Source organism: Malania oleifera, chromosome 9 (assembly GCF_029873635.1).
Source record: "Malania oleifera isolate guangnan ecotype guangnan chromosome 9, ASM2987363v1, whole genome shotgun sequence".
NCBI classification, from domain to species: Eukaryota; Viridiplantae; Streptophyta; class Magnoliopsida; order Santalales; family Ximeniaceae; genus Malania; species Malania oleifera.
The window spans coordinates 37,056,939-37,107,423 of NC_080425.1; the positions used below are offsets into that span (position 1 = coordinate 37,056,939).

A 50,485-nucleotide genomic window follows, 5' to 3' on the forward strand; every position below is an offset into this window, starting at 1 on the left:
GTAGCATTTAAAGTGGCCTAGTAGTATGGAAATCAACTGAGGTAAGGTTCTATTTTGGCTCAGCGGCAAACCATCGACAATTTCAAGGAAACCATCGATGATTTTTATCAAGGAAGTCAACTTAAAATATGCACGGGACTCATTTTAACACAACCAAACCTAAGTCTTGAACCTTGGTTTTTTCCCTCCCCTAAAATCCTTCAAATTTCCTCCTAAAACCCTGCTACTATAGCTCCTAAGACCAAGAGAGGTAAAAGAGTTCTTCCAGAAGGTAGGAGAAGGAACTAATTCACAATTCCTCACCTCCTTCTCGAACCCACGAAAGATCTAGAAAGTTTACTGAGGAATTCTTGAGAATATTTATATCAAAGGAAGGTTACGTACGATTCAAGAAGGATATCTCCAAAAGGAAATTGTAAGTAGCAAAATCGTTTCGTTGACATTCCTTGAAAGCAATTTTCCTTTCTTTGTAGAGAAATTTAGGGATGTAGGTTGGGAGTTCCTTATTACTCATGACGACCCTGTATATCTTGAGTTAGTAAAGGAATTTTATGCAAAATTTGTGCCATCTACTCCTCGTGAATTGACACATTCTATGATTAAGGGTAAAGTAATATATTTGGATGTCGATACACTGAATGCAATTATGTTGTGCGGAAGATATAATGTTGCAAGTCTCCCTAGTAAGGTTTGGACTATTTATAGGGATTGGTTAATCCCCACGAAGCACTTCAACTAATAACAGGAGATGCAAATGTGCTAGCAGTAGCAGAAAACCAAAGCCAACAATTTCAAAGTAGAATTCATCGTTTTGCACCACATGATTACCTACAACGTCTCACCTCAACATGGTGGGCGTGACATAATAACACATGGAGACATCTTCGCCATGTAGTGTGTGTGGCATGGGCAAGCGATTGATCAGCCTTCCATAGTTGTGCAACACATGCAAGGCAACTTGCGAAAGAAGAATGGGTGCCTACCTTTTGCTCATTTACTTACGTGCATATTCTCCTACTACAATGTGGCATTCTCAAGTGCTGCGGCAAAATCTCCTACTTCAAATTATATATATTCTAAGTCAACTTTGTGGCAAATGCACTTTTTGCAGGATGAGCAATCCTTGTTATGGCTGAAGTAAGGAGAACAGGCACATGACCCAATAGATGAGGTTGAAAAAGCTATGGAAGAAGAAGATTCAGGAGCAGAAAATTTTAATAATCAAGATAAGGATATGGGAGAGCATGATGTCGGTGGTCCCCATGATAACTACTATAGGCAGTGCCTCGATAGAATGGACGCTTACATCCCTTCACTAGGAGATAACTATGCTCAAGACTCCCATGTGGTCAACACGCGCCTCACCAATGTAGAAAATAGACTTACCAATGTAGAAAATAGACTTACCAACATAGAAACTGATCTTAATAAGCTTCTATAGCATTTTAAGCTCAATGAATAGTTCCTCTCTTTTTTAGGAATGATCAAAAGGGGAGATGTAGGTCGGTGGATAGTGTGGTGGTGTGTATTTTTTTTTTTGTATTTCAGTTAGGCTAATGTTTAGTTAAGTTGGGAAATATTTGTATGTATGAGTCTAAATATTGACTTTTAGTCTAAATATGTAGTGTAATGCTTAAATTGTTATAAATGAAAGTTCAGATTGTTGTTTTGAATCTCAATTCTATGTTCAATGGAATGAACTTTCTAGCTAAATGAATTGCATGTTATAAAGCTCCAATGGTATGAAATATCTAGTTGAATGTTTAATTATGCTTTATATGCATATAGTATGGGGGAGCAAACTTTTATTTTGTTCAACCATATGCAAAAATTAAGGGGGAGCATAAAAATATATCTTGTGGAAACACTAATGGTTTGCCATCATAAAAAATGGGAAGATTGTTAGCCTTAGTGGCTACATGATCCTAATTATCGTATTTTGATGATAACAACCCATTAGTGGTTCTAAGTTAACTAATCTTTGCATATCAAGATATAATAGATACAAATGGTGAAATCATGAAGATACAGGTCAAAATGCAAAGATCAAGTAGACACTCACATGGAAGATCTCAAACACATCTGATGGATAAAGTGTAAAATCATATGTAATGGGGAGTGTTGGAGGTAGAATTGTTGTAACTCTTGTAGTACTATTTCACGCAAACTTATTGAGCAAGAGTTGAGCAATTTGCATATACATACTAGTTCATAGAGTATATAGGATATCATTCAATCATTCAAATGAAAAATAATTTTTTCATAGTTTCATACTTAAGATTTTTCAAAGACAAAACAATGGCTTTTATGATAATATCCTATAGTCAACTTTGCTTATTACGGGACAAGGGTTAAATGGTCTAAGTGTTGTACACTTTAATATACTTGGTCCCAGTTGGGTTAAGACCATTTTTATGTACCTAAAATACAAGAAAATCAAGGTTTTAAAGAAGTAAGGAAAACCAACAATGGTTTTCCATAGGTACATCAACGATTTCAAGTAGAGGTTAATTAGGAAAATAGCTTGAAGCAAACCGTCCACGGTTTGAGGAAATCGTCGACGATTTGGAGAAAACCATCTATGATTTTGTGAATCTGTCAATAGTTTGTGTCTGGATTTAAAACCCAATAGCTATAAATAGCTAGTTTTCATAATATAAAACTTTTTTTTATGCCCAACGGCTTTAAAACGATTAGAACTCAATTTTGCCTATAAATACAAGGCTTCTAACTTATTCTAGCATCAATCCAAGTACTTCATAATAAGTGAATATCATTTATAAGCACTTTGCATTTTAGTTCATCATTTTAGTGCTCACTATCTCTTTTTCTCTTTAATCTTGTTTGTGACTCATTACTTGAGAGATTAGTGTGAGGATTCCTTTGTGTTGTAATTGGATCTTTTAAGGAGCATCATCTACTACAACAACTTCTTGTATACCTTCTTCAAATTGTAAGGGTTCTTGGTGAACCAAGGTTGAAGGCTTGTAAGGGTTCTTTGTGGACCTAGATGTAAAACTTTTTGTGACCAAGAAAGGATTTGTTTCCTAGGAAAGACTCTTTGTGCGCATGAAGGGATTTGTTCCCTTGGTGTAAAGGCTTCTCCATTCTTAAGGAGTTTGTATAGTGGATTTGGAATCCTTGAGTGTGTCTCAAGGCGTGGACGTAAGCAAGGGGCCGAATCATATTAATATCGTCTGTTAAACTTCTCTTCCCTATGCTCTTTTATTTACATTTTATGCATGGTTTATTTTATATATATTGTGATATAATCATTTGTATCTTACCCAAAAAAAAATTTTATTTTGTAGAGAAAATCACAAATACGTAAAAAAATCTATTCACCCTCCCCTCCTTTAGACTCGACTTTAAGGACAACAGATTGTAAACTCATAGTATGGGATATGTTTATGTTAGGACATGCTCAATAGGGGCAAGTGCCCCCACTAAAATTTTAAAATTAAAAAAGAATAAAATAACAAATTAAACAACCCCCCCCCCCCAATGAAAATACAAATTTGTTGCCCGCTTAGAAAAAGTAAACATAATAAATAATAATTGTGTAAATTAAAAAAAAAACTACTAATCTAACCAAACTAGCAAGAAACTTTCATTTTGCCTTCCTTTCCTTGGGCAAAATCAATTATACACTTCAATACATAAAGCAACAGTCATAGCAAGCATATGTAGGACCACAGAAAATTAGGTAGTTACAACTGCAACCACACGGTCGCACTTACACCCACCATCGACAAGCGGCAACATCGATTGTTAGAGCTGCACAACAATGGTCATCAATTGGGTGAGTGGCGACTATGCATTCTTCACACATCTAACATCTTCATTGTTATGCAACAAATCAATACCTACATTTGCTCTTTGAGAAGGTCCGCCCTTTACTCTCTCTCTCTCTCTCTCTCTGATATAGAAAAGTAAAGCATGCTGAAGTCTTGCTCTAGATGTTTTTAGATATAAGAAACATGCTAAATGACAATAATTTAATATTTCAATTTGTTGTTTGCCTTTTATCTTTTCCCATTTAGTCTACTATTTTGTTTGTTTTTTTATCCTATATTTGTTTTAATGCCTTTTTATTTGAAATTTGAGAAGAGTGTTTGTGGCTTAGACTTAAAGTCAACTTGTCACTTTTTTTTTATTGGGCAACGGGCACCGCCACACTATGATGGGCCAACTATAATTTTTTTACATTATGTTGTTTTGTTTTTCGCTTTTGTTTTGTTTTTGTTTTTTCTATTTTTGAAATGCTTTAGAAATTAAAACATTAAATTCACAAATTGTAAATTGGGCCTTTTGACATTTGTTATTAAATATAAAATAAGTTATGTGAGTTTAATGTTTAATTTATACATTAATTAATTCCAATGCATACAACAAATTAATGTATACTATCTTTAGGATCTGATATAAATTATAGTTTAGGACTTTCAGCTGCTGTAATTAAATAGAAAATAAGATATATGATTTTAGAAGTTTACGTGTTTTATTTTATGTATTATTATATGCTAGTGTTTATAATAAATTAATTATTAGTTATTTGGTGAAAGTAATGGAGTTGTACTTCAAAAGAAAGTCATTGTTGACTAGTTCATCTTCTGTTCAAGAATCTAGTAGTCTTGAAAGTACTTAAATATGGTAAGAAAAAAGTCTATGTCAATGTTGACTTGAGCAATCTCCTATTAGATATGGTGAGCATCCCAAAATTCAAATTATCATCCTAATCAACTGGATAAAATTTGAAGAACCTATTTGAAAAAGGGAGCATAAATTTCCAAAGTCAAAATTTGAAAATTCTTTATATCTTTTTAATTCAAATTGGTTTTGATGAATTTGGCAAGTTGTTAGAATATAACAAATCAAAAGATGCAGTCTTTTGTTTGTGTTGTTATCTTATGAGACGAGAACAAAGAGGTGATGACTTTTAATTAGATATGGTTTATCAAACTAGAAAAAAAAAAAAAAAAGATTGTGAGTTCATATTGGAGGTTCTAGCAGTGTACATAGTCAAGCAACCATATCAAACTAAACAAGAATATAGGATTCACTTGATTGCAATAATTGATGGTATTTATTTTCTTTTACGTCAAGGGTTAGCATTTTGACATCATGACGAATCCGAGAATTCAAGTAATTGAGGTAACTTTCTTGAACTTTTATACTTTCTTACTAATCACAGTGCGTTTATTTATAAAATTTTGAAAAACGCTCGAGGAAAACTCAAGTTACTCTCCCCTAAGATCCAGATTGATATTGTTAGTGCTACAACTAGTGAGGCTATTTGCTCAATTATTAATGATCTTGGTGATGAGATATTTGCAATTTTAATTGATGAAACTCCTTATATTTCAATCAAAGAGCAAATGGCCATTATTTTCGCGCTATGTGGATAATGATGGGTGTGTCATTCAATGCTTTATTACCCTTGTTCATGTCTTATATGTAGAGACCTAGGAAATATAGTAATAAAAATAATTAAAAAAGGAGGAAATTCGGTTTGGTGAAGACCAAACCGTCGACGGTTTGGAGAGGGGCGCAGAAAACCATCAATGGTTTTGTATTTACCGCGAGCCAATTATAGGTTAAATGTTAAATTAAAAAAAAGGTGGATTAAGAACCCAAACCGTCAATGGTTTTGTGAGGGGTGCAGAAAACCGTCGATAGTTTTCTCTACAGTGCTGATTATAAGAAAGTACCGCGAGTGTCTTTTGTTAAACAAAACAAAAATCTCTCTCTCTCTTGGGACCCTACGTCCCTAACCTCCTTCTCTCTTTGATTTCAGCTTCATTCTAGTTCGGATCAATAATCTGGAACCACCACGAGGTTCATGGGATGATTCTCTGCAACTTAACCGGAGCAGATCGTTGAGTTGAGGTTCCGAGGCACCACTCCAAAACTGAGGTAAGGGTGTTAAATATTAGTTTTATTAGTAATTTGGAGTGTTTGGAGCCTAGGAAATGCTGCATGATAAATATTCTAAGAGTTAAGTTGATTACTTTGGAGAAAATGTAATTTCAGGCTTTTGAACTTTGAACGCTGTGGGGCATGGATTTAGGATTGTTAGCAGGCCTTTTAGTAAACCAAGTAAAGGGAATAAATCATAACAGTTATTTTTGAAATTACTAGTTGAGTAATTATGTGAAAAGGAAATTATGATAGTTTTCCTGTGAACATTGTGACGTAAATATCAGATGAAATTGTGCAGCATAAGGAACATAAATAATATTTTATACTAGAATTGTGATAAAATGGAATAAATATGCACATGTTTTGGAATGGAAAGAAATGAGAATATGAGATATATTGATATGATGATACTGAAATGAAAATATGAGAAATAAAGATATGTTTTATAGAAATGATGAAATGTGATATGTAGAAATAGTTTTTACTGTAAATGAGGAAACGTGTTATATCGATATGCTTTTAGAGAGATATGTTAAAATGTGAGATAAAGATGTGTTTTATTTGAAACGATGTTATACGTGATATAAGATATGTTGGTATAAAAATATTGAATTGAGCTATATACTGATATGAGATGAAATATGAACGGGAATGATGAAATGAAGCAAAAAATGATGAGAATATTACTGATGTGATGTTATGTTCCAACATACTGAAATGTGAACACTGAAATGTGAATATTGCAATGTGAATATTGTAATGTGAATATTGAAATGTGAATATTGTAATGTGAATACTGTAATGTGAATGTTGAAATGTGAATATGGAAATGTGGAAATGAGAACCTTGATGGACTAGAATATTTCTAAAAGCATGGTACCGTTGCTAGCAAGGTGTTAGTGCAACGATACGGTCTCATGGAGAGTGTGGTGTGGCAGTTGTTTGGGTCAATGAGAAGGGTAGAGATGCCCTTGGAGTCCGGACTGGGCATAGGCAAGCCAATCGTACTATAGACATGTACGTGGTTTCATTATTTTGATCTAACCAAGTAGGCCAACCACGGTTAGGTTCAGCCTTTGGGTTGCATGACCCTGATCATTGGGGGGAGGGGGAGGAAGCATGACGTGGAGAATATCCTCAGGGTAGTCCTGAGTTACAGACAAGATGTGTATTGGTTACCGTGGATAGTCATGAGTTAGATTGTGAAAGGAAAATGAGAAATGAAATAGTGTGGATTTAATGGTATAAATAATTAGGGTGAATTAAAACGCTCCACCTAAAGGCTTACTGAGTAAGGTGACTACTCTAATAAGTATTAGTTGCAGTCACACCCAAGTTAATCAGGCAAAGTTACAAATGATATCAAAGCAGAGGGGCGTTACATGTATGGGCGTGTAATCTCCCCTATCTTCGGGAACTTCGCTGATAAATATTGGTTGTACATGTAAGAGTATGTGAAAAGGTATCAAAGCTTATAAAATTATGTTCTATAATTATACGATTATGAGTACATAGTTGTATATTTTCTCGGATGATATAATCACTTAAATGAGTATTTTATGATATAACTAAACTCATGTGCCACACATTGTAAATAATTTATTCCATCTTACTAAGAGTTGTCTCACCCAAATATTTAAATATTTTAGGGAACCATAACTAACCAAGAGATAGAGCTCCGTGATAGAGGAGAGCTGATACCCTGATAGTCAAGGTAAGTATTTTGTGTTGTGGATCTATTTGTGTAATCCCCTAGAGAATGTTATGGATTTTTGGGTTATGTATGGATGTATAGAACTCCGGTTATTTGTATTCTAGATAGTATGTAAATATTGGCTTCCATTGTTAGGAATGTGTGTATATGATGAAATGATTATCCGGTACCCTATTTCGGGTTGGGTTATGTTGATATGGTATTAGAGTTTGTGACATGGCAGATGATTGATTTATTGATTATTGTATATATAAAAAAAAATATGTATGAAAAATCAAGGCATCACAGTTTGGTATCAGAGCTTAGATTGTTAGGTTTTGCTGATTTTAGTAAACAGCGAAATACAATACCAAAGTATAAGAATAGATTGTGAGGAGAATAGAAGATGGGTAGATTGAGATATGGTTCAGTTGTTGTTAGAGGATGAGATTGGGAATTTAGGGTTCTATCTTGCAGCCTAGAGGCAAGAAATTTTGTGATTGTTTTTGTAGTTTTCCTGGGGTGACGACTTTAGGAAAACTATAGTAAACTATCACTGGTTTTGTTTCTGAGTGGTAGGACTGAATCTTAAATTAGGATTGAGGATGTTAAGATGAATGGTTATAGAAGATTATTTTATGGGTTTTAGTTTGTTGAGTGTATTAGTGGTGTTATGATAATAGAATTCTAAGTCTGTTTTATATCATTTTCACGAAGGAGCTTGGAAGTAGCAGTGCACATGTTGGAGGTGATGAGGTAGGGCCTTCCAGTATGGGCGAGGGAGACACCGATGCAATGATACGTAGCGTCACCCAACAGATGATGATAGAGATGGCTAGGAGCTTAAGGGAGCGGAGCTACACGATTAAGCAGTTCAACGGAATGAAACCCCCGTCGTTCTACGGAGGAGCCGATCCATTAGTGGCAGAGAATTGGATTCAGGATATTGAGGACATGTTGGCAGTGCTCCCTTGTACCGAGGAGTAGAAAGTATCCTTTGCTACATTCAAGTTGATAGGGGAGGCAAAATGTAGTAAGCTGGGAAAAAGAATTTTAAATTTAATTAAGATTAACTATAATTAATTAATTAATTAAATTAAGTAATATGATGATTATATATACGCATAAATATATATAAGGTTAGGTGATGTATATAGTTATATATATATATATAATATTAATATAATATATTAAATGTATATAAGTAAAATTATATAATGATATATGTAAAGAAAAGTTTCCTGATGACTTAGGAAACTTCAAAGTTAATTTGTAGAGAGAGCTTCTCTGCGCTCACTCTCTCCTGCTCTCGTCTCTCTCCTCTGCCTTCTCTCTCTCTCTCTCTCCTCATTTTCTCAGCAAATATTTGGCCGATCAAAAAATAAAAAATACTATTGGGTTCCATTCTCCGCCACCGACATTCCTACCAAAGTAGATTTTTCGTGGGAGCATTGTAGGCACCACTCGTGGGGGTAAGGTAAACCCACTCTTTCTCCTCAATTTCTCTTAAATTTTTAGCTTAACTGACGATCTGAAACCACCATGTAGTTCTAGAAGTGTTTCTCTATAAGTCTAGTAGAGCGGATTTTTGAATTGGGTTTTCCAGGCACCAATCCAAAGTTAGGGTAAGATTTAGGAAATTGAGCAAATTTGTGATTTTTGGTAATTAAATTATTTATTTAAAGTTTATAAGTTTAGGAAACGTTGAAAAGAATGGTATTTTATTTGGGGTGGTATTGATAAACTATGATTTTTGAATTCAGGATTTGAGTGAGTGCCGCGGGTATAATTCGGGATCCCTACAAGTGTAGTTCAGGAAACCAAGTAAGGGGAATATATTAAGCTAGTAATTTTGCGAATTTACCGGTTAAAGTAGAAAAATAATATGTGTAAGTATATGTTTATTATGCAAATTTTAGAAAAGCCAACCATTCTAACTGTGATTTTGAGCCTAGGGTTATGTTATTAGTTCTTATTTGTGAAAATAGAATGATGAAAGTATGAATTTTCTAGATAATTGTGGAGATAATTAAACGTGCATTTTTAGTAATGTGAACGATGAATGTGGGTTGGCGTATTTTTAGTAAATGTATAAATATGTGTATTATTCTAAATTGTGTGGCACGAGTAAAAAGAATATATTGCGATGAATTATGATATATATATATATATATATATATATTTATAAGATGTTGGAAATACTGAAATGCGTTGAGAATATTTATTGTGTGTGATTGTTGAATTAGAGTTGAATGTGAATGTTAAATTGCAAGTTATGGTTTGAGAACTTCGGTGGATTGTGGTTTTGTGTTTATGCACAGTACTGTTGCGCATGATTTCTGAAGAACTAGTGCACCCACACATCTCGTGGAAAGTGTGGAGACGGGATGGTCAATTGTGCTGTGTAGGGTAGAGTTCCCCTTGGAGTCTAGACTAGTGTGGAAAGTCAATCCGACTTACAATCTGAAGGCGTTGTTTTTTTTTTTTTATTTAACTTTGGTGGGCCGACCAGGGTTAAGTCTAGCCTTCGGGCCGCACAACCTGTCATGGGGGGAAGCATGACAATGTGTTATCCATCTGGTAGTGAGTTCTAAATGCATAATTGTTAATTTAACTAGTGAATAAAATGAGAACAAAATATAGGAATGCAGGCGAGAATACAGAGAAAGTGAAATGTGAATGTGAAATGGGGAAGTGAGATTTATGTGATGTGAAATACTGAGAAGTGTGGAAACTATGAACTTGAAAAGATGAATAATAAAGAGATAACAGACACAAAGTAAAGTAATAAATGTATTATATATTGTAGTATTATATGTATTTGAGACAAGGCAAACTCTCCACCCGAGGGCTTGCTGAGAAAGGCGAGTGCCCTGATAGGTATTAGATGTGGTCATTCGGGCTGCATTACGTATTAGGCCAGAGGGAAGCTACTTGTATGGACAAGTAATCTTCCATATCCTCGAGAACCTTCTCTAATAAATAATTGTGTGAATATGTGTGAATACGAGATAAACTATCCACCTGAGGGCTTATCGAGTAAGGCAAGTGCCCTAATATGCTTCAGTTGTAGCCATCAGTTGCATAAGGTATTAGAGCAGAGGGGTGCTACTTGTATGGGCAGGTAATCACCTCAAACCTTGAGAAACTCTTGTTAATAAAATACGTTGCATATGTGTGAGTAGGGACAAAGAATGATTTCATAATTATGGATTAATTTGTAAATGATGATTTTATTTTGTACACAAACCTCATGATAGCCACACACTGGTATTAATCTATTCCATCTTACTAAGATGTGTCTCACTCGTTATACAATTCACCTTTTCAGGACCTCTGCATGATCGAGCTTAGCGAGCTCGGGGCTGGATTTGTTGGCATAGCATTTTAGAGAGAGGGTACATATTTTGGTTGTATTTTTGGTTTATGTTTTTTTAGTTTTCTAAGATATATATGGATACTGAATGTTGGGAAATACTGTTTTGGGATGTTTATATAGTACTCTAGTATATTATTAAGGATATTTAGTTATTTTTTTTATGCGTGATTAAGGTTATGGTATCAGACACAAGTGATTGAATCACATCACACCTTAGACCCCACTTAGCGAGTTCGAGGCATGACAGAGTGGTATTAGAGCTTTAGGTTGTTAGGTTTTGTAGACTCTAGGTTAGATTAATACTAGAGTATAGGATCGAGTTAGGATGAGGATAGGAATGGGTAGATTAAGATACTGTTAGGAATTTTGAGTTGTTTTTCATAAGCTTGGGGCAGAAATCCCTTGATGGTCTTTTGTGTTTTTCTCGAGAAGTAGCTAGTTTCAAAAAACCATAGTAAATCCATCGACGGTGATGTTTCTAAGCATTGACTCCTATTTTTGACGTTTATTGATTTTTTTTTCAGTTTTATATTTGTATCCTGACTGGTGCGGACATTGCCTGTGGCGCAGAAGCAGGTAATAAATTTATATTATGAGATAAGCAATAGTTATTTTATGTTTTAGATTAATGTAGTTATTTGTAGTTATAAAGTATATTGCAAAATGTGCTATGGGGTGGTTCATTAATAATAGAATTTAAATAGAATTATCAATTCACAAATTTCGAGGACGAAATTCTTTTAAGGATGGATGAATGTAGTAACCCGGGAAAAAATTAAAATTAAATTAAGATTAATTATAATTAATTAATTAATTAATTATTATTAAATTGAATTAATTAAATTAAGTAATATGATGATTATATATATGCATAAATATATATAAGGTTAAGTGGTGTATATGTTATATATATATATATATATATATATATATATGTATGTATATATAATATTAATACAATATATTAAATGTATATAAGTAAAATTACATAATGATATATGTAAAGAAAAGTTTCCTTATGATTCAGAAAACTTCAAAGTTGATTTGTAGAGAGAGCTTCTCTGCGCTCACTCTCTCGTGCTCTCGTCTCACTCCTCCGCCTTCTCTCTCTCTCTCTCTCTCTCTCTCTCTCTCTCTCTCTCTCTCTCTCTCTCTCTCTCTCTCTCTCTCTCTCTCTCTCCTTATTTTCTCGGCAAATACTTGGCCGATCAGAAAATAGAAAATACCGCTGGATTCCATTCTCCGCCACCAACATTCCTACCGGAGTGGATTTTTCATAGGAGTGTTGTAAGATCACTCCTCGGGTAAAGTAAACCCACCCTTTCTCCTCAATTTCTCTCAAATTTTCAGTTTAACTGACGATCTGAAACTGCCAAGTGGTTCTAGGAGCGTTTCTTTACAAGTCTAGTAGAGTGGATTTTTGAATTGGGTTTTTCAGGCACCAATCCAAGGATAAGGTAAGATTTAGGAAATTGAGCAAATTTGTGGTTTTTGGTAATTCAATTATTTATTTGAATTTTATGAGTTTAGGAATTGGGGAAAAGAATTGTATTTTATTTGGGGTGGTATAGACAAACTAGGATTTTTGGATTCAGGGTTCGGATGAGTGTTGCGGGTATAATTTCGGGATCCATGCAAACGTAGTTCAGGAAACTACGTAAGGGGAATAGATTAAGCAAGTAATTTTGCGAACTTACTGGTTAAAATGGAAAACTAATATGTGTAAGTATATATTTATTATGCAAATTTTAGAAAAGCCAACCATTTGAACTATGATTTTGAGCCTAGGGCTTTGTTATTAGTTATTATTTGCGAAAAATGGAATGATGAAAGTATGAATTTTCTAGATAATTGTGGAGAAATTTAAATTTGTATTTTTAGTAATATGAATGATGAATGTGGGTTAGCGTATTTTTTGTAAATGTATAAATATGTGTATTATTCTAAATCATGTGGAATAATAGAATATATTACAACGAATTATGATATATATTTATGAGATGTTGGAAATACTGAAATGCGTTGAGAATATTAATTGTGTGTGATCATTGAATCCGAGTTGAATGTGGATATTAAATTGCAAGTTATGGTTTGAGAACTCCGGTGGATTGTGGTTTCATGTTTATGCATAATACTATTGTGCTTGATTTCTGAAGAGCTGCACCCACACGTCTCGTGGAGAGTGTGGAGATGAGATGATCGATTGTGCTGTATAGGGTGGAGTTCCCCCTAGAATGCGGACGAGTATGGGAAAGCCAATTTGACTTACAGAGTGAAGAGGTTATTTTTTTTATTTAACTCTAGTGGCCCGACCAGGGTTAAGTCCAGCCTTCGGGCCGCACAACCCGTCTTGGGGGGAAGCATGACAATGTGTTATCCATCTAGTAAATGCATAATTTTTAATTTAACCACTAAATAAAATGAGACCAAAATATATGAATGTTGGCGGGAATACAGAGAAAGTGAAATGTGAATATGAAATGTGGAAGTGAGATTTATGTGATATGAAATACTAAGAAGTGTGAAAACTGAGAACTTGAAAAGATGAATAATACAGAGATAACAAACATAGAGTAAAGTAATAAATGTATTATATATTGTAGTATGTATTTGGGGCGAAGTAAACTCTCCGCCCGAGGGCTTGCTGAGAAAAGAGAGTGCCTTGATAGGTATTAGATGTGGTCATACCAAGCTACATAGTGTATTAGGGCAGAGGGAAGTTACTTGTATAGACAGATAGTCTTCCCTATCCTCGGGAACCTTTGCTGATAAATAATTGTGTGAATGTGTATGACAAGAGATAAACTATCCACATAAGGGCTTACCGAGTAAGGTAAATGCCCTAATATGCTTCAGTTGTAACCATAGGTTGCATAAGGTATCAGAGTAGAGGGGTGCTACTTGTATGGGCGGGTAATCACCTCAATCCTTGGGAAACTCTCGTTAATAAAATAAGTTGCATGTGTGTGAGTAGGGATAGAGAATGATTTCATAATTATGGATTAATTTGTAAAGGATGATTATATTTTATACAAAAACCTCATGATAGTCACACACTGGTATTAATATATTTCATCTTACTGAGATGTGTCTCACTCGTTATACAATTCATCTTTTTAGGACCTCCGCGTGATCGAGCTTAGCGAGCTCAGGGGTGGATTTGTTGGCATAGCATTTTAGAGAGAGGGTATAACTTTGGAAATATTTTTGGGCTGCATTATATTTATGTTTTCTAAGTTGAATTTTGGTGAATACTGGGTGTTGGAGAATACTTTTTAGGATATATATAGAACTCTAGTATTTTATAAAGGATGTTAGTTTATTTTTCCACTGCATAATTGATGTTATAGTATCAGATACAGGTAAATGGAACACGTGGCACCCGGGATCCACCTGGTGGGTTCTAAGCGTCACACACAAACGCTGGTGGAGATCAATGAGGCTGTTAGAAAAGCAAATACCTGAACCTATAATGTTGACCTGGAGCCGCTTTAGGGTGTTTTTTTTTCAAGTGATACTTCCCTGCTACAATCAGAAGCGTGAAGGTAGCAAAGTTTTTGCATTTGACAAGGGGTAGATGATGGTACAACAGTATGCTACCAGATTCAGTGAGTTATCCCAGTTTGCCCTGTATATGGTGCCAGATGATAAAAAGAAGGTGAGAAAATTTAAGGAGGGTCTAAGATTGAGTTTGTACGAGTAGGCCATTGGTTTTCTGGTCCAGATCTTCTTAGAGCTGGTAGATAAAGCTACAGTGATTGAGACTGGCCTATAGAGAGGTGCTGGAGCACAAAGCGAGAGAAAGAGACCCACGCCTCCCGATTTCTAGGCAGGTTCTAGCCAGGGACCTTGGAGGAGGCAGGATAGCAGAGGAGGTTGGAGACAGGGGATGGGAAATCGAAGGATACAAGGCAGATCGATGCCCCCTCTCTATCCCAGATGCTACAGGAGCCACTCGGGAGAGTGTCGAGTCAGAGAGATGGTATGTTACAGATGCTATCAGCTTGGCCACATTGCGAGAGACTGCCGAGCACTGCCAGTAAATGTGCCTACTCCTAGACCATACTGAGGAGGTCACTAGGCACCCCGAGGCAGTCAGTAGGGGAATACCACCCCAGCACGGGTTTATGCTTTGACACCGAAAGATCTTGAGGCAGCAAAAGATGTCGTGACAGGTATTGTACCAATTATGTCATATAAAGCAATTGTTTTATTTGATTTAGGGGACTCACTCCTTTATAGCCTGGGATTTTACCAAGTTTTGTGGGTTAGAAACTCAGCTGTTAGATGTCAATTTGTCAATGGCTACCCCGACTTGGGCCATTGGGTTATGTAAGAAGGTATCCAAGAACTGTCCAGTCGATATTCAGGCGAGGTCCTTACCAGCTAACTTGGGGGTTTTAGATATGCATAGGTTCGAGGTAATTTTGGGGATGGATTGGCTAGCTGCCCACTATTCCAATATTGACTGTTATCAGAAAGAGGTAGTGTTTAGACCTCTAGAAGAGCAGGAGTACAAATTTGTGGGCTCATGTGTGCGCACCCCACCACAGTTACTATCCACCATTCAGGCGAGGATAACGTTGCTGGAAGGTTGTTAGGGATATTTGGCTTGTGTGAAGGTAGTATCAGAAAGGGAGTTAAGGTTAGAGGATATCTCGGTGGTAAGGAATTTTCTTGATGTATTTCCCGAGGATTTTTTGGGACTACTTCCTAATCCTGAGGTAGAATTTGTTATTGATCTTGTTCCGGGGACAGTGTCGATTTTGAAAGCGTCGTATAGAATAACATTGGCAAAGTTGAGAGAATTGAAGGAACAGTTATAGGAACTGTTAGATAAGGGGTTTATTCAGCCTAGCTTGTCGCCCTGGGGAGTGCCGGTATTGTTTATGAGGAAGAAGGATGGGTCAATAAGAATGTGTATCGACTATAGAGAAATTAATAAAGTGACTATCAAGAATAAGTACCCGCTTCCCCGCATTGATGATTTATTTGATCAGTTACAGAGGACACAAACATTCTCTAAGATTGATTGACGATTTGGGTACCATCAGGTGAAGGTTAGGGTAGAGGATGTGCCAAAGACAGCGTTCAGGACTCAGTATGGCCACTTCTGATTCTTGGTTATGCCATTCGGATTGACAAATGCTCCTACAGTGTTTTTGGATATGATGAACAAGGTTTTCCACGAGTATTTGGACCAGTTCGTGGTAGTGTTTATTGACGACATAGTTGTGTATTCAAAGAGCCCAGAGGAACACAAAGAACATCTGAGGATAGTCTTCAGGTGCTGAGAGAGAGAAAACTGTATGTGAAATTCAAGAAGTGCAAATTCTAGCTGGAGCAAGTTACCTTCCTTGGACACGTGGTATCCAGGGGTGGTATTTTGGTGGATCAAAGTAAGATCGAGGTGGTAGTCGACTGGGTGTGACCTAAGGATGTGCAGGAAATCAGAAGTTTCCTAGGATTGGCTAGGTACTACCGCAGATTTGTTGAGGGCTTCTCCAAATTATCAGGTCTTTTGACAAGATTGACTAGAAAAGATGTGAAATTTGAGTGGTTTGATGAATGCAAACGGAGTTTTCAGGAGTTGAAGCAGCGATTCATCATTGCACTAGTTTTAACAATTCCTTCAGGAGAAGAGGGTTTCGTGATTTATAGTGATGCGTTACATAAAGGGCTCAGATGTGTTCTAATGCAGCAGGGGAGAGTTGTAGCATATGCCTCCCGGCAACTGAAAGAATATGAGAAGAATTACCCTACCAATGATCAGGACTTAGTAGCGGTGGTCAACGCGTTGAAAATTTGGAGACACTATCTATATGGGGGTAGGTGTGAGATTTTCACTGATCATAAGAGGCTAATGTACTTCTTCATGTAGAAAGAATTAAATATGAGGCTGAGGAGATGGTTGGAGCTAATAAAAGATTACGATCGTACCATCAGTTACCACCAGGGAAAAGCTAATGTGGTGGCTGATGCTTGGAGCGAGAAATCAGTGGGTTCATCAGTATCTGCAGTGGTGACTCAGCATCCAGTTCAGCTGGATTTGGAAAGACTTGGGGTGGAACTTGTAGAGGGCGATCATCAAGAATTTATTGCCAATTTGGTATTATAGCTGACTCTACAAGAAAGAATTAAAGTTGCTTAGAGAAGTGATGCAGAGTTAGTAAAACTCATAGATCAAGTACAGAATGGTAAAAAGGCATAATTTAGTATCTCAGATGACGGGGCTTTGAGGTTCCATACCCGGTTGTGTGTGTCTGCTGATGCCGAAATTAAGAAAGTTATTCTAGAAGAAGCGCACCGATCCCTGTATATTGTACATCCTGGTAGCACTAAAATGTATAGGGATCTTTGGGAGTCTTTTTGGTAGAGCAATATGAAGAAAGAAATTGTTGAATTTGTAAATCAATGTTTGATATGCCAGCAGGTGAAAGCTTAGCATCAGAGACCGGTGGGAACATTGTAGCCTCTTTTCATTCTTGATTGGAAGTGGGAACACATTTTTATAGATTTTGTCACAGGGTTACCATCGGCACTGCATGGATAGGACGCCATTTGGGTAGTCGTAGATCGACTGACAAAGACTGCCCATTTCCTCCCTATCAAAGTTAACTGCTCCATGAGCATACTGGCAGAGCTGTATATACAAGAGATGGTTAGGCTGCATGGCATGCCAGTATCCATTGTATTGGACCAAGACCCACAGTTCACATCTCATTTCTAGAGGAATTTGCAAGGAGTCATGGGTTCTTAGTTATCATTCAGCACATCATTCCATCCTTAGACAAATGGGCAGACGGAGAGGACTATACAGATACTGGAGGACATGCTACGAGCATATGTGCTGAACTTCGGAGGCCGTTGGATAAAATTCATACCACTAGTCGAGTTTGTTTATAATAACAGCTACTAGGCCAGCATTGAGATGGCACCATATGAGGCGTTATATGGCAGGAAGTGTCGATCCCCATTGTATTAGGAATAGATTGGGGAAAAACAGATTTTGGGGCTAGAGCTGATACAACAAACTCGAGATAAAGTCAGACTCATCAGAGATAGGATTATAACAGCGCAGAGTTGACAGAAGAGTTATGCAAATACTCATCGGCGAGAGTTAGAGTTTGACGTTAGAAATCATGTATTTCTGAAAGTGGCACCAATGAAAGGGGTTATGAGATTTGGAAGGAAGGGTAAGCTGAGCTCTAAGTATATTGGACCATTCAAGATACTTGAAAGAGTAGGTCCAGTTGCCTACAAGTTAGCCTTACTACCAGTCTTATCTAGAATCCATGAAATATTTCATGTTTCTATGTTGAGAAAATACATCACAAATCTCTCCCATGTGATTAGTCATGAGGCACTGGAGCTTAGAGATACTCTGACATATGAAGAAGTGCTAGTGCAGATTTTGGATTGGAAAGAGCAGGAGCTACGCACGAAAAGAATTCCACTAGTAAAAGTGTTATGGCGCAATTATGCAGTTGAGTAAGTTTTGTGGGAATTAGAGGAACAAATGTGCCAGAGATACCCACACCTATTCAGTGGAACCCAAGGTTGAAGTGGAAAAAAGAAAAGTGAATAACAATGTATGTATTTTGATTTGTATAGTGTAGTGTAGGATAGATAGTGTTTTTGGTTCTAAGATATGAATGGCTTTGGGAGAATTTTCTTTGAATAATTGTAATCTCCCAGAACCCTCCCTTGTAACCACGGTATTCCTCCACCATAAGTGAAGGTAATTAATAAAATTGTGGTGTTTCTCTTTAAGAATAGAAAATGTGATAGATAGCAAAAATCGAGGACGAATTTTTTATAAGGAGAGGAGAATGTAGAGACCCAGGAAATATAATAATAAAAATAACTTTAAAATGAGGAAATTCGGTTTAGTGAAGACCAAACCATCAACAATTTGGAGGGAGTCGCAGAAAATCGTTGATGATTTTGTATTTACCGTGGGTCGGTTACAGGCAAAACGATAAAAAAAAAAAAAAGCGGGTTATGAGCCCAAACCGTCAATGGTTTTGTAAGGGGTGTAGAAAACCATTGACGATTTTCTCTGCAATGCTGATTATAAGAAAGTACTGCAAGCGTCATTTGTTAAACAAAATAAAAATCTCTTTCTCTCTCTCTCTCTCTTAACCTTATGGCCTTAACCTCCTTCTCTTTTTTATTTCGGCTTCATTCTAGCCTGGATCAATAATCCGGAACAACCATGAGGTTCGTGGGATGATTCTCTATAACTTAACTTGAGCGGATCGTTGAGTTGAGGTTCCGAGGCACCACTCCAAAACTAAGGTAACAGTGTTAAATATTGGTTTTATTGGTAATTTGGAGTGTTTGGGAGCCTAGGAAATGCTATATGATAAATATTCTGGGAGTTGAGTTAATTAATTTGGGGAAAATGTAATTTTAGGGTTTTGAACTTCGAACGTTGTGGGGTGTGGATTTAGGGTTGTTAGCAGGTCTCTTACTAAGTCAGTTAAGGGGAATAAATTATAATAGTTATTTTTGAAATTACTGGTTGAGTAATAATGTGAAAAGGAAATTATGATATTTTCCTTGTGAATATTGTATCGTGAATATCATATGAAATTGTGTGGAATGAGGAACGTAAATAATTTTTTATACTAAAATTGTGATAAAATGGAATAAATATGGATATGTTTTGGAATGGAAAGAAATGAGAATATGAGATATATTGATATGATGATACCAAAATGAAAATATGAAAAGTAAAGATATGTTTTATAGAAATGATGAAACGTGATATGCAAAAATGGTTTTTACTATAAATGATGAAACATGTTATACCAATATGCTTTTAGAGTGATATGTTAAAATGTGAGATAAAGATGTGTTTTATTTGAAACGATGTTATACGTGATATAAGATATGTTGGTACAAAAATATTGAATTGAGTTATATACTGATATGAGACGAAATATGAACGGGAATGATGAAATGAAGCAGAAAATGATGAGAATATTACTGATGTGATGAAATATACCAACATTTTGAAATGTGAACACTGAAATGTGAATATTGCAATGTGAATATTGAAATGTGAATATTGCAATGTGAATATTGAAATGTGAATATTGCAATGTGAATACTACAATGTGAATATTGAAATGTGAATACGGAAATGTGAATATGGAAATGTGGAAATGAGAACCCTGATGGACTGGCATATTTCTGAAAGCACGGTACCGTTGCTAGCGAGCTTTTAATTCAACCACACGGTCTCGTGGAGAGTGTGGCGTGGCAATCGATTGGGCCAGTAAGAAGAGTAGAGATGCCCCTGGAGTCCAAACTAAGCGTAGGTAGGCCAATCGTACTACAAACAAGTTGTTTCATTATTTTGATCTAACTGCATAGGCCAACTGCAATTAGGTCTAGCCTTCGGGCTGCACAACCCTGATCATGGGGGGAAACATGACGTCAAGAATATCCTCAGGGTAGCCCTAAGTTACAGACAGGATGTGTATTAGTTACCGTGGATATTCTTGAGCTAGATTGTGAAAAGAAAATGAGAAATGAAAGAATGTGGATTTAATGGGATAAATAATTAGGGCGAAGTAAAACACTCCGCCTGAGGGCTTACTAAGTAAGGTGAGTGCCCTGATAAGTATCAGGCGCAACCACACTCGAGTTAATTGGGTAAGGTTACAAACAATATTAGAGCAGAGGGGCGTTACATGTATGAGCGTGTAATCTCCCCTATCATCGGGAACTTCATTGATAAATATTGGCTATACATGTAAGAGTATGTGAAAAGGTATCAAAGCTTATAAAATTATGTTCTATAATTATACGATTATGAGTACATAGTTGCATATTTTCTTAGATGATATAATAACTTAAATGAGTATTTAATGATATAACTAAATTCATGTGCCACACGCTGTAAATAATTTATTCCGTATTACTGAGAGTTGTCTCACCCAAATATTTAAATATTTCAGGGAACCGTAACAGACCAAGAGATAGAGCTCCATGATAGAGGAGAGCTGATAGCCTGATAGTCAGGGTAAGTGTTTTGTGTTGGGGATTTATTTGTGTAATCCCCTAGAGAATGTTATGGATTTTTGGTTGTGTATGGATGTATAGAATTTTGGTTATTTGTATTTTGGATAGTATGTAAATATTGACTTCCGCTGTTAGGAATGTGTGTATATAATGAACTGATTATCCAATACCCTATTTCGGGTCGGGTTATGTTGATATGGTATCAGAGTTTGTGACGTGGCAGATGATTGATTTATTGATTATTGTGTGTGTGCGCGTGTGTGTGTATATATATATATAATTGTATGAAAAATTAGGGCGTCACATTAGTTATTGCTACTATGTCACTTAAAGCTGTTATTGACTCCTTATTTTCAAGACATAGGTTTAGTTTATCTAGAGTTCGTGGACTAGGTTATAATGGAGCAAGTAACATTCAAGGGGAACTTAATACCCATCTAACTGCAAACGGGAAATTATAGTAAAAGGCGGCTAGGGTTTTCTCCATCTCGCAGCCCCCATCACGTCCTCGCCCAACAAAGAAAGGCCGAAGGTCCTTACAGGTTCTCCCATCTTCGACTCCGGCCACCAACAACTACCCCCCCTCCTCTGCTGTCATCACCACATGCATTGCTGGAGCAGGAGAGTGCCGCAGGGACGGAACCAAAATAGACCGTCGTCGCTGGAGCAGAAGCGCGCAGCAAGGATGGAGCTAGTGCCGACACCGCGCAGGTTTGTCGAGGCCAACATCACAGCAGTGGCAAGCCAACTAGCTCTCTCTCTAGGGTCGTCCAAGGAGGAGGTCTGTCTTCTCCAGCGCCACATCCAGCGCTTCGAATCTCCAGTGCGCCAGTGGCAACATTGCTCGTTAGGGAGTAGGTTTTCGCCTCCAGCGTTGGCAGCGATATCGGCGTTGCTACGAGGAGGCTTGGGGAAAAGATGAAGTGGTGACGGCGAATCTGCGTGAGTGACATACGGTGACGGCAGACGTAGGTCTATAGGACTGCAGGTTTGGTTTTTTATTTTTTATTTATTATTTTTATTTTCTTTTTGGCAGTCAATATGGAAAACAAGTAATTTTTTAGACATGACTGAGCCATCTTCGGTAGCTGTTACCGTAGGGTTGAGGGGAGGTGTCGATACTAGTATACAGGAGATAGGGAGTGGTTCGGGGGATGTTAAGGTCAAAAAGGGGGAAGGTTTTGCTGGGGGAGAAATCGTTTGCGGAAGCCTTGAAGAAGCCAATTCCATCTTCAAAATTCAAAATCCCATTGACGAAATTGGAACTAATTAATGGAGAATTAGGTTTTTTTTTCTCGGATGTGGAGATGGAAAAGGCTGTGGAGGATCTGAAGTTTGCATTGGTGCTTAAATTTCTTTCTGCAAAGTCATCTATCGATGTCCTTCGGAGGCATATTATCCAATCCTAGGGTCTCTCTGAAGTTCCCATGATAAGTTTTATGGATAACTACCATGTTCTATTGCATTTGGTAAACGAAAAGGACTACATTCATGCATGGGCACGAGAAGGAAGATAGGTGGCAGGGTGCCAATTTCGGCTTTTTAACTGGTTCGTAAATTTTGATGTCAACAAGGAGCCATCAATCGCACCTCAGTGGATTTTCTTACCAGGTCTGCCTTTACATTTATATAGAATGGACTGTTTACAGAGTTTGGCCACTAGATTTGGCAGATTCTTGGGAACGAAAAATGCCACGTTATATAGAACACGAGCCACGGGTGTGAGATTATGTGTTGAAGTGGATTTGCATAAGGGTTCTATGGAGGGTTTTCCATTGGCGGTAGGACAAAAATAGAATTGGCAAAGGGTAATATATGAGAAGAGGGGTTTCTATTGTAACAAATGTTGTAGGCCCTACTGAAGTAGTATGCCGGTTTGGAGTTAAGCCTAAGGATAAAAGGAAGGTAGGTATGAGGAAGGAGGTAGATGGTATGGTTTGGAAAGAAATGGGTAGAAAATAGAATATGATAGTTGAAGAGGAAGGTCCTATTTTGAAGAATCAGGAGCAACGGGTGGAGGAGAAGAAGGATGGAAACATGAATGGTCCGTCGAAGGTGATTGTGAAAAATAAAGAAATTGTGAATGAGGTTAATAATGTGGGTACTAAAAAAGTGAAGGAAGTTAATTTGGTAGAGAAGAATAGTGGAGAGAAAGTCGATCATTGTAAAGACCAGAAGTCAGGGGTGGTAGGGGTGCAAGTAGAATTGTGAGATTGTTTCTAGGTCTGCTCAAGAAATCGGAGTTGTTTATGAAGGGGGGAGGGGAAAAGTTGAAAAGGATAAGGATAGAGAGTTGATTTTAGTGAAGGAGATGGATGAAAGAGAGGGGGAAGTCGAGGTGTGTTATCTAAGGGAGATTTGGAGATTTGCATTGATACTCTAAAAGAATATTATTCGGATCCAGGTAATGTGATAGTGGGTGAATCGGAAGGAAGAAATAAAGATGATGGACAAGTGAGAAAGTCTAAGAGGTCTAAGTTAGTACCTTAAAAGTTGAACCTATGATTGACAAAATTATGTTTTGGAATATAAGAGGGTTGGGCACGTCGAAGAGAAGATTGAAACAAATTGTGGAGGATCAGAAAGTTTCGATTTTGGCAGTCTCGGAACCTTTTCAAGATATAGAAAAGATACGAAGGTGGGCGATGTATTTGCAATTTTCTAACTTTTGCTCTAATGTAAAGGAAGGTGGGAATATTTGGTTGTTCTGGAAAGATGATGTTCAAGTGGATTGGATGGGTACCTTAAATCAATGTGTGACGGTTTTGTTAACAAAGGACAAAAGGCTCTCTGCTTCTTACTTTTGTATATGCTAAATGTTATCATATTGAGAGAAGAGATTTATAGGAAGAGCTTCAAGGGATGTAGAGTGTTGATGTGGCTTGGGTTGTTATGAGAGATTTTAATGTAATTCGGTTAGATAAGGAAAGGGTGGGAGGTAGACCTCGCTTGGGTTCGTCTATGGCTGAATTCAATGGTTGTATTAATAGTTGTGGGTTATTGGACCTCAAATTTGAAGAAAGTCAATTTTCATGGTGTAACGGCCAACAAGGTTTGAGAAGAAATTTGGCGAAATTGGATAGGGTGCTTATTAATAATGTTTTTTCTATAAAATACGGTGAAACTAAGACTTCTTTGTTGAAAAGAAATACTTCAGATCATTCTCCTATCTTATTACAGCTATGTGCGAGTATGGAGAGGTATGGGCCAATGCCTTTTAGGTTTCAGAACATGTGGACGTCACATGGGGATTTTTTGGAAATGGTTGAATCATCTTGGAGAGAACACATTGTGGCGGATTCAAGATTATGTAAATTGGAGGGTAAATTTAAAAGGCTAAAACAAAGGCTTAGGGTGTGGCCTAAACAGATTTTCGGTCGTGTTGGTAGTTTTATTTGAGAGTTAGAGGAAAGGGTGGAAAAATATGAGAATTTACTGCAGACAGAATACTCGAAATCAGTTGAAGAAGAGTTTCTTGTTTCTAAGGCTGAATTGGAGGTTTGCTATAGAAAGGAAGAGGCTAGATTGGCGCAACAAGCAAAGATCATAATTCAAAGTTTTTCCATGCTGTGATTATGCAAAAAAGGCAAAATTCTTGTGTAAATTCAATAACACTTCCTAATGGTTCGGTGTTGGAAAATATGCAGATGGTCCATGATGAGGTTGTGAAGTATTTTGAGCAATTCTTGGGGCAAAATAGTTTCGTGCAAAGGTCAAACCTGGAAGATATCATCCATTCGATAGTTTCTGAGGAGTCTATAGGTCAGCTGAGGGAAGAACCGACTAAGGAGGAGGTTTATGAAGTTGTTTCGTCTATTTCTGTGAATAGTAGCCTAGGATCAGATGGGTTTGGGTCTTCTTTCTATATTACCTTTTGGAAGATTATTAAAAATGATGTGATGGATGTGGTAAGAGAATTCTTCAGAGGTGATATGTTGCCTCAGTATTTTTATTCCTCTTACATAGTGCTTATTCCTAAGGTAAAGGATCCTCAGTCTTTTGATAAATTTCGGTCGATAAGCCTTTGTAACGTAATCTATAAATTTTTTTCCAAAATCTTTGTTGGTAAGCTTTTGTTGGTGATGAGTGATTTAATATCTTTAGAACAAGGTGCTTTTGTGAAAGGGAGGAGTATTTTTGAAAATATAACGCTTACTCAATAGATGACAAAATTATTACATAGGCAGGTGAGAGGAGGTAATACAATGCTAAAGATTGATATGAGTAAAGCGTATGATCGAGTGGAGTGGCAGGTGGTAGATCAGATTTTTCAGGCTCTTGGTTTTCCAGATTGGTTTTGTAAGTTGATCCAGAATTGTATTTCCACTCCATGGTTTTCTATCATGATGCATAACACTTATAGAAGTTTCTTCGGGTCAAAAAGGGGCTTGAGGCAAGGGGATCCATTGTCGCCATATATTTTCATCATCATGGAAGATATTCTTTCTAAATTAATTCAAAAAAAGTTGTCTGAGAAGCGGATTTTACCATTTGCACACTCATGTGGTGCACCTATTATATCGCATTTAATGTACGCGGATGATGTTGTTATTTTTGCTAATTCTAGAAAAAAATCTGTTAGTCAGTTAATGGAGATGATTAAGGAATATGAAAACTAGATAGGCCAAAGGGTGAATAAAGATAAATCAACTATTTTTTTCTCAAACAAGTTGGGTGTTCAGAGGAAAGGAGAAATTCTTCAAGAGACTGGTTTTATTGAGGGTAAATTTCCTTTTACGTATTTGGGTGTGCCGATAGTGGATGGTAAATTGAAAGGCTGTCATTTTAACCCTTAAATCCAAAAAATCAGTAAGAGAGTTGAGGGCTGAAAAAGTAGACTGTTGTCTTAAGGAGGTCGTCTTGTTTTGTTGAGACATGTGCTTTCAAGTATGTCATTGCATCTGTTAGCTGTTCTAAATGTACCGAAACTGGTGATTAAAAAGATATAAGGTATGTTTGCTTCTTTTTTATGGGGATTTAAGGATGAAAAAGAAAAAATGAAATGGAGGGCTTGGAGGAAATTGTGTGTTCCTATGGAGGAGGGGGGGCATAAGAGTAAGGGACATTTTGGAAGTGCAATAGTCTTTGTTCATGAAGTTTGGTTGGCATTTTAGTAACGCAAAATTCTTTATGGGCTAGATTTTTTAAAGCTAAATATGTGAAAGTAGGACATATTGCTCTTTTTAGATCGCATGGATCGGACTTTTCCTTTTGGAGAAAAGTTCTACAGGGTATGTATAAACTGTTAAGTAAATCTAAGTGGAAGGTTAGAGAAGGAGATGTAAAATTGTGGTATGATAAGTTTCTAGATTCGGGACCTTTGTTTGCAGATTGTCCAAATGGTGTACAATCTCATATCAAATTAAACGATTTGGTTATCAATAATGCATGGGATGTGGAAAATTTCCAGAGGATTCTAGGGTTTAGTAAAGCGGATGAAGTGATGGAAAAGGTGGGAAATCTTATAAATTCTTCGGACATTCTGTTATGGCTCCCGAAAAAGGATGGTTGCTTTAATACAAAATCCACATGGGATGTTATCAGAGTTAAAGCTCCAAAATTTGATTGGGCTAAGTGAGTTTGGAACAAATGGTTACCGAAGAAAATTTCTATCTATACGTGGAAGGCTACTTTTGAGTGCCTAAGTGTTGATGAAAAGGTGAGAAGGGTGGGGGTTTCACTTGTTTCGGCATGTCATTGTTGTGAGATGAGGCAATCAGAAGATTTGGAGCATGTGTTAAATAAGGGAGACCTTGCTTCTGAGGTTTGGAGGAAGGTTTCAGTGGAGGTAGGTGTTCCTTTCCTTAGGCAACAAAGTTAAAAAGAAAGAGTCCAAATGTGGTTTAATAAGGCTTCCAGGTTCTCTCAACCGGGTTCTTTGATGGGTTTGACTCCTTGTTTAGTAGTTTGGAGGCTGTGGAGAAGGAGATGTGTGGCTAGAATGGGAGGAAAATTAAAGAGTAGTACTGATGTGTGGCTTTCCATTAAGTATTGGGTGGGGGTTTTGAGTAGGAACATGACAGAAATGGTTCAGTTAAAGGATGTTGATTTTCAGATATTGCAGAATCGGGAAGTGTGAATTGTGAATAAAAGAATTAAAACTATGCAAAGTGTGAGATGGCTAAAACCGAGGCAAGGGAGGTTGAAACTAAATTTGGATTGGAGCAACTTGGGGAACCCAGGGTCGGCAGGTGGTGGTGGCATCCTTAGAGACCATACAGGTTCTTTTGTGATTGGTTTTTCAAAATATTTTGGTTCTTGTTCAAATAATGAAGCTGAATTGAGAGTTGTGTTAGAGGGAATAAAGATTTGCAAACATTTGGGCCATACCTATATCGATATTGAATGTGATTCAAATATTGTAGTTAATTGGATAAGAGCTAGGAAGTGCTCCTTGTGGTATTTGTAGGATTTTTGGGAGCAGCTTATTAGTTTATTGGAGGGAGTAGATTTTTCGATAAATCATTGGTATAGAGAAGTGAACAAAGTGGCAGATGCCTAGGCTTGACAAGATGCTATGGGGAGGAATAGTTTGTTTACAAATAGTAGTCAACTCCCTAGAGTTAGCAATGGTTTGTATAAATTGGAGAAGATGGGTATGACTTATATGAGGTATGTTTAGCTGATTTCCTTTTGGTTTAAGCTTATGCTTTATTTTGTTTATCTTTTGTTTTGTTTTGTTTTGTTGCGTGAGGTTTGTTTTGTAGGTTCTGTTTTGTTTTGTTTGTTTGGACTTGTAATTCGGTTTTTGGCTGGATGTTGGTGTTGTTCTTTGGGAGGTTTTTAACATGTTGTCTTTTGTTATCTCCCATTGATTGTCTTGTAACCACAGTATTCCTCCGCCAAAAGTGAGGGGTTATCAATAAATAAATGGAGGTGCCGCCCTTCTTAAAAAAAAAAAGGGGGAACTTAATGTTTTTAAGAGTTTGATCATGAAGGAAATGAATTTACTTTCTATGTTCATTGTTTTTCTCATCAGCTTCAACTAGCACTTATAGTTGTTGCAACAAAAAAAAAAAAAGTTGAAATTGATATGCTTTTTTAATTTGGTTACCAATTTAGCCAATGTGGTTGGTGCTTCACGCAAGTGGCAAGATATTCTTTGAGAAACTCCAACTAGTAAAGTTGTGAGCGCTTTACAAAATGGTGAGCTTTCTAAGGGACGTGGTTTGAATCAAAAGATCATTCCTAAACGAGCCGATGATACTCATTGGAATTTACATTATGGAACTGTAATCAATTTAGTCACTTTGTTTTCTTCCGTAATTGATGCCGATGAAGTTGTTAAAGAATATGGGACTTGCTTAGAACAAATAGCTTAAGCAAGTGCTTTATTGGATTTGATGCAATCTTTTGAATCTGCATTTAAATTACATTTGATGAGAAATATATTGGGACTTACTAATGACTTGTCTCAAGTATTACAAAGAAAATATCAAGATATTATAAATGCTAGGACAATTGTTAAAGTAGCCAAACAACGATTACAATTGATGAGCGATAAAGGATGGGAATCTTTGCTTAATGATGTTTCTTCTTTTTATAGCATTCACAAAATTTTCATTTTAAACATGGATGATGTTTTTGTAACTTAAGGGCAATGTCGCCAAAGGGTAGAACTTATTTCTAATTTGCATCACTTCCAAGTTGAAGTGTTTTATCAAGTAATTCATCGACAACTTCAAGACCTTAATAATCGTTTCACATGAACAAATACTAAATCACTCCTTTGTGTAGTATGCTTTGTCCAGTAAATTCATTTGTTGCTTTTGATGAGCAAAGATTACTCCAACATGCCCAATTCCTACCATATCATATTTCTCAGATGGAGTTAATGGCTCAATCAATGGAGAATAATGTCTTTGATGTGCATTTAGACAATGCATTTTTATGAGTGAAGTGAACTGGTGATCTTTTTAGAAAATTGGTTGAGACAAAGAAGCATATTATGTAGTCTTTGGTGTTTGCTTCTAAATTTAACTTTGATATTACCCGTTGCAACTACAACCGTAGAAGGAACATTCTTAGTCTTGAACATTAAAAAGAGTTGGTTGCGTTATCGCTTGAGAGATGAATGATTAAATGATTGCATGGTTACATATATTGAAAAAATGCATTTGAGAGTGTTGATAATGAGCAAATGGTCAGGTTCCAAAATATGAAGACTCGTTGAGAATAATTATAGAAGAGGTTTGGGGAAGCGTTGATTTGTTTACCTATTTATACTTTTTGTTAGTTTTTTATGCAAGTATTAGGACCAATTAGATTTAAATAAATATGGGAAGTTGATTGTAGTAGCATGTCAGAAGTGTTATTCTATTTTTATTTATTATCGTTAATGAATGGTATTTAAAATAAATATTATTAATGTTAATTGTCAAAGTATTATGTATTAGTGCTTTAATTATTTTCTTGAAAAATACAAAAAAAAAATATTTATATGCATAGTTTTTACCCCCACTAACAAAGGTTTTGGGTTCACCACCCACCACTGTGTCTATATATATAGATATCATGTGCAAACATAATTTTACATAGGGGGCAAATATTTCATCTTGAAGAAAAATTATATATATAATTGTTATTTTCAAAATGTTAAATTTAAAGAAAACTAAATTTATTTTAAAATGTTTAAATAAAAATAAAAATGTTATATATTATTGTGCAAATATGTTGTTTGCATAAAGGATGAATATTTCATATTATAGAAAATGTTACATATCTTTGTTATATTTATTGTGTTAAACTTAACGAAAAAGTTAATTTATTAGAAAAATATTTGAAGAAAAATGAAAAAGTAATATATTATTGTCTTTGGCTAATATCATATACAAATATATTTTTTGGATATGGAAAAAATATTTTATATTAAAATACATATTTTGTGGTTTATAATATTTAATTTAAAAAAAAATAAAATTTTACATATTTTTTCACTTAAGGGTATTTTGATCTTTTGAATGATAGCCTGTTTCAAACAATAGGTGACTCTAGTTAGTGTTCAATACCATGACTTTAGCCACACAAAAAAAATAAAAATAAAAATAAAAAATTGCAGCTTCTACTTATTTCACGTGAGACTCTTGGGTGTATCTAATATGCTATTTTTTTAAAAAAAACTTTTAACAACTTGACATCAATATGTGTGGGATTACCTTGCATTATGAGAAATAAATTTTGGTTCTTGAATTTTGTGAAGATTTGAACAAAAGATAGTATGAAATTGTATTGAAATTCTTCCGAATCTTCAAAAATTCTACTATAATATCTAAAATCCATACTTGAGTCAAATGTATTAAATTTATGCCTTGCTTCATGACACAAACCGTCAACAGTTATAGCCGATTTATCGACTGACAACTCTCTGCCTAAAAAATTTGCATAAACAGTCAAGAATTTATCGACTGATTGCTTTTTCTCTCAAACCGTCGACGATTTGCCAATAATCATCGACAGTTTCCTGCTATTAAGTTGGTTTGTTTTCTGTTTTCAATGTTATGTTTCTTATTATTTTAGCAGTTAATTGTTTAGTTAGTTGAGATTTTACGTGTATATATATGAGGTTTAGGATGTACATGATTAAATATTAAAAAAAAAATAAGCAAATTGGAAATTTGAGTTTTTCTCTCCAAGATTCAGTTTTATTTCTTTACCTCCTACAACATATTTCTTCTTTCAATTCTGTCATGGTATCAAAGCAAGCTGCTTGGTTCTTGGTTGAAGATTTTTTCAACCTATATTTTCTCCATCATGGAGAAAGTCCTGGTTTAATCTTGGTTTCTCAATCTTTGAATGGTGAGAATTATTATACCATGCCAAGAACAAAATAGGTTTTGTGGATGAAACATTTTCTCAGCCTGAAGATCAGGCTGATCCATTGTATATCATGTGGCTTCATTGCAACAATATGGTGCTTTCGTGGATTTTGAATTCTCTCACACGAGAGATTGCTGCTAGTGTTATTAGCTCTTCAATTTCTGAAGAAGTTTGGAAGAATTTCAAAATAAGATTCACACAAGGTAATGGTCCTAGCTTATTTCAACTCAAGAAAGATCTTGCTTCATTAGTTCAAGATCAATCTTTTGTTAGTTCATATTACACAAAGTTGAAAGCTGTGTGGATGAATTTTTTACTGTGAAACCCATTCCCAGCTGTTCATGTAATCCGGGATGTTCATGTGGAGCTTTAAAGGCAATAATTGAGCAACATAAAAAGGAATATGTTGTTCAATTTTTTATGGGTCCAAATGATTCTTTTACACACATTCGAGGACAAATTCTACTCATGGATCCAATGCAATCCATTGATAGAGTTTTGTCTCTAACTTTACAATAAGAAAGCAAAGAAAGGTGGTGGGATCATCCTTAATGACTGAAACTGTTACTTTATTCAGTAAGAATGTTCTTGCAACAATGGCGAAGAATTATCAGAAGCAACGTCCCAGGCCAGTTTGTACTCATTGTTGTTTTATTGGGTATGTGGTTGACAAATGCCACAAGTTACATGGATATCCCCCTAGATATCGTTAGAATTCAAGAACTAAGACATATTCTACACATCAAGTTTCATTATCTTCAAATGACTCAAATTGTTCAGCCACAAATCCTACAAATCCTACAAATCCTTAGTTTCCTTTCACTAAAGAATAGTGCCAACAACTTCTTTCCTTCTTACAACCCACTTCACAGACACCTCAACCCTTAGCCATGAATGCAATGAGAAAATCATCTAATGTCTAAAATCCTTTGAGCTTATCATGTATGATTAATTTACCTGATTCCATTTCTAAGCATCCAAATTCATGGATAATTGATAGTGGTGTTACTGATCACATGGTCAGTTCTATTTCATATCTCACTACAATTATCTCTGTTAAAAAAATATCAGTAAAATTACCTAATGGAACATGTGTTCCTATTACACATATTGGAACTGTGAAAATATCATATTTATCAGTTCTTCATAATGTTCTATGTAACGCCCCGAACCCAAAACTAGGGTACGACGTGTTATATGAAATATATCTCTGATATATCTCACTTGTATTTGATATCATAATACCTACCTCTATATCAATTACGCAGCGAAAAATAACAAAATATCCTCAATAAAATATACCAGAGTTTATATTCCTATATACATCTCAAAACATAACCCAACATCCAGTATTCACAAACATCCATATACATCTTTAAAAACATAAATATATTACAACCCAAAAATGTAATCAAAGTTTATACCCTCTCTCTTTACAAAAATGCTACAACAGCCCCAAGCTCTCTAAGCTCGATCCCGTAGAGGTCCTGAAAAAATGAAATTCAACTATCAGGTGAGACATATCTCAGTAAGGATGGAAATACATTAAAACAGTGTGTGGCCAACATAAGATTTATGTACAATATACATATATAGAATCATTATTTTCAAATGAAACCATAATTATAAAACCATTCTCTGCTCCTAATCATACACATGCAAAGTATTTTACCAACGAGAGTTCCCAAGGATTGGGGTGATTACCCGCCCATCAAGTAATATCCCTCTACTCTGATACTTTAAGCAACCTACGGTCACATCTAAAGTATATTAGGGCACTTACCTTACTCAGTAAGCTCTCAGGTGATTAGTTTATCTCGTACTCACACATTCATACAAAATTTTATTGGCAGAAGTTCCTGAGAATAGAGAAGATTACCCGCCCATACAAATAGTGTCCCTCTGCTTTAATATGTTATGTAGCCTATAGCTACATCTGATACCTATCAAGGCACTTGTCTTTCTCAACAAGCCCTCGGGTGAAGAGTATACCCTGCCCCAAATACATGTAATAATACCATATATAATACATTTCTTTCTTTACTCTATATCTGTTATTTCCGTATCATTCATTGTATTCATATTCACAATTCATATTCTTATAATCTATTTCCATTTCATTCTTGTCCATATCATTTCCATTTGCCAATTTCCATATCCGTTGTTCTCATATCCGTCATTTTCATGTTAACCATGGTTAAAATAACAATTATGGATTTAGAACTCTCTATACTGATCAAAGATCATAGTTATGCTTTTGCCCCATAACGGGTTGTGTGGCCCGAAGGCTGGACTTAACTCTGGTTGGCCTACCAGAGCTAAATCAACCATATTCTACTGTTTGCAGGTCCGATTGGCTGCTCCAATGCTAGTCTAGACTCTAGGGGGACACTGCTCTTACCATCGATCATCCCATCTCCACACTCTATCTAAGACGTGTGGGTGCACTAGCTCCACCAAATATATCCGATATAGTACTATGCCCATTTTCTAGTTTGCCAGTTTCCAGTTTACCAGAGTTCTCAAACCATACATTGCCATTTAACAATCCCAAACACATGCATAGTAAGCCATATCCCATTTTGATTATCAATACATTTCCAGTATTTCTTGCATCTCATACATATATCATAGTTCAACATAGAAATTTCCTTTTACTCATGCCACACAATTTAACAACATATAATCATAAGTTTACTGAAAATAAGTCAACCCATATTCATCATTAATACATTAAAAATATACACTTAATTTCTTACATAATTAACCAGAAAATATGCCATTTTATCTTTCCTTTTTCGCAAATATAACTAGTAACACCTAGACTCAGAAATTTACCATTTAAACGATTGGCTTTTCAAAACTCACATAAAAATCATATGCATATATACATAAATTTTCCATTTTTACCGGTTAATTTCATAAAAACCCTGATTTAATATATTCCCTTTACCTGCTTTCTTGAACTACACCAATAGGAATCCCAAAATGATGCTTATGGTGTTCACTTGAACCCTAAATCAAAAACCCTAGTTTAATCAGATAAACCCTAAATAACCTACTATTTTAGCATTTTCTCAACCTATAAATGTAACGACCCAGAAAATATCCATATTCAAATATTAAAGAGAGAGGAAAATAGATACAGAAACAGAAGGAGGTCGTAGACGGAGCGTTCGTCGACGACATTGCATTTTGGAGATAGTATTAAATCAAAATAATCCCAGAAAAATTGCCAAGCTTCATCGACGAACACAGGGTCTCGTCGACGAAGGCCTTCAGAATTTCGTAGACGAATACAGGGCTTCGTCGACAAGAAAATACTGAGAGGGGTTCTGAGGCAGCCTGAATTTCGTCGACGAATACAGGGTCTCGTTGACGAAATTTGTAAAGGACTCGTCGACGAACACAGGGTCTCATCGATGAAATCCCCTGTTTATATATACGAAATCCAGGGAAAATTTTCATTTTTACGAAATCTCTCTCTCTCCCTACGACTTTCTCTCCTTTCTCTCTTCATTTTCGGTCCCACCAGTCACCGGATTGACAATCCGAAGCTACCACGACGCTCCTGGCGGAGTTCTCTACAAGATTGTCGGAGCGGATCGTCAGGAAAACGAAGTTGGATTTCATCCCAAATTCTGGGTAAGGTCTTTTATTGAGTTTTTGGCCTTATGGTAGTTATAAGAAATGACGTAGGCGAAAAAATAATAATATTTTCTTTTGGGTCATTGTGTTTTCAGGTTGTTGGGTTAAGAATCCTGCGGGTATAGAGCCAGATTTTTATAGGGGCTTTTCAAAATTGAGGTAAGAGAAATATGCTATGTTAGGAGTTTTAATAAAGTTAATAAAGATTTGATAAGCATATTTTTATGTCATTCTATTATACAATTTTTATAGAAAATGAGCATAAATGTTTGTGTGGCCTAAGTAGACTTTTCATGTGAAGAATGAATTTATACAGTTGTTATGAAACATCATACTATACTAAATACAAAGATATAGATAATTTATACATTTGATATGGTTTTCCAGCATATGAGATTATATAGAGATAGATTTATATTCGTAGAGAAATGTACATGCATATACAGTTTTATATGAATAGTTCATGAAACAGTTATATACATATATCTAAATACATGTATACAGATACTCAGATCAGTATTTTATATTGCAGTTTATTACATAACGGTATATACATATATACAGTGTTATAACATGCCATGTTTTTCCTATTACCATAACATACAGAACATAGATAGAGTATATATACAGAATACACAGATAGATATATAGAAGTAGCATCAAGATGCTACAAATACAGTGTTTACAGTACAGAAAGACAGAGTTATGGTAATTTTGGAAACACGATGAAAATAGTAAAAGAGCATATATATATATATATATATATGTATATAGTATCAGATCCCTGAGAAAAGTTACACAGAAAGATACAGATTACAGAGCACGGTACCGTTGCTAGATACAGATAGAGTGCAACCACATATCTCAGATAGTACGTGGGTACCATCATGCCATGCTCGGAGAGTATGCAGCTCCCTAGTACAGTGGGTTGAGGGGGCTAGTTTGACGAGATAGTAGCCAGTCCCGAGTTTAGGAGATGATACAGTTTGGCCGGGCTGAGGTAGTGTAGAGTATGATGACCTATCTGGAGGGCCGACCAGACAGAGTCCCGCCTACGAGCCGCACAATCCTGTCATGAGGGGTCAAATCATGACGTACAGAGTCCCGGGGATAAAAGCATAGTTATATATATATATATATATATATATATATATATATATATATGATTACAGTTTTACAGTATAGTATGATATTACCAGTATGGAAAGTAGAAAACAGATGATACAATATGTTTTAAATAAAGAAAGAAAGATATGCTTGAAAGATATGATTTATAGATGATTTATTGCGTTATAGTTCAGTCATTATTTTAAAAGTATTCTTAACTTAGTTGCCACACACTAGTGATAGCATATTTCCACTTACTGAGCGTCAACTCACCCCTTTATTCTCACATTTTTCAGGTGAGCCAGATAGACGAGCAAATCAGGCTCGCGGATAGAGAGAGTGTTTGGTCCCCCTAGGTTTTAGGTGAGTTTTTGACGAGTTGTATTTTTGGGAAAGATGAGGATAGAGGGGTTTACTTTGTATGGATATGACCTGTATATATTGGATTCTGGTATTGAATAGTTATGTTGTAATAATGATATGCTTTTGTTTCCGCTGCGTAGGAATGTTTACTGTATACATATAAAAAAAAAATGATAAGAATTTTGAGGTCATTACAATAAATCTCAAATAAACATTTAAAACCCCAAAAATTAGGAATCCAAACCCTTACCTCAACTTTGGAGCATTTCCTGAAAAGCCCAATTTAGAAATCTGTTCCGTTAGATGTATAGAGAATCTCCCCTAGAACACCGTAGCAGTTTTCGTTTGTTGATTCAAGCTGCATTTGGGCCAAATTTGTAGAGAAAAGGCAAAGGAAACATTTTCTAGAGAGAGAAAGCGATGGAAAACTGTAATCTTCATAAAGAAGCAACTTTGGATCCTTTTAAACACGATGTTGCCACATGGATTGGTCAACGAGAAGACAGGATTCGTCAACAAACCACAGAAGGGAATTCGTCGATGAGAGGATGCATTCATCAACGAAACTTAAAATTTGAAATTTAGCCACTTGGGATCTCTTCGTCGACAAGGAACTGAACTTCGTCGATGATCTCTAAAGGAACACTCGTTGAAGAAGACAGCAAATTCGTCAACGAGATCTGCTGTTCTCCTTTCAAAATTTCCCCCATTTTCCCTTATTCTTTATTTATCTATTACATTTATTATATTCATAATTATTTAATCATTATAATTTTTCTGAGTCTTTACATTCTCCCTTCCTTCAAAAAATTTTGTCCTCGAAATTTCGCTAATCATTCATTTTCACATTTCTACAATTTACTAACTCACTATATCCATACAGTTCAATATATGTCACCAAATAAAATTTTGCATTATCTATAATTAAATAAAATCATCATTATCTTAAACATAAATTCATACCTGCCCCCTTGGCTTTATCTACCTCGTCCAAGACCATTGTGTAGACACGGGCTGGCCCATCACCACCTTGGAGTACTTGTTGATTTCCCCAAATCTGACTAGGTGTAGGTGCAATAGGAAACAATTCTTGACAGTTCCTCCTGATGTGCCCCGATTTACCACACCTATAATAATTAGGAGTCCCAGTCTAACATTCACCCTTATGCCTCTTATTACATTTTTGACATAAGGAGTAAGACAGATTATCCTGGTAACCAAAATAACCCCGATTTGCCATCTCTTGCCTCGGGCCCACAATATTCTTCTCTCTCTTCCACGATACCTGACTCCCCTCAGCCTGAAAACTAGAAGGTGCAGGCCTCTTTTTCTGCTCTGTCGGCTCTGTACCACTCTAGATGCTCTTTTCCAGTACCGAAGCTTTATCCAACAAGTCAGAAAAGTTATGAACCTGGAACCACAAGCTTATAAAGTCTTCGTCTTAGGCCTTTTTTAAACTTTTTGGCCTTTCTCACCTCATTTGGGATCAGAAATAGAGCAAATGCAGCAATTCAACGTACTTAGCCGCATATTCCCCCACAATCATATTCCCCTGTGTTAGGTTAGTGAATTCCTCAATATTTTCCTCTCTAATAGATAAGGGGAAATACATATCAAAGAATAGCTCCTTGAATCAATCCCACATCAGTGCTATCTTCACTAACCTTTGTTCCTTTAGCAGCTTCACAAAAAGCCACTAGCATTTTGCATCCCCTACCATCTTAAATGTAGCATAGCGGACCTTCTGCTCGTCCGTGTAGCCAAGTACTTCCAATATCTCCCCTATCTGTTAAACCCAGTTTTTTGCAACCACTATATTAGGTCCTCCCTCAAAAGTAGGAGGGTTCAATCTCATGAACTCCTTGATGCTACAACCTTAATCTACTACTGGACAGTTATGCCCTCTAGTATCCTTCCTCATTTCTGCCCTAACTTGTCGAGCTGTACCCCTCAGCATCGTGGAGGTATCAATTTTCTCTTCATTGGAAGTCTCTGAATCATTTCATCCTTCAGTCCCTACATCCTCATCGCTAGGATCCATCCTAAAAATAGAACAAAAAAAGGATAAGAATTCCATTATCATAATCCTATTAACACAGTCATTAATCTAATTTCCAACATACACCCAACTTCTCAATTCAGGACTAGTCTCAAAGCTCAGAAATGAAATCATCTAAGGTTTACCATGGCTTTTATGAGGCCTTTGACTGCTTCAGAAAAATCATAAGAAATCGTCGATGTATTTCTGCCTCCAGGCTACAAAACAAAATCCTATACTCCTCCACACTTAACCTACCCATTTCCTATCCTCATCATCACCTATTTCTATACTCTGGTATTAATCATCCTTAAATCTGCAGAATCCCAAAACCTAATGCTCTGATACCAAACTGTAATGTCTCAAACCCGAAACTAGGGTCGGGAGTGTTATATGAAATATAACCCTGATATATCTCACTTGTATCTGATATCATAATACCTAACTCTATATCAATTACGCAGCGAAAATAACAACATATCCTCAATAAAATATACCAGAGTTTCAATTCCTATATACATCTCAAAACATAACCCAACATCCAGTATTCACAAACGTCCATATACATCTCTAAAAACATAAATATATTACAACCCAAAAACATAATCAAAGTTTATACCCTCTCTCTCTACAAAAATGCTACAACAGCCCCAAGCTCTCTAAGATCGATCCTGTAGAGGTCCTAAAAAGATAAAATTCAACTATCGGGTGAGACACATCTCAGTAAGGATGGAAATACATTAAAGTAGTGTGTGACCAACATGAGATTTGTGTACAATATACATATATAGAATCATTATTTTCAAATGAAACCATAATTATGAAACCATTCTCTACGCCTAATCATACCCATTCAAAGTATTTTACCAATGAGAGTTCCCAAGGATTGGGATGATTACAAACCCATACAAATAGAACCCCTCTAATATGATACTTTAAGCAACCTACGGTCACATCTGAAGCATATCAAGGCACTTACCTTACTCAATAAGCCCTCAGGTGATTAATTTATCTCATACTCACACATTCATACAAAAGTTTACTGGCAGAAGTTCCCAAGAATAGGAAAGATTACCCGCCCATAGAAGTAGTTTCCGTTTGCCCTTATACGTTATGCAGCCCACAGCTACATCAGATACCTATCAGGGCACTCGCCTTCCTCAGCAAGCCCTTGGGCAAAGAGTATAACCTACCCCAAATACATGTAATAATATCATATATAATACATTTCTTTCTTTACTCTATATCTGTTATTTCTATATCATTCATTACATTCATATTCTTATAATCTATTTCCATTTCATTCTTGTCCATATCATTTCCATTTGTCAATTTCCATATCCATTGTTCTCATATCTACCATTTCCATTTTAACCATGGTTAAAATAACAATTATGCATTTAGAACTCTTTATATTGATCAAAGATCATAGTCATGCTTCCACCCCATGACGGGTTGTGTGGCTCGAAGGCTAGACTTAACTCTGGTTGGCCTACCAGAGCTAAATCAACCACATTCTACTGTCTATAGGTCCAATTGGCTGCTCCCATGCTAGTCTAAACTCTATGAGGACACTACCCTTCCCAGCACAATCGACCATCCCATCTCCACACTCTATTTAAGATGTGTGGTTGCACTAGCTCCATCAAATATATCCACAACAGTACTATGCCCATTTTCCAGTTTGCCAGTTTCTAATTTACCAAAGTTCTCAAACCATACATTGCCATTTAACAATCCTAAACACATGCATTATAAACCATATCCCATTTTGACTATCAATACATTTTCAGTCTTTCTTGCATCTCATGCATATATCATAGTTCAACACAAAAATTTCCTTTTTCTCATGCCACACAATTTAACAACATATAATCATAAGTTTACTAAAAATAAGCCAATCCATATTCATCGTTAATATACTAAAAATATACATTTAATTTCTTACACAATTAACCAGAAAATCTGCCATTTTATCTTTTCTTTTTCACAAATATAACTAGTGACACAGCCCTAGGCTCAGAAATTTACCATTTAAATGGTTGGCTTTTCAGAACTCACATAAAACTCACATACATATATACATAAATTTTCCATTTTTACCGGTTAATTTTATAAAAACCTTGATTTAATATATTCCCCTTACCTGCTTTCTTGAACTACAACAAGAATCCCAAAATGATGCATGTGGCACTCATGTGAACCCTGAATCAAAAACCCTAATTTAATCAGATAAACCCCAAATAACCTACTATTTCAGCATTTTCTCAACCTATAAACCTCAAATAAACATTTAAAACCCCAAAAACTAGGAATCCAAACCCTTACCTCAACTTTGGAGCATTTCTAGAAAAGCCCAGTTTAGAAATCTGCTTCACTAGATGTGTAGAGAATCTCCCCTAAAACACCATAGCATTTTTCGTTTGTCGATTCGGGGTGAATCTGGGCAGGATTTGTAGAGAGAAGGCAGAGGAAACGTTTTCTAGAGAGAGAAAATGAAGGAAAACTATTTTCTTTGCAAAGAAGCAACTTTGGATCCTTTTATACACGATGTTGCCACGTGAATTCATCAACGAGAAGACAAGATTCATCGACGAACCACAGAAGGGAATTCGTAGACGAGAGGATGCGTTCATCGACAAAACTTAAAATATGAAATTTACTCACTCGGGATCTCTTCGTTGACGAGGAACTGAACTTTGTTGATGATCTCTAGAAGAACACTTGTCGATGAAGACAAGAAATTCGTCGATGAGGTTTGTTGCTCTCCTTTCAAAATTTCCCCCTTTTCCCTTATTCTTTATTTATTTATTCCATTTATTATCTTCCTAATTGTTTAATCATTATAATTTTTCTGGGGGTTTACATTCTGTATGTTCCATCTTTCTCTTTTAATCTCCTTTCAGTCAAAAGACTCACAGAAAATTCTTGTTGTTTGTTTTTTCTTTCTCATTCTTATTTTATACAGGACCTACTTTCATGGAAGATGATTGGAGTGGCTAAGCAAGTAGCTGGATTATATTTGCTCCAAGAATCTTTTGTATATTCTAATGTTTCTTTTGTTGTAAATTTTACCTCCGCTATAAATCATCATCCTTTTGATCTGTGGCATTTTAGATTAGGACATCCTTCTTTTCATAAAATTAAAACATTACAAAAGATGTTTCCTGATATACATACTCATTCAGATTTTAATTGTAATTTCTGTCCTTTGGGAAAACATAAAAGATTGTCATTCAATAATATTCATTCAACCAAAAATAAAATATTTGATTTGATACATTGCGATGTATGGGGTCCTTTCTCTGTTGAGTCAATTACTGGTTTTAGATATTTTCTTATAATTGTGGATGATCATTTACATTGTACTTGGGTATATCTAATGAAAAATAAATCTGATACTCACTCTCTAGTTCAGTCATTTTTTAAGCTCATAAAGATACAATTTGATTTTCATATCAAGACTATAAGGACTGATAGAGGTGCTAAGTTTGATATGCCTGAATTTTATTCTTCTAAGGGAGTCTTGCATCAGCATATGTGTTGCCACACCTCAACAAAATGGTGTAGTTGAGCGTAAGCATCAACATCTATTAAATGTAGCAAGATCTCTTAGATTTCATGCAAATTTACCTCTTGTTTTTTGGAGTGAATGTGTTCTCACAACAGCTTACTTAATAAATAGAACACCTTCTCCTCTTCAATCCAATAAAACACCATATGAAGTATTATTCTCAAAACCACCAATTTATACTCATCTTAGAGTATTTGGTTGTCTTTGGTTTGCATATACTCTATCTTATAATCATTCTAAATTTGCACCTAGAGCTCGTCCTTGTGTTTTTCTTGGATATCCATATGGCACCAAGGGATACAAACTCTATGATTTAGAAACCAATGTCATTTTCTTATCTAAAGATGTATTATTTTGAGAATCTATATTTCCATTCAAAAGTGGTCGTGATATTCCCACTCTTCAGTAGTCATACCAATTCCTCAACCAGATGATCTCATTCCTATTGATACACAAGCTACTCAAAACATTTATTCTGGTTCTATTGATATTATTTCCAATCCCATAGATGAACTAGTAAATACTCCAACTTCTTCCCAACAAAATCTTGATTCTACTACTTTGCAGACTCATATTAGAAAATCCACTATAATTCACAAAGCTCCATCATATCTTATAGATTATCATCGCAACTTAGCTAATATTGCAAATGCCACTTCATCATTAGATTTCATGAGTAATGGTCTTCTCTCAGGTACTAAATATCCTCTTTCTAATTTGCTGTCATATTCTAATCTTTCTTGTCCTCATAAAGCATTCACACTTTCTATTTCTTTGCAAAAAGAACCGACAACTTTTCGACAAGCCGTTCAACACACTCAATGGTGTAATGTCATGGCTGATGAAATTCAAGCTTTGGAAGATAATAAAACTTGGACTATAACTCATTTACCTCCTAACAAACAAGTTGTTGGATGTAAATGGGTTTACAAGATTAAATACAATTCTGATGGTTCTATGGAGAGATACAAAGCAATATTAGTTGCTAAGAGCTATACACAATAGGAAGGATTGGATTACTTGGAAACTTTTTCACTAGTTGCCAAGTTAGTTACTGTGCGAGTCTTGTTAGCCATATCTGCTTCCAAGAATTGGTCTTTGCATCAAATGAATGTAAATTGTAAGAACCTAACCCTAGAATTTTGAATTAAATAAATAAAAAAGGGGGAAGGAATTTAAAAAGTGAAAATCAGTAGGGCTCGTCAACGAGGTTCCTTTTCTCGTCGACGAGGCTCCTTTTCTCATCGACGAAGTCCCTTCTCCAGCTTGGCGAAAAAATTCAGAGGTTCGTCAACGAGAGGATGCCAAGAGATTTTGGGAATTCTGAAATCTCAGACTCGTCAACGAGGCAACTCCATCATCGATGAACTCCCTTTTTCTGCTTTTCGACGAGCTTTCCACTTCGTTGACGAGTCTGGCTAGGTCAAAGGTTTATAAATTGAATTTTTGGTGGCTTCATTGTTAAGAAACATAAAAATCCTCTCTCTCTCTCTCCCTTTAGAACTTGAACCACTCTCTCTCTCTCTAGGGTTTTGGGTCGTTTGTTACCCATATCAATAATCCGACGTTACCACGTGGATTATGAGGGGAATCTCTACGTTTATAGTGGATCGAAATTTCGTTTCAAGGATTTTCGGGTTTTTCTCCCAAAATTGAGGTAAGGGTCTGATTTCATTTTTGGTTCGGTAGATTTATAGTAGGTAGGATTATATTGAAGTTGTGTTCTTCGATTTTTAGCTTTTGGGAACTTAGTTTGCTGTTTAGGAGCCGTATAGTTCGTATTTTGGTTTTCCGGGAAAGGTAAGAGGTTTCTGTTTATATCAGTTATTTTTGTAATCTGAATCGGTAAAACTGTGGTTTGTGATATTACGAATGTTTTGGCTACTTATTTGGGAAATTCTATTGAGTGAAATTACAGGATTTTTAGGTTTACAATTTTTCAGAAAATTGTGGGTTTCAGGTATCATCTCCGTTTCTATTGGAAAACTATATATTTGGTTAAAATGTAATATAGAGATGACCGTACCTTTGATTATTTTAAATTATATTTTTGGAATACCTGACATGAGATTGTTTATATACCCAAATAAGTGTGGAATAAGCTTATATATTTTGAATGGTATATTTGTGGAAAAGCATGTCGGTTAACTACCGTAGGCTGTGAATGATATGATTGGGAAAAAGCGTATCGGTTAACTACTGTAGGCTATGAGTATTTGAAATAAGATATAGGAACATGAGTTCCAAATTGTTCCAGGTTTTGTAAAAATGTCGAGTCGAGATAAAACCGAAGGCCTAGGACAATCAAAGCGTGCCAGTTAACAACCAAAGGCTGAGATATGAGGCATGCCAGAATAATACCGTAGGCAGCAATATCCAGCATAAGGCCAAGGGTGTGCAATACCACCTATGATTCTGGTTGGTCATGGAAGGGTATAAGTTTGTACCATGTTTGCATCGGTTGAACGCTGTGGGGCTTAGGCTACGCCAGGTTACCGAGGGCACCATGTCGTGCGGTCGGCTTAGGCTGAAGAGTGTGATGATACTAGACCGAGATGTTTTTTTAGATGTATACTGGAACTGTTTTACGAAAATACTGAAATTGTGAAATAACACTCATGTGCTACACACTGATATAACCTGTTTCTCCCTTACTAAGAGGTGTCTCACCCTTATCATACAAATTTTTTTCAAGTCCTTCTGTAACCGAAACTAGCGTCCTAGCGTTTCAGGAGTGTGGTTGTTGGTTAGCCTTGTAGGAGTACTTGTGCAAGTACTGTTCTTTGGCCGAGTTGTCATATTGGGTTATGTAGACACCCGTGGTATGTTATGATTTTTGGGAATTGGATCCTATCTTGTATGGACTCTGGTATGGTTTTATAAATGTATTAGGTTGAAATATATCGTTGTATATATGGTATATGTGATTATAAATAGGGTATAAGTGAACCCTATGAGATCGGACCCTTGGATTGTATGGTATCATGGATGATTGTATAATACATGGACATGTTAGGTTACTAACTCACACCCTGGGGCCCATTTTCGGGTTTGGAGCGTGACAGCTTGGTATCAGAGTTAACCAGGTTGTTAGGTTTTGTAGACTTGGTTAGGCATAGTTATGTGAACATACTAGAGTATAGGATGTATGAAATGGGTAGAGTAGGGAGAGGGTTGTCTTGTAACTAGACAAGGATTCATTGATGGTGTTTTGTGTTTTTCTTAGAATGACGATTTCAGTAAAATCACGGCAAACCATTGATGGTTTCATGTTTGTGCAGCAAGGCAGACCTAGGTCTAAAAGTCTAGAGTTTAACATGATTATTCTGTAATGATTATGTTAACTGTGCTATGATGTAGGAATGCTAGTATATTCCTATACTATTTTCAATATGGGGCCCAAAGATAGCAACTGAGATAGCAGTTCGGAGGGTACTGCAAGTGAAGGGTCACCTTCTGTGCCTCAGGGTTTGACTAGGCATATCATGCGAGAGATCGGACGATGTGTTAGGGGATGGGAGCATCCACCGACGGTTGCAGGTTGCACCATTGAGAAATCCACTCGCATGCATCCTTTGACGTTTACTGGAGGATTCGATCCAATTCTAGCGGAGAACTAGGTGCAGAAGACAAAAAATATACTGAAAGATCTGCACTGCATATGAGCAAAAGGTTCTCTATGCTACGTTTCAGCTAGCAAGAGAAGCTGAGAGGTGGTGGGTGGCTATGAGTCTGCTTAAGGAGTAGAGAGCTGATTCACCTAGAGTGACGTGGGACCATTTTAAGGAGGTGTTCTTCGAGAGATACTTCCCAGCTTTCATCCGTGATGCAAAGGCAGACGAGTTCTCGAGTCTAACTCAGGGGACCCTGACAGTGCAGAGTTATGCAACTAGATACATTAAGCTATCTCTCTTTGCACCATGTATGATCTCGAAGGAGTACGAAAAGGCTTGGAGGTTCAAGAAGGGGCTAAGGAAGGACATCCATAGGCTAGTGGGAGAAAGTCGTCATAGTTGAGGCTAGTCTCTAGGAGGATGAAGTCGCACAGGATCAGAAGAAGAGGCCGATGCCTTCTGGTTTGCAAATTGGTTCCCATCAGAGGTGGTGGAAGAAGAGGAACTATGGTTCGGGTAATCGCCAAGGTATGGAATCGTGGACTCCATAGGAGAACCAAGCTCACGAGCATTGTATTAGGTGCCATAAATGGTGTGATGGTGAATGCCAGCTACTTGGGGGTAACTGTTACAACTATGGCAAATCAAGCCACAAAGCCTGAGACTATCGTACACAGATGACTGGTACGCCTGCACCGAGTCAAAACCCGGGATAGAATCAGGTGCCTCGGGGAAACATATCTTAGGCGGGGGTATACTCGCTTACTCCAACGGATGCAGAACACAATGGCAACGTGGTGACAGGTACCATGTTACTGCTTTTAAATAAAGCTGTTGTTTTATTCGATTCGAGAGCAACCTACTCCTTTATATCTGCAAATTTTGTGAAAATGTGTGGGGTTGAAACCCAAGTGTTGGATGAGGGGTTGTCCATGGCTACACCGTCTAGGAGTGTGATAATATGTAGGGAGATGTTAGGGAATTGCCCAGTAGTAATTCAGGGAAGGTCGCTAACGGTGAATCTAGTAGTATACAACATGTACGGATTTGATGTTATACTGGGGATGGATTGGTTATCCTTTAATTTTGTGGTGATTGACTATCGAAGAAAGGTGCATCTTGTTGATATGGCTAGTAACATCTAATCTTTTTAAACCTTTCTTTCATGGGGTATCACATTCTCCCCCACTTATAGAACGCAACGTCCTTGCTGCAAACCCACACTTCCAAACCCAGGCAATGTGAATCTCATCACACTTCCAGCTGGATAAGTGCTCTGATACCATTTTGTAACGCCCCAACCTGGGTCTACTAGGGAGCACTATGTCTTTCCTCCTCCACTTGGACCAGACAATAGGGGGGCGGGTCTTATCGAACTAATGACTGGCCAACAGACCAAGACGTGTCCTTTTTAGTGTGTTTTGTCTTTACTCACACACTTCCTCAGAAAACTTCTCACAAGGTCACCCATCCCAAGATTACTCCAAGCTAAGCACGCTTAACCGTGGAGTTCTTATGAGAAGGCTCTCGAAAAGAAAGGTGTATCTTGTTGATATGGGTAGTAACATCTAATCCTTTTAAACCTTTCTTCCATAAGGTATCACATTTGGTACAAAAATTGGGGCATAATAGTTTGGTATTAGAGCCTAGGTTGCTAGGTTCTATAGACTTTAGTATACAGCAGAATATAATATCAGAGTATAGGAGTGGATTTTGAGGGAAATAGGAGATGGGTATATTCAAGTGTGAGTTAGTGATTGTTAGAGGATGAGGTGAGAATTTAGGGTTCTATTTTGCAGCCTAGAGATAGGAGTACCGAGATTGTTACTGTGTTTTTCCTAGGGTGACGATTTCAAGAAAACCATGGATGCTATCGCTGGGTCTTGTTTTTAAGTGGTAGGGCTGAATCCTAAATGGGGATTAAGGATGTGAAGATAAATGGTTGTAGAAGGGTAATTTATGAATTATTGCAATGTATGTGTTGTGTGATAGTAATTGTATGCTGAGATTAGTTGCTCTATTTGTATGATGGATCTGGGGAATAGTAACACGAATGCAGGAGGTGATGGAGTGGGACCTTCTAGTATGGGTGGTGGAGATCCTGATGTAGTGTTATGGAGCGTCACTCAGCAGGTGATGGCTGAGATGGCCAGGAGCTCGGGGGAGCGAAGCTGCACCATCAAGTAGTTCACGCGTAAGCAACCCCCGTCTTTTACTGGAGGAGCGGACCCACTGGTAGCAAAGAAAAAGGTTCAGGACATAGAGGATATATTGGCAGTCCTCTCATGTACAGATAAGTAAAGGGTGTTATTTGCCATATTTAAATTGATTGGGGAAGCAAAGCGCTGGCGGAGGTCAGTGAGATTATTGGAGGAGCAGAGGCCGGACCCTATAGCGATGACATGGAGTTGCTTCAGGGAGATTTTCTTCGAGTGGTACTTTCCCACTACAGTTAGGAGTGCAAAGGCATCAGAGTTTCTATATTTGACACAGGGGCCTTTGACGGTGCAACAGTATGCATCAAGATTTATTGAGCTATCCCAATTCACCCTGTATTTGGTGCCAGATGAGGAAAGGAAAGCAAGGAAGTTTGAGGAGGGCCTGAGGTAGACCTTGTATGAGCAAATGGTAGGTTTCCAAGCTCAAACCTTGTCAGAGATAGTAGACAGGGCTGCAGTAATTGAAAGCGGCCTACAGAGAGCTGCAGCAGCACAGAGCCAGAGGAAGAGGCCCGCGCCTTCTGATTTTCAGGCAAGGTGCAGTCGAGGGCCATGGAGGAGATATGATAGTAGAGGGGGACGACGATAGGGAGGTGGAGATTGAGCAGTATAGGACAGACAGATGCCCCCTCTTTGTCCCAGATGTTTGAGGAGGCACCCAGGAGAGTGCCAAGCGAGGGAGGTTGTCTGCTATCAGTGCCACCAGCCTGGGCATGTCACGAGGAACTATCAAGCATCGCCAGTGATAGCGGCTGGTCCTCGACTATATAGAGGAGGCTATCAGGCACCTCCAGGTGGACAACAGAGGAATACTGTTCTAGCGCGAGTTTATGCACTAACGCCCGGAAATGCTAAGGCGGTAGGAGATGTGGTGAAAGGTATTGTTTCAATATTGTCATTTAAAGCTACTGTTTTGTTTGATTTTGGGGAGACTCATTCTTTTGTCGCACGAAAATATATGAAGTTGTGTGGATTTGAACCTTAGTATTTGGATATTAGTTTGTTTGTTGCTACCCTGACTGGGGCTGTAAGGATATGTAGAAAGGTACTCAGAGACTGTCCAATGGGTATTCAGGGGAGGTCCTTGTTAGCTAATCTGGTGGTTTTAGATATGCATGAGTTTGAGGTAATCGTGGGAATGGACTGACTAGCTCCCCGCTATGCTAGCATTGATTGCCATCAGAGAGAGGTAGTGTTCAGACCTCTAGAGGGACAGGAGTACAAATTCGTGGGATCACGTGTGCGCACCCCACCTCAGTTACTATTTTCTATTCAGGCGCATAGATTGCTATTAGAAGGTTGTTAGGGATATTTAGCCTGTATGAAGGTAGTATTAAAAGGGGAGTTAAGGGTGGAGGAGATCCCAGTGGTGAGAAATTTTCTTGATGTATTCCCCGAGGATTTGCTGAGACTACCTCCTGATCGTGAGGTGGAGTTTGTTATTGATCTGGTTCCAGGGACAACGTCGTTTTTCAAAGGCACCGTATAGAATGACACCGATAGAGCTGAAAGAATTGAAAGAACAGTTGTAGGAACTACTAGATAAGGGGTATATTAGGCCCAGTGTGTCGCCCTAGGGAGCATTGATTTTATTTGTGAGGAAGAAGGATGGGTTGATGAGGTTGTGCATTGACTACAGGGAAATAAACAAAGTAACTATCAAGAATAAATACCCGCTCCGGCGTATCGATGATTTGTTTGACCAATTAAAGGGGACACGGATCTTTTCGAAGATAGAGTTACGCTCTGGGTACCATCAGGTGAAAGTCAAGGCGGAAGATGTTTCGAAGATGGCATTTAGAACACGGTATGGACACTATAAATTTCTGGTTATGTCGTTTGGGTTGACAAATGCTCTTGCAGTGTTTATGGATTTGATGAACAGGGTCTTTCACCAGTATTTAGACCAGTTTGTGGTAGTATTTATTGATGATATACTGGTGTATTCAAAGAGCCCAGAGGAGCATGAGGAGCATCTAAATATAGTGCTTCAAGTGTTGTGAGAGAAGAAGCTATATGTGAAGCTCAATAAGTGTGAGTTCTGGATGGAACAAGTTACCTTCCTTGGACACATTATATCTAAGGTTGGTATTTTTGTTGATCCGAGTAAGATTGAAGCAGTAGTATATTGGGTATGACCAAAGAATGTGCACGAGATCAGGAGTTTCTTAGGATTGGCTGGGTACTACTGCAGGTTTGTTGAGGGCTTCTCTAGACTATCAGGCCCATTGACTAGATTGACCAGGAAAGGAGTGAAGTTTGAGTGGGCTAATGAATGTGAACAAAGCTTACAGGAATTAAAACAGCGACTCATTACTACACCTGTGTTGATGATTCTTTTAGAAGAAGAGGAGTTCATAATTTACAGTGATGCATCCCATAAAGGGCTCATATGCATGTTGATGTAGCGAGGAAGGGTGATAGTCTATGCCTCATGATAGTTGAAAGAATATGAGAAGAACTACCCTACCCTTGATCTAGAATTGGCGGTGGTTGTTTACGCGCTGAAGATTTGGAGACGCTATCTATATGGGGGTAAGTGTGAGATATTTACTGACCATAAGAGCTTAAAGTATTTCTTTACGCAGAAGGAATTAAATATGAGGCAGAGGAGATGGTTGGAGCTAATTAAGGATTACGATTGCATTATCAGCTACCACCCAGGAAAGGCTAATGTGGTCGTTGATGCTTTGAGCTGAAAATTAGTGGATTCATCTATTTATAGTAGAGATTCAACATCCAATCCAGATGGATCTAGAGAGGCTCGATGTGGAGTTGGTAGAGGGCAATCACCAGGCGTTTATTGCTAACTTGGTTTTGTAACCAACTCTACAGGAGAGAATTAAAGTAGCTCAAAGGAATGATGCAGAACTAGTAGAGTTTATGGGGAAGGTACAAGATGGTCAAGAAATAGAGTTCGGCTTCTCAGATGATGGAGCCTTGAGGTTCCACACCAGGTTATGCGTTCCTACTGACCCTGAGATTAAGAAGGTTATTCTAGAGGAAGCACATTGGTCCCTATATACTGTACATCTAGGTAGCACTAAAATGTATATGGATCTTCAAGAGTCCTTCTA

General features: G+C 36.9%; 1 pseudogene; it reads left to right on the top strand.

Annotated features, from left to right (window-relative positions):
* Positions 1-4,949: 4,949 nt before the first annotated feature.
* On the top strand, positions 4,950-29,107 carry LOC131163426 (uncharacterized; annotated as a pseudogene).
* The last annotated feature ends 21,378 nt before the right edge of the window (positions 29,108-50,485 follow it).